This window comes from Ictidomys tridecemlineatus, chromosome 13 (assembly GCF_052094955.1).
Source record: "Ictidomys tridecemlineatus isolate mIctTri1 chromosome 13, mIctTri1.hap1, whole genome shotgun sequence".
Lineage (NCBI taxonomy): Eukaryota > Metazoa > Chordata > Mammalia > Rodentia > Sciuridae > Ictidomys > Ictidomys tridecemlineatus.
The window spans coordinates 98,220,368-98,292,456 of record NC_135489.1 but is presented as its reverse complement, the minus strand read 5'-3'; the positions used below and the strand labels follow the sequence as shown (position 1 = coordinate 98,292,456).

Below are 72,089 nucleotides of genomic sequence, written 5' to 3'. Positions count from 1 at the left end.
CAGTCTCTTCATTTCTGTTAACCAGCCCTGCATGGAACACCAGGGCAGACACTGGTCTGAGTATGCACATATTCCATGATTCAGCATGTGCATCAAGAATCGCAACAAAACAAAATCATAACAATGTGATTTCAATAGCCACCAACTCAAAACAACTCAAATATTCAAGGAAAAAAATAGGTAATGGACTGTGGAATATAAATAGGGGGGAAATTCTCTTCTGCAAAGAAAATCAATGAACCACAATTACCACCACAATGCAGATGAGTACCAGCAAAATCTGAGCCATCAAAGACAGAAAGAGCGGGCATTTCTGGTTACTATTACAGAGTACAGAAGGCAGAACTACAATGCATGTTTTAGGGATTCATGAATGGCACAAAGACTCATGAATTTTAAAGTGTGTGGATTTATAGCAAAATACAGAGGTCACCTTGGGGATGACTAAGTGGTCCTCAAAGGGAGCAAGAGGACTACTTCGGCTGAGGATGTGGCGACAGGTGCAGAGCACCCTGACCAGGCTGCCGGGGCCTGGGCCTCCGTGCACTCTGCATGGTGCACTTCAAAATGCTGAAGGAGCTCTCACACAAGCAGGCTCTTCAGTTCTTTCTGCAACAATTTCTCCACCATGACCTGAAGGAGATGGATCAGATGGTTTCTAAGCCCAACCCCAATTCTGGCATTGTCTGATTCCAAACTGCTGATAACTTGTAAGATACTGTTATGCAGGAGAACTCTCACATCAGTTCCTAACATTTTAATTTTTTCTTGGATTTCTTTTGCTGATTTTTATGGTGACGCCACTGGTAAAACCACTCTCGCAGGTGGCCACCGCTGTGCCTACCTGCGCGTCAACTTGAGAGACAAAGGACCACGGTGGCCAGGAAGAAGAGCTCTTTCCTTCTTTTTCCTCCAACGAAATGTCATTTGAGACAGAAATGGGAGGTGAGGTGGTTTGGGAATGATGCTCTTCATTAGGATTTCAAACTTAACAGGATTTTGAGGACAGGGAATGGGGGTAAGGATCAAATGTACAAAGTGTCTTCTAAAAGCAGTTAAGAGCAAAGACAGATGGGGGGAATAGAGTTTAAATTTTGCTTTGTGATTGATTAATTAATTACTAATTAATTCATTTTTGAGGTTGAAAAATTCTCTAGGTTTATATAAAAAAAAAAGAGTCTGATGCCATTTGAAGAAGACAGAGAATGGAGCCAGGGACTGTCTGAGGGCTCTGAGGGTGCCCTTGACCTTGGGGAGCCACAGTCTGTCTTGGAGGCTGGGCACCTGGACTGTTCGGAGGGGCTCTGTCTCTGCAGTGGACTCCCATTGATGTGGCATAGCAACCCAGAAGCCCACATGCCCATCCACAGAGGACCAGAAATTGTAAGATGGGTGGAAGGGCCACATCCACCGACGTCCCGGGGAAAGCATGAGGATCAGCAAGTCAGAGTCCAAGGACTCGGGTAGAGTTCAGTGCTTTCTCTCAGTTATGTGCCCTGCAGTGACCTTGGGGACAGGGAGACAAACTTCATGTTTGCAGTCAGCTTTTGGAGGCATCTGCCTTGGGGACTTTCCTGATCTTGTGCACCTCCTTCTGTTGACAGTCTCTCGGGCCCAGCAGCAGAGCAGTCGACCAGGCTTCGGTTTACCAATTCACAGTCACGTGCTGGTCCTGTCCTCTTAACCTCCCCATGTCTTCAACTGGGCGATCTTTACCGTGACGACTAATTGTAGAAGAGTTTAATGCAATGTCCATAAGAAGCAAAAAATGAATCATGGTGAGTAGAGATAATGGCCAATGGGAGGGGAGATTTTAAAAATTGAACAAAAGGCCCGACAGAGGAGAATAGATGAGCTAAACGGAGATCCGCAAGAAGGTCCTGAGAAGGCACCGCCACCTCAAAGCTGCCAGGACAGGAGCACTCCTGGGAACTCAAGGAAGAGCAGAAAGATCCAACAAAGGACGGATGAGCAGGGCTGGATTACGGGGGCCTGGGTGGTTTGTGCTAAGAACTTCGGGAACTTTCCTCACTGTCATGGGAAAGGAGTTTAAGGCTTGGAGGTGAGGAAGAAGGTATCTTATAAGTCTTTTGAAAATGTCACTCTTTCCAGAATACAGAGCAGGACAGAAGGTGGAAGGGCACTTTAGAGGTTATTTCCGTAGCCCAAGGGTGAGCCTGTGGGCTGGATGGGGTGACAACAGTGAAGTGGGTGAAAAGCAGTGGGTTTGAGGCATGTTTTGAGACTTTGGGATGGGATGGGTTGATCTTGGAAAACCAAGTGACACTGAGGCCATGAGCCCAGGATTCGGGGAGGTGGGGTTGGAGCAGAGGCGCTGTGTAGATGAGACCAGGAGCCATCCTTTATGTCTGCACCTGAAATGTCCCCCAGGAGGCGCCGGAGTTCAGGGGTGTGGCCTCTGGACAGTGACTGGATCACAGACGGCTCTGACCTCACATGGATGACTTCATAATCCAGTGGGCTACTGGGAGGGAGGGAAACCTGGGAGGTAGGGAAACCTAGGAGGTAGGGCCTAGCTGGAGGAAGGAGGACGGCTTTGAGGTATGTCCTTAAAAGCTATGTCTTGTCCCCAAACCACTCACTCTGCTTCCTGGCCACCATTAAGTGAGCCCCTCTGCTCCACCACCTGCCCCCGCCATGATGTTCCGCCTCACCGCACCGCAGGCTCACAAACCATGGAGACAAGCGACCATGAGTGAAATCTGGGAAACCATGAGCCCAAATAAACCTCTGTAAGTTGATTTTCTCAGGTATTTTGCCACAGTAACAGAGAGCTAATTCAACGTCAAAATGAAGCTACTGATTAAAAAAAAAAAAAAAAAAAAACGTAGGAGTCCTTAAAGCACTCCTGGTTTTAGAAGACAGAAAACAAGGAGATTGGGTCAAGGAATACGGCTCAGCAGAGAAGAAGACAAAGGACACGTCCCTGGGGCCTCCCAATATGCAGTCAATATGCCCCAAAGAAGGCCCCCAAGAGTGGCCGGGGAGGAAAAGACCAGGCAGAGCTGGTGCTGCTTCTGAAGTACAACCAGGAGACAGGTGTGATGGATTCCTTCTTGCTCTCGTGGTTCGTCTCCTGGAGGGTGAGACCCCGGGATCGCTGGTCACTGTTGCAGAGGGATTTCTCTGAAGCGGTGAGACAGATTCCTTATTGGAGTGCACTTGCGTGGGAATGAGAGCAGATAATGCGGATCCAGAAACAGACAACTCCTTTGAGTCACTGTGTGATGCACGGGAATGAGACCTGGGGCAGTGGCTGGAGGGAGACGTGGAAGTTACAGGAACACTTTTTAAAGACGGGAGAACGACGACATGTTTCCTGTGGGTCTCCAGCAGAGACTGGAAACCTGTACCGTGCAGGAGAACAGGGAGTCGACGCAGGAATGAGGCCATTCAGAAGGCTCGAGGGGCTGGAACCCCGCACCTGGGTGATGGAGTTGCCCTCTGGAGGAGACAGTTCATCTCTTCCCTAGAAGAAATGGGAGGATAGATGTGCCGACGGAGAAGTGGTAGTGGAGTAGGTCTGCTCTTAATTTCTCAGTGAAGCAGCAAGCAAGCAAACCATCTAGAGAAGGAGACGCAGTTACTGGAAATTGGAGCGCAGGGAAGAAGACATGATACAGCTACACCAGTGACGGGCTGCATGCCTGGGAACAGGGCTTCCTGGGGCTGTGCATGTAGTCAGCACAGTTTCATGGGAAATGGTATCTCCTCAGGGTCGGAGTTCTTCCAGGGGAATGGAAAGGAGGTGGAGGGGTTCAGGGGATTTCAGGGTGCACAAAGGAATGACTGACAAATAGACAATGGCGTCCTCTGGGGTTGGGAAGGTGAGGCGAGGCGGCTGGGCGGAAGTCAGAGAGTACAAAGGTCCCGTGAGTGGAAAGTCTGAGTGGTTCTGAAAATTGTTGGAATTGGGTGAAAAGAGGAACCAACGGAGTGGACCGGAAGTGGAGATGGTTGTAGGTGATTAGGTAATAGTGACAACAAATTTTGGCAGCATTTTCTAGGGGACAGAGAAATAAGGACATCAATGTGTCCGATGAGAGTCTGAAGGGTTCAAAAGTGCTTTGTCACCAGAGGCCGAAACCAGAATACTTTTACAGGTGACTTAATAAACTACTTCTTTTTGAATAACATCTGATTTTTCCCAATAAATACTGAACCTATGGGTTATGTTTTATATTTATTTCCCCACCCCCCAGATTGTTCTTATGGCCACAGGAGAGTTTCTCATAGTGAATTTAGAAAACAGACATGAACCCATCTATCCCTCATCAGTATTGAGACAAAATATTGAAATGTCTTTGAATCCTTTGACCATCACCACCACAATGGACTCACACAGGAGACAGTCTCCGTGAAAGGCAAGTGCTGAAACATCACTACCGTAGAGGCAAGAGGGACCACGGATGAATAGCAACCTAGCTTTCTGTCCATAGCAATAAGGTAAAGAGGAGGGAGAAGCTCACGCCACAATGCTAGTCTTGGTGAGAACCAGGAAGATTGGCAGGGACCTAGCTGGGCAGCTTGGGCTTAACACTGGGTCCTATCCTTGGTCCTGCAGTTCCCTGCAAAACAAGAATGAGGAAAAGTTAGCTTTTTGTCTCTAGAGTTAGGAGGAAGATGAGACTAAGATGGACTAAGATCATCAGACTATGGGTTTCAGGCAGCAGAATTTCCAGACCCCATCTTCGATGGAGTGAAGCATGGAGTTAAACCCATTATGACTGGCACAGATAACGACTGGCGGAGATACTGGACAGTGACATTTCTTTAGACCTCTTCCACTCAACGCACACTTTCTTTATCTCAACCCTTTTCATGCAAAAGCTTATTTTGGAGTGCCCCCTACCTGTGAGACTGAGAAAAAGAGAGAAGTCAGCGGTGGATGCTAGTCTGATCTCCAGGATTTGAAAATCCAGAGGGAATAAGTGCATGCACTTTTCCTTCTAGGTGCCAGTAAGTTCAAAACCAGACATTTCACACTTCAGGGTTGAGAAAAATACCCATCACGGCTGAATAAAGTGGATTTAGGAAGATGCCGGAAGAAGGGAGTGTTGAAGATAGTTCCTCGGAGTCAGAAGAGGGAGAAGTTATCAGTGAAGTCAAAATGTTCCATGGAAACAGCTATCCTGACCCCTGGAACGCTGGCACCCATCCGCCTTCCTATTCTCAGTCCTTCCTTACTTCCACCGCTGGACGAGTGGGTAGATTTTTCTTGCTCATATTTTCAGTCTTACTCGATCGGGAACCAGGAGGTCCAGCTCTGTGGAGCACGTGCAGATGCTGTCCAGATTCCTACAGAAACGTAACCAAAATTGCAGGGTGATGACCTCTTGCCTGGGACCCATCCCTGGACAACAGTGCATACTGTCCCTCTAATGGAATGCCTGTCCCATGGGCTGGAAACACCCGACAGATTAAAGTGGAGAGATGGTTAGCATCGCAGCAGCCCTGAGCTGCCCCAGCACACGGCTTCCTGGTGTTGGATGCCTTGTCGTCTTTTGCTCCCTGCAGCTGACTTGGAGGGGCTACTTCCTGGGTCTGCTCCTTTCCTCACTAGAGCAAAAGCCTGCCCCTGTCCCCGGATCCACCCCAACCCCTGCTCCACCAAGATGAACCTGAGTGATCTTGTTTCCTCCCCACTTCTCCACAGCCAATGAATGCCAGCTTTCCTTCACTTCTGAGATGAGGCCAATATATTTGCCGTTTTATGACCTTTTTCTGACTTTCCTCTTCCTAAAACTTTATTTCAGGTGCTCTTTGCTCCTACTTGCCTTCTGATCTCTTCTCCATCCCAACTGCCAAGTTTCTAGAGGACTCTCCCTGTGCCATTAAGATGGCCCTGTCTTGGGGTGTGTGCTCCCGCACACAGCTGGTTTTCTCTGTTAGCCTGTGGCACCCATGATGTCCGCGTGCTTGTGGGGCCCGTGATCCACCGGATGCTGCATCCCTGAGGGTCAGGCTCGCATCTGTCCTGGTCATGTAAATATCTCATTTGGAGCAGAGACCACCAGTCAATGGTTGATAAATATTTATTGGGTGAAGAAGTTATAGATTTACAAAAGAGAGTCCTCCTTTTTAGCGACCTTATAGCCACCAGCTAACTCACTTTTCCAAAAGCAGAAACATTTTCTTCCTCCCTGCCTCCCCCAACCACTCTGCTTTATTCATAGATCCGTTCTGCAGTTCACAAGGAAGCTCGGTAGTTCACAGTGTGACTTCAAAATCCCACAAATCTTTTAGCAGAGGATTTTTTTTTTTTCTTCCATTTCACATCACAGAAATCCACCCCCAGAGAAATCCTAAAATATCAGGAGAGCTGCACACCATTTTCTTTTCGACTTAAAATCTGTGACATCTGTGACAGCACATACAGATATGCATACTTCAGATGAGTGTCTGACTTCGCCAGAGAACAAGACTGAAGTGGCTTTAATGCCTTCCTCTATGTCACCCTACCAAGAAATAAGCAAGAGCAAAAAGCAAAAAGCAAACTTTTTTCTTTCTAATACTTTCAAAAACTATGTTTTGTTCTTTTTAGATTTAAGATAGCACTGCTTAAAAAAATACTTCTTACTGTACATGCCAGGGTTCGACATTCTTCAGTGCTTGGTGTCTCCATGTGATTATTAGAACAAGCCAACATGTGCATGTTATTAGCCTACTTGTGTCAGCAAGGAAATTAAAACTCACAGAAATTACATAAATTACCCAAGATGAGAAACTAGATGACAGTGGGCTTGGAGAAGACCTCCTCTGATTCCAGGGGGTGATCCCAAACCTCGACAGCACAGTGGAGTCCCCTCATCCAGGCCATCTCACCTGCCCCTGTGACCAGGGACGAGACTCTCCACGTGGGCCTGCAGATGTCCCATGGGTAACCAAAAGCAGGATAAAAATCTTTGCTTTTCTGCCACCACTTTCCACCTGTCTTCTTGGCCCTGCGTCACCTTGGATTCCAAGAACATCAGGTCTGAGTCATTGGCATTTTTTGATGAGTTAAAAATATAATTCCAGGCAGTAGCAACTTGCTTCGTGCCAACGAGGCCCGGCCTGGCCAGTCCTGAGAGATACATCCACCCAACCACAGTTTGTGCAAGACTGCGCGACTATGCAGATTTCTGGTACACCTTGCCTGTAATCTCTGGAAGCTCAGGTCTGTATTCCCCAAAGACAGGGCTGGAAAAACCAGTCCCCTTTGTCTTCCCAGTAGAGCTATACTGATGAAAGTGCTTTTCCTGCTTTTTACCACTACTTCTTCCATTTGGTTTCTGAGACTAGTGGTCAGACCTGATTTGTGGAGACCCCTCAATGGTTGTTCTAGCCTAGGACATGCAGTGCTCCAGGATGCTTTGAATAAATCACCCAGGAACGTTAATGGCATGGATGGCTTTTCGTGTCTTCATTACCTAGCTCTAGATTCTTTCAGAAAACTCAAGATGCCTAACATCAGCCCATTGAAAAGGAGACATTTCCAAACGTCAGTAAACTCCACGGTGAATCTGTGGCTGAGTGATCTCTGTGACACCAGCGCATCCAAGCCTGCACAGCGATCTGCAGAGATGGGGGGTGAAGCGAGATGCACTCCCTCCTTCCAAGCAGGAGCTCAGGGACTTTGAGGTCCTGGTTCCATATCAAGGAGGTTTACAGGATTCCCGTCACACAGATGTCCTTCTACCAGGTCCCTGGGTAATGATGCCGAGGTCCAAAGTGTCCTGGTCTTGGCCAGCAACCCCTTTTTCTCCATACAGTGGGCTGTATCTGTGTGTTCACCTCCAAACACCTATTTCTATTGCATTTTCATTTGGGACGATTCAACTAAATATTTCCAAGTAGAATGGGATCCGAAAAGCTAGGGAGGGTAGGAAAAGAAAGAAATTTTCTATTTTTGAGTCATGTAGGCTTTTGATCTGGAATGGGTGTGGGGAAAAAAGACGCTTTATTTTGACATCATGAAGACAATATTTAAAAAAAAGATAAGATATGGGGAAACTTTTATTTCTTCATATCTTGAAATGTGCTTTGTGTAAGACACTACTTCAGATGTAGAAAATAACAAAATATCCTATTGAAGACTTTAAAATCTATGTATGTATATTTAAAACTTTGTGTTACATAGAATTGCTATAGATAGGACCATTTCCTTATTCATGAGCCCGGGAACTCTTTGAGGAAAACAATTATAGCTTAAAAGTCACAGATCCTCAAAATATGATGCAGTGTCTTTCCTACAGTAAGTGCCAAATATAGATCTCCTGAGCACAATTTCCATGCTATATGCTCAGTTATCCGAGCCTAAATATTTCATCTTTCAACTACACTAAATATAGTAAAGACACTATTTTTTATTGTAAATTCCAGCTTGGCATCCCTGATAAACAGAAGTCATTGGCATTCACATATTTTCCTTGTACGCCACAATCCAACTTTACTTATTATGCCTAGGAGGTTGTTAAAAGATGCTTTGGAATTTTTCTACGTGGTGTTTACGACAAAGAAAGAATTTATTTTCTTTCCAATAATTTCTTTTAATTTTTCTCATTCTGTACTCTCATGACAGTGTCTGGTAGGAGGGGTCAGGGGACATTATGTCTCATTCTTTATATTTTATGTTGACCTATACTTGGTTTAGTATTATTATTGGGGTGATAAATACACTTTTAAAATTTCTCAGTCTCAACCTCAAGTGCCGTAAATAAGGACAGATATTAAGCCCAAGGAGCAAAAGCTCTTTGGGTTCCTCGATCATTTTTAAGTGTCCCAGAGTCATTCTGAGACCAGGAAGCTTGAAACTGCTGCTGTCCCAATGCATTCAGGGTCCCACCATCGAGTAGGATGTTACTCGTGGTATTTTTGGTAGCTGTACTTTATTGAGTTGAGGAAGTTTGCCTTTCGTCCTAATTTGCTGAGAACTTATTTTTTTAATGAGAATCTTGCCAAATATTTAGGAAAGGTCAGTTTAAGTAATCATAGGAATTTTCTTTGGCCTATGGAGGTGGTGGGTGTGTCAGTCAGTTTTGTGCTACTGTGACAAACACCTGATAAAAACAGCTTAAAGGTTGATTTGGTTCCTGGGGTCAGAGGTTTCAGTCCACAGCCAGCCGGCTCCATGGCTCTGGGCCTGAGGTAAGGCAGCACATCACGGCAGAATGCAGGGCAGAGAGAAGCTACTCAGCTCATGGCAGATGGGGTGGAGAAAGAAAGAGGGGAAGGAAGTGGAAGGAAGACAGATCCTTCCAGGGCACAACCCCAGTGGTCTGTTTCCTCTGACTCGTCCCATTTCCCAAAAATCTGTTTAGCCATCGATCAATGAATCCACTCACGGGGTCCGATGATCCAATCGTATTTCCCAAAAGCCTCATCTCTGAACACATGAGACTAGGACCAGTCCAGATCCAAACCATGACAGTGGATGTGTCAGGTCAGGTCTCCATTGCTGAAACACACCCCTGAGGTGGTCCTCATGACAAGGAAAGTTTTATTTGGGCTCATGTTGTTGGAGCTTTGGGCCTGCAGTGGCACATCATGGTGGGAGCAGGTGGCAGAGAAGGACAGTTCATCACGTGGTGAACAGGCAGCAGAGAGAGTTCCCAAGTGACTTAATTCCCTCCCCCAAGGCCTCACCTCCTGAAGGTCCGTCACCTCCCAGTAGCATCAGGACTGGAGACAAGCCTCAGGCAGACACTGCAGAGCCAAGGGATTTACACAATTGACTTGAGAACGGTGATCAGGCCTTGCAGGGCTGAAATGAACCTCGCTTGCTCACGATGCATGATTCTATCTATACATTGTTGGCCTCCACTTGCTAATACTGGACGGAGGCCTTTTGTGTCTTGTTCAGAAGAGATACTGGTTTACTTTCATAGTTTAACTTTCATATCCTGTCTCCATCTAGTTTGGGTAACAAGGTAATGCTGTCCTGAAAGAATAAATACATGTTCTCTCTGCTTCTACTTTGGGGACTATTGGTATCACCTCTCCCAAAAATAGTTGATAGAATTTACTAATGAAAACATCTGTGTCTTGTGCTTCGTTTCCAAAAGATAATTAATTATTGATTCCGTGTATTGAATTGAACTGTTTGCATTATCCACTGCACCTTGTGTTGAGTTTTGATAATTTACTCTTTCAAGAAGTGGCTCCATTTCATCTGAGTTAGCAAATACTACCAAAGAGTGTTCCTTCACTGTCTTTAGCTGTTAATCCTTGCTCTCTTCCCTTCTTTCTTTGCTTGTTTACCCTGACAACAGTTTAAATTTAGAAGATCTTTTTTAAAAAAAAAAACTGGCTTTTAATTTATTGATATTTCCTCCCTATTTTCTTCTTTTCAAATCCATTGACTTCTGTCCTTATTTTTAATTTTTTACTTTATTCTGCTTGCTTTAGGCTTAACTTCCCCGTTTTCTTTAATTATTAAAGATGGAACTGAAGGTTATCAGCTTGTAACTTATCATTCCTTCTTTTCCTGACACAGTAGAGAAGTCTTTGGCTACCCACGTCCCTCTGGGTGCTGTCTTCACAGTGCCCCAGGTTTTGATACAATTTTATCTTTATTGGGTTACTTTCATTGAGTTCAAAGTAAGTTTGAATTTCTGTGAAGACAACGTCTTTGAAGCCTGTGTTCCTCCTCAACCACAGAAGCATGTTGCTTTCTCTCTAGATCACTGGAAACCCTCCAGCTATCTCTTTATTTTTCATTTCTAGTCTAATGCTCTTTGGGCCTAGGAGGCTACTTCATTGATTTCTCTCCATTTAAATTTGTGAGCGTGTGCTTTACACCCAGAATGTCATTTATTCTGGTGAACGTTTCATGTGACTTTCAGAAGAAACAGGCGTTCTGTGTTGTCCGATGGGGTGTTTCGTCAATCAGATCAAATTGATTAAAAAGTGCAATTTAACTAATAAGTCCTACCTGCTTGCTCTTCTTCTAGGATTATCTGCCAGTTATTGAAAGGATGCTCGTGGGTTTGTTCCCCCTTTGGAGTCGGCTTCTGCCTTGTGCATTTTGACTTTCTTCTGTTGGGCCATCCAAGGTCAGGCCCCTCTTATCTCTGACCGTCTTCCTGGTGTGAGGTTTGGTTTCTCGGACTTAATGTCGTTACAGAAGCGTGCCTTGATTCGTTTTTGCATGATGTACTTTTCTCCACAGCTTTAATTTTAACCAATTTAAAATGATATTTTTCAATCTTGTTCTTGATATTTTCATTGCTTCAGATAATTTGCATCTTTTCTGTGTTCATTTAGACCTTTCGCACTTGAAGTGACGATGGATGTGTTTTGCATTGTAACACTTGCTCTTTGCTTCGACCCCTTTTATGTGTTCACTGCTTCTAATTAGTATCTTATATAATTCCATTTTATCTCTTAGTGTATCAATTATTTGTTGTTTTCAAATAAATGATTTTGCCCAACATTTCAAATATGCGGGGTTTTTTGTTTGTTTGTTTTAATTTGTGTCTTCTCTTTTTCTTTCTTGTTTGGTGTGACTAGAGGCATCTTCATAAATTAATTAATTAACTAACTAAATTAATTAATTTATGAAGAACCAGTATTTGGCTTCATTATTTTTTCTCTACTGTTTTCAATTTCATTGATTTATATGCTAATCTATATTGTTTTCTTCCTTCTATAGATTTAATTTCTTGTTCTTTATTTTTCTAAGGTAGAAGTTTAGCTATTGATTTTCGAACTTTCTTCTTTTTTATTTTTTTTATTTGTTTTAATTAGTTATACATGACAATAGAATGCATTTATGCACTTTGATATATCATACATAGATGGGATATAATTTCTCATTTTTCTGAGTGTACATGTTGTAGAATCACATTGGTCATGCGGTCACATATATACATACAGTAATAATGTCTGTTTCATTCTTCTATCTTTCCTATCCCCATATCCCCTTCCCTACCCCCCCATCACATCCTTCTACCTAATATAAGGTAATGCTATTCTTCCATAGTGCCCCACCCCACCTTATTGTGAATTAGCATCTACATATTAGAGAAAACATTTGGCCTTTAGTTTTGTGGGATTTGCTTATTTTGCTTAGCACAGTATTCTTCAACTTTATCCATTTACTGGCAAATGCCATAATTTTATTCTTCTTTAAAGCTGAGTAATATTCCATTGAGTGTATATACCATATTTTCTTTATCCATTCATCTAATGAGGGACACTTAGTTTGATTCCATAGCCTAGCTATTGTGAATTGAGCTATTATAAACATTGATGTGGCTGTGTTACTCTAGTATGCTGATTTTAAGTCGAATATGTGTTTTTAATATGTGAAGTCCACCTTGAAATAGCATTAGACGGCTCCACATGTAGTATCATCCCTTACACCAGCATGTTGCCAATTTCTTCCTCTTTCTTACCCTTACCCCATTCCACTTATTCATGTTTAACAAGCTACCATGTTGCAGATGAATTTACCTATGAGAAAAGTAGCATAGGTTTTATTGCATCTATATTTATTCATTCACATGTATTTATTCATTCTCTGATACTCTTCTTTTTGTAGATTTGAGTTTTTGAGCTCTACAACTTTCCTTATCTCTCTACAAAATCGTTTCACATTTCTTGAAAGGAAGATGTGCCAAAGTGAATTCCCTGTTTTGCTTTGTCTGGGAAAGACTTGATTTCTCCTTCGACGGGTATGAAATTCTTGGTTCATGGTCTTTCAATATTTCACGGCGCTCTGTTTTTGCTTGCATGGCTTCTGGTGAGAAGACTGAGGTACTTTTGTGCCTTGTTCCTCTGGAGGTAAGCTTTCCCTTTTTCCTTCCTGACTGCATTATGAACTTGTCTCAGTTACTATTCACAAGTGACTCCACTGGCAGCAGATATTTTTCTAAATTGCTGATAAAAGTACAAAAATTATACAAATGTTATAGAGACAACTAGAAATATGCATATTCTTTTATGTTGCAGTTGTTTTTAAGTATTAATCCCACATTTATACTTGGTTGTAAAGCATTACAATTATACGGCAGTGTTTGTAATGACAATATTTTGGAATATAACAGAAGGAAATTAGTAGTATGCAAGACTAAAAGAATGAGAATATGTATATGGCACAAATACACTGGAATATTTATGTACACGACACAGATGTGGTGGAATGATCAGACAGGGAGTTTGAAATAACTGTTTGAAACACTCTAATGAAAACAATAGATGCCATCCAAGACAGATGGGTAGGTAATGTAAGCAAACAGAGAAATCTCTATTAAAAAATCAAAAGAAAATTTTAGAAATCAAAACTTGTTTAACAAAAATGAAGAATGCCTTTGACAGACATATATGTGTGTGTAAATGTGTAAATAAATATACAAAAATATATAAACACAAATATATGTATATAAATATATATATACACAAAATAGTGTTCCAATATAAAACTCTTTAAAGTGTGATATATATGTAATATATATTTATATATGTGTGTAAATATATATAAATTTATATATGTAACATAATACATATCATATACAATATATAATATATAAGATATTTATATTATATATATTTATATATCCTTCATATATTTATACAAATATTATGTTTGTTATTATATAAATACTTATATTTATATAACATATTTTTATAATATATTATGATATATTTTTGTATAAATATATAGTACATATGTACATATATATACATACATAACTATATGACTGATGTGATTCTACATCATGTAGAACCAGAAAAATGAGAAATTATACTCCATCATATATGCTGAATCAAAGTGCATTCTATTGTCATGTATAACTCATTAAAACAAATTAAGAAATTATAATTTATATATAAATATATATGTCAGACATATATACTGATTATATATGAATATATATGTGAGAAATATATACATGTTTATATGTAGCATATAAATATATATGTATTCTCATATATCTTTGTGTGTATGTGAAATAATAGCCACAAATAGGAAAGACAAAAAGCAAGTGTCAGTGTTTCCTTTCATGGGGGTGTAAGTGTGCAGTGTTGGCAGGACACCAGGTGCACAAGCCAGTGTCTTAGCAGTTGCTCCCATGAAGGGAGGTGTGATCTCCAACTCTAGGGGACAGGAGTGGAAAGACACTTACAGGTCACTGTATGTCCTTCTGCACTTATTGAAATTGCTGAGTGTCGCCCCTGTGCATAGCTTTTACCTATTAAAGATAAATTAAAAATTAATAAACATGTAAATGTGGTTTCTGCTTTTCTGGCACTTAGAGCCTTCAGCTTTGACACTGGTCTTTATTCCACATGCTACTGACCTATGTTTCTAACCCCTAAGTAAACTTTCTCACATCTAACCTAAACTCTCCCCAAACCACACTTTTAAACTCACTAATGAGGATTGGTCAGATGCTTAGTTTTCCTCTTCCATTGCCAATATCTGGTTTCTTCCTCACTGATTATCTCCATAGAAATAAGTAGCAATTTGCTGTTGGGGTGAGTATAAATTTCAGTTCACAAACTCAGCTGTGCAATAAATCAAAGTCTGCTTATGCTCAATAAATGCCTAAATTGAGTTTATATATTAATGCCGTATCTCACCAGGTCATGCAAAATCAATTTGGGCCCTCTTAGGGTGTTCTGCGCCCTCCTGACCCTTCACTGGCTTAGGGCCTATCGTTGTTCAGCTTCTGTCTTGCTGCAGGGTTCCCCCAGGGCACTGACCTCCTGATGCTACACCACTGTTCTTGGGACAGATTCCCTGGAGAAGTCGCTCTCTGCATTAACTGGTCCTGAGTCCCCACAGCAGATGCATGAGCGTCCTCTGTGCCAGCAAGGAAGGCCAGGGCTCCTCTGCCTTCTTCACACCCACTTCTGTCCCCACCCTACTAGTAGTGCGGCTCACTTGTCCTTTATCCTCCCGGCCACAAGACTTAGGCTAAATCTTTTCACCACATCCATCTACTTGTTCATTCAACAAAAAAAAACACTGAGGGCCTAGTGTGTTCCTGGTTCTGTGTTTTCACGGAATTTATATTCTAGTGAGAGACATAAAAAGCCATGAACAAACGTGAAAGCAGTCAAATAAGATTGTGGTTAAGATTATGGGGAAAGTGAGAAATGGCCATTTCATTAAACTTCTGTAACAGTCATTGTTTTCGCGTGGGTAATGTGGAAAAGCATCCAGTATGTGACATAGTCTGGCTCGAAGACTCTTTCTTCCTTCAGTTTCTCCCCTGACATGGTATTCCCAGAGCTGACTGAGGTTTGAATTAGAAGTAAGAGAAGTGGAAAGTAGGAAAAAATAAACAGTGACTTCAAAATGTTATTATTCAGTGACATGCACGCCAGAACCACACTTCTCGAGATAACAAAATAATTTAAATGTAAATTAGCATTCCTATTTTTATTAAGGTTCACGTGTAATTGTAAGGAGAGCCTTATTCTAGTATTTCTCACCCTAAGATAATTTTCTAAAACTTCTGAAAGCCTTAATTCTCTGTTCCCACTCAGACCTGTTTTCTAAAATAAATATCTGCCTGAAGGGCCGTTAGTGCTTTACCTTTTAATTATTACTCAGGTTACTCCAAACAGGCTCCTATGCTCGCCTCTCATGGACACTTGTGTCTAAATGACAAATTCTACCCATGTTGCCAGCACAGCGGGTTTCTCCACTCTTATTTTACTGAATGCTCATTGACATTTGCCACAGAGAGTCTTCCTTTTGAGAGCTTTTCTGTGTCCTCTATATACAGTAATTCAAAGATGTCGGATTTCCTTAACTCCCTCTGTTTAATATGCAACGTTGAATGATTAGAACTAACAATGTTTTGTTAATGCAAAAAACATTTCTATATCCTTCTTGAAGGAGATTTGATTTTCTGTTGGGTTTATGTTGTGCCAAGTATATCACTTTCTAGAGAGGCCTTTTGCTCAATGAATTTTGTCCTTATAACACACTTCTTCACCATCTTAAGGAAAACCTTATTACACATACATTTAAAAAAAAAAAAAACAACTAGTTCCAGTCTGGGTTGAAATCCTGTTGCCTTCACTTTCTGGTTAAACAAATTTGGACAAATACCACTTTTCCCTCATGGATAGAATAATAAAAAATAATAGAGTCTATGACATCAGATTGTTTGAAAATTAAATGAGCTCAAATGTGAGGGAATCTGCAAATGGTGAGTGATCAAACGTGAGCTCTATCTTTGTCCATAATGGAGTTCTCAGCAATTTTATGAAAGTACTTCATTTTGTGCCAAGTCCTCTTGATGATTACAAGCTTGGTGATCACACGGGAATGTTTCAGCCATCGTTTTCTCCATTGGAACATGGTTCTTGCAACTTAGAAAAACAATAGAAGAACTTCAATTTCCTCAATTAGCAAAAGGATAAGTCAAAGAAGAGATTAAAAATACTTGCCAGGATCCCTGGGTGGACATCAGAAGTCATCTTCATTTATGGACATTTACCAAGTGTTGGAAGAGATCTTTAAATGAAATACCAAGCATTAAGACTCTCCTCCTTGGAAAAAAAGAATTTCATTTTATATATCATGCCATGTATGAGGTGTTCAGCTATATCAAAGAGAAAATCTAATTGCTGCTCATATAAAGTTTGAACAGAGCTATAGAAAGAAAATGCATATCATCTTGTATTTTGATGGTAACTACTCAATAAAACATACCGTATATCGTCTGTATTAATTAACACCGTTATCCATGAGAGATTGGTTCTAGGATCCTGCAAACACCAACATCCAAGGATGCTCAAGTCCCTTATCTAAAAGGGTGACATATTTGCATACAACTTCTAAATCTTCTTCCAGACTTTAAATTATCTTTAGATTACTTAGGATCCTAATACAATGCAAATGCTACATAAGTAGTTGTCATACTGCATTGTTTAGGGAATAATGACCAGGAAAACAAATGTTGTACATGTTCCTTATAGAGGTAACCACTGTAGACCAAACTTGCCTTCAATTCATGGTTGGTTGAATTTTCTGATGCGGAAATGGCACAGAAAAAAGTTCGGCTGTAAGAATGAATTCACAATAGCTAAACTGTGGAAGCAACCTAGTTGCCCTTCAATAGATGAATGAAAAAAGAAATTGGTGTATATACACAATGGAATATTAGTCGGTATTAAAAGAAAATAAAATTATGGCTTTTGCAGGTAAATTGATAGAATTAGAGAATATCACGTTAAGCGGAGTAAGCCAATCCCCCCAAAATGTTCAAAAGCCGAATGTTCTCTCTGATAAGTGGATGCTGATTCATAACAAGGAGGGAAGAGGCATAGAAAAAATGGAGGAACTTTGATTGGGCAAAGGGGAGGGGGTGTTGGGAGGGGGCATGAAGGTAGGAAAGATGGTGGAATGAGATGGACATCATTACCCTAGGTACGTGTATGACTGCACATGTGGTGTGACCCTACACCGTATACAACCAGAGAAATGAAAAGTTGTGCTGCAGTTCTGTACAATGAATCCCAAATGCATTCTTCTGTCACATAGACCTAATTAAAATGAATAAATTAATTTAAAAAAAGAATAAATGCAAGTTGACAATGAATTATGTGTAGGCAGAGCAGACTATAATATATACTACAAACCAGCAGTTTATCGGCGGTCAGTATCAGGTTAAGAATTCTGACACAAGTAGGGAAGAGCAGATGGTGTCTCACAGCTCTGCAAGCCTCAAGGTCCTTTCTCAGGTGTGAAGCCTGACTGTTGACATCTGCGGTGGACACAGACACCCTAGCCCTGCCATCCTCCTCCTTCCCCCCTCTTCCTATTGCACCAAGTTCTGCTTGTCCATGTGATTCTGTCAAATACACGAAGCCACGGAAAATAGGAGACAGTTCCAGACTTGACCTTGAGAAACCATCTTCTTCATGGTTGAAATAAAAGATTTTAATTGTAAAGTTAGATGAAAATAAATTCCTGAGCAGAAAATCCAGAGTGCTATGCTTAGATTTATAGGTAGAATAAAATATAAAATAGTTCAAACCACAATCTAAGAAACAAAATTTATGGGGCTGGGGCTGTAGCTCAGTGGAAGAGCACTTGCCTAGCACGTGTGAGGCCCTGGGATTGATCCTCAGCACCACATAAAAATGCATAAATAAAGTAAGGGTATTATGTCCATCTACAACTAAAAAATTTTTTAAAAAAAGAAAATTATAAACACCCAATTTTTTTTAAACAAGAGGGAGATTTTTTTTTTTTTTTTTTTTGCAATCTCTGAAGTCACAATGGATGAGAGATTGTGACCTGAGAATCTCCCATCTGCTCCATATTTAGTTATGGGATAAATGGCAGGACCAGCCCTGATGTGAGAGCCTCTAAGGTAGAAAGCCAAGTTGCAGTATAAAATACTGATGTCCAGGCTGGTTGAGACAGTTCCTTATTAATGTAATAATTTTCAATCCCCACAAAATTCGGAGCCACCTCTACAGGAAACACACCTCTCCATAGCCACTCTCAAGCTCAAATGACATTGCCGAACACTGTTGAAATATCTTTGGTAATGGAGATAACACTCCACATAGAAACAGTGACCCCACCACCCTGTCTATAAGCACATCTGATGTATTTGTTTCATAAATAAAAAGTTAAAAATATTTATGCCCAATGCATGAACACATAACAGTGTAGAATCAAAACATTGGAAAAGAGTATATGGAAAGAAGAAGGAGTTGGAGTCAATTCTTTCTTACCACCCTCAGACTTTGAAATAGGACTTAAGATAAAAAATAATTTTAGAGAAAAGAGTATATTTTATAAGTATAACGGATACAATTTCAAAAATGAGCACTAGGAAATGCAAATTAAAGTGTTTTCACTTCCAGGTGAGAAAAGGGGAAAAAAGAAGAAATATCATTCTAGTTGTAGTAAAGACTTCAAGGTTAAAATTAAAAAAAAAAAAAAAACAGTTTCAAACATCAAAGTTAAAAAATAGGAGAATGTCATTATGACACCAAAATAAAGGAGAACTTGTTAAACAAGATACTAATAAATAGAAATATTCATAAAATAGATTAAATTCAACTTAAAATTTCTTATGAAACAAAGAACATGAAGAAAAGTCACAAATGGTGAGATGCTTTCAACATGCATAATTTAAAAATAAAATAGTTCCTATGAATCCATAAAGAAAGGAAAAATAACCCTATAAAAATTGTATGATCATAAATAGTGATTTCACATAAAAGCAAACAGGAATGTCTGAAAATCATACACATTTCTTTACCTTATTTTTATTCAAAGCGTTAGTGGGGAAGTCCCACCCCTTATTTCCCATCCACCAGAGCCAGACTGAAGGGCAGTGGGTTAGTTTGGGAAGCATATATGGAAGCACTTAGACTCAGCAGGCAGAAGTCAAATGCAGATCTCTTTGGAAAACAACTGGCACTGCATGATAATACCACTCCTGAGTATTTAACTTGGCAAATCATTTAACATTCATATCAAGTATATAGGTAAAATACAAAAATGCAGATTATCTGCTTGTATCCTGAAGAAAAATGGAATCTGTTCTGGGTAATTCTGCTGAGAGGGGATAAATTAAAGGTATTATGCAGTCCCGTAACTTCCGAAAGTTCTTCATGAGACAAAAGCAAACTTCCAGGAATGTCAGAGAGGTAGACTACAGAATCCCACAGGACCACTGCAAACCCGCTGCAGAGGCAGACTGCAGAGCCAGCCAAGGCAGAAGCTGAGCGTGCTGCCACCAGAGCCCTACAGGCAGAGGGGTTGAGGAAAGGGCTGCTGCTGCCATACCCACTCCACAAGGACAGCAGGAATGACCACCTGCCTGACTCAGCTCGCTTCACACTCACTTTGCAAGGTAAGATGGCATGGATGCTCGCTTGCTGGAATCCAGGACATAGTCCTGCACTCTACCAACAAGAGATGTTTGTGAAAAACAAAAGAGCATTGTGAGAAATTTCTAAAATATGAAAAAGAATTGCTGTTAACAACAGGATGAGAAAAAATCATGTGATCATCTTCCTCCATGCAAACAAAACTTTTGGCACAATTTGACAGCTACTCATAATAAAAACTCAGCAAACCAGGAATACAAGAGAACTCCCTCAACTTGGAAAAGGGCATCTACAGAAAGAACTCAAAGCTAAGATCATACTTATTAGTACAAGACTGAATACTTTCTGTTTGGGAATGCAGCAATAATATGGACTACTATTAATTTTATTCAGCCTCATGGTGGAAGCTCTAACCATTGCAATAAAGCAAGAAAAAAAATGTTAGGAAGATTGAAAAGGAAAAACTAATGTTCATAATTTGCAGATAGCATAATTGAGTACATAGAAAATTCTAAGGAATCTTCAGGGTATCTTCCAGCACTAATACACAAAATGATCAAGGTTGTAGGATACACAACTATGCATAAATAATAATTGTATTTTTACCCGCTAACAACAACTGACAAATTGAAATGTTGAGAATTACTATTTATAACAACTATAAAAACAACAGAAAAACATAATCTTTGGAATAAATTTATGTACAAGACCTTTAAAAGGAAAGCTACAAAATACTTTCAAGAGAAATTAAAGCCAAATAAATGAAAAAATATATATATATATCATTTTCCTGATTTGGGAGAGTCAACATTATTAAAATTTTAGTCACCTCAGATAAATCTACGGATTCAAAACACTATGGATTTTTTTGGTAGAAATTCACAATATGATATATAAATTGGTACTAAAAATATTATATAATAGCCAAGACAAATTTGAAAGTAAGAACAAGGTTAGAGAACATATATTACTGGATTTCAAACTTGTTATAACACAAAGAAAGAATTACAACATGGTATTGGTGAAAAGATAGTCAAGTAGATCAGTTGAACAGAATATAAAATTATATGATAGCCAACAGATCTTGAAGACACAGGCAAAATATAATTTTATTAATATTGTATAACTGAACATGATAAAATAGCTTGATATGACCAGATGTTATGAACTCACCCTATAAATATTCATAGAAGTAATTATTAAATTTTTAATAAATATGTCAAGATGACTTAGAGAAAAAATTTTTAAGAACTAGTACTAAAAAATTTGGATATGCAAAAAGAAATAAATGAAACTTGAACTGAAAAAAATTAAATTGTAAATAAATCATAAATTAAATATTAAATAAAATACACAGTTTTTTAAAAAATATATGTCTTTGAAAATCTTGAGATAAAGACTTCTCAGAACATGCACACCAACACAGAATGTGAAATTTAAAAAACACAATTAAAATTAAAGGTTACTATTCATCAAAAATTACTATTAAGAAATGAAAATGCACATCCTAGACTGGCAGAAAATCGTTACAATACATAAATGCACCAGAAATTTTACCTAAGAAAATGCATTTTATAAGGCAATAATCTACCTAAAAAAATTTAAAAAGGAAGTGTGAACAAAACCTTGAAAAGATACTTCATAAGATGATCCCTATCATTAGTCATCAGTAAAACAACAATTTGAATCATGATGATTTACCACTTCTAACTTACTAGAATGGCTAAACTTTGAGATATTGATAATTCTAAGTGTTAAAAATACAAGATGGAACTTGTAGGCAATCAAATGGAACTCAAACACTCTTGGTAGATCCCACAACCACTTTGGAAAACCACTTGGCCGTTGCTTATAAAGCTAAACACATGCTATTCTTTGAGTTAGAAATTCCACTCCTGGATGAAACAGGCCCTCAGAGCAGTTTGTGTAAGAAGGTGTGTGTCGTCTATGAGAGTCCATAATTGAAGACACCCATATGTCTATCAACAGATTAGTGTATAAGAAAATGCAGTGCATCCGAACAATGGAATATTATTTGGCAACAACAACAACAACAACAAAATTACTGATACACACAACCTGGATGGATCTCAAGTGAAAGATCTCAGTCACAGGAGTATTGATTTCCTGTACCAACTTAGTTCCCAACTGCAATGGGAACTAAGGCAGTGGTCACCTGTGCGAGGTGGCAAAATGGATAGAAGGCACACAAGGGAACCTTCTGAGTGATCGACGTGTTCCACAATATTCTGGTGGTTACGCAGGAGAGCCACAAATGGCTGATGTTCACTATAACTACACAGTTTGCTTTACGAGAAAAGACGAACAACTCAAAGGTCAACTGACAGAGAATGCATAAATAGTAGCATGCATAACTGATATAATAATTCACTGACAATGAATTAACTGTATTCAAGGTGCACATCAACAAGAACAGCTCTCTCAAACACAGTGAGCAAAAAAAAAATGTAATTTTAGAAGAAGGCATGCAATATAAATTCATTTGTTTAAAGGAAAAAAATTAAGACTTTACACAGTTTGTTGAGGATACATGTCACACAGACTAACACATTGTGATAGCTTAAAAATGCACCATAATGGTGACCCTGATGTGTGGGGGGAGACGAAGGGCCATGAGCAGGTCCCTCAAAGAGCTTCAAGACTCTTGGGGACTATTTACAGAGTGTTCTTTAAATTCTAAGATGTTGTTCCCACGACGTGATACATGATAAATAAGGTCAGTTATAAAAATAAAGTCTATATAACAATGGCATATGTAGCTATAGAACCAAAACTTAGGATGCACATTGTGAATTCCGCAGTGCTCCTGGAAGACGGAATTTTCCAAAGGTGGTTTTATGTTGTTTTACATGCTCTTCTACAATTCTGTTCGTTTATTGTAATGTGTGTGTGTGTGTGTGTGTGTGTGTGTGTGTGCGCGCATGCTGGGGATTGAACCCGGGGCCCCAAACATGCTAGCTAGGCACTCCACCCTGAGCCACACCCTTGTGTTGTTTATTTCTTGCATTATGCACATAAAGGATCCATGAAGTTGGGCTGGGGATGTGGCTCAGGCGGTAGTGGCGCTCGCCTGGCATGCGTGCGGCCCGGGTTGGATCCTCAGCACCACATACCAACAAAGATGTTGTGTCCGCCGAGAACTGAAAAATAAATATTAAAAATTCTCTCAAAGGATCTATGAAGTCAACAGACCTTCTTCTCCAGACATCAAATTTCTTTCTTTTTTCTTTTTTTTTGTACTAACTCTTTTAATCTCTTTACCTGTAACGACAGGTTTCTATGGCACTTTCTGGCGTATGGCATAGTTATGCAAAGATCATCAAATCCAGAAATTTCCATTTTCAAATCCTGTGCTCGACAGTACCCCCATATTTCTTAACGACACCTTTTTCCTTTCCCCTGGAACTTTGGACTTGATCAGTTACCAGTCTCCAAAATTCCCCATTTCCGACCTGCTATTTTATCATCCCCTTCCACTTGTTTTCCACACTCCCGTGGTCTCCCACAAGATCTCCACCGCCCACAAGCCTTCCCACCATCTTTCTTTCTACGTTGTCTATCAATTCCCCAAATATTTCCCTATAAAGAGTGTTTGCTTACTTTATCAACATTCTCAACTTTCGTTTTCTTCGCCTAAGAAAACCATCACTCTGTTTTACAGCCTCTTCTCACACTCAAACAGCTAAATATAACCAGGGGGGAAAATGCTTGCCTATGCTAATTTATCCCCATTTAAATCTTTAAATCTTAAATACTCCCCTACTTGGAATCCTGCCAAGGCCAAGTCTCCCAGCCTCCTGCCACCTGTACTCTACCTTCCCTGCTCTCCTGACACAAAGGATAAGCCCTGTTTTGTCCTCAGCCAAGGGCCCATCTGTTTACTGGGCCCAGCTCTTGCCCTCTGACAACATTTGTTCCCACAGTTGCCTCCAACTGTTTCTTTCTTTAGTTATTTTTTTCTCTGTACTGGACCTTTCCCATGAACGTAGAAATGTATCGTGACATATCAAGTCTTGTTAATGAACCCATTGTCTCAACAGCTCCCATCGACTGCTGACCATGTTCTTGGAATCCTAGAAAAATGAAAACTTTCCCGTGAGCCATCTGGACCTGCTGATTTTACTTCCTCTTCTCATCTTCTCTCCCAAACCCAGAACAAGTGGGCTTCTGTCCCAGTGCTTGGCAGAACCATTCTTCTCAAGATCCACCATGATCTCTAAATTGCCAAAGCTCAATGAACATCTTCCATCTTCATCTTCTTCAACATCTCAGGAGACTCCTAAATGATCAGTAAACAGACCATTCAACGCTTCCTTCCTGACGCGCTCTCCCCTGTCGGCTTCTTCCTAAGTCATCTCCTGGCCTCTGCTCTCTGCTGCACATCCATGTCTCCACAGTCCGGAAGGCAGGCTTTGCAGCCCTTCTCTACTGCTTCCTGTGTGATCTCCCCAAGCCCCAGATTCCCAACACCAAGACAGTCACAGCACATAGGCGTGTGTGTTCTACCCTGACTTCTCCCTTGAAATCCTCTGGGATGCTTTATGCAAAATAAGAACTTCCCCCACTGTCTATTTTAATTTTCTTTATAGCACTGTGATTGCCAGATGTTTTATGTGTGTGTTTAGTATCTTCTCCTACCCTATAAGTGTATGCTCATGAGGACAGACCTGTATTCACCACTGTATTCTCTAGGCCTAAAGTAATAATAATTACACATTCTAAACACTCATGAGTGCATGCTAAGGGAATAGACAAATACATGATTTCATTTATAAGTGACAAGATAAATGACCTAGAAAGATAGCCATGACAACAGTAGTTACATCTGACAAGGGAAATTAAAGATATCAAATCTGGTTAAAGTTGGAATCATGGTGTGGTCCATAGGGACATGTGCTCTGTCTCTACAATTGCTCTTCCATATGGTACATTTTCATGTAGTTTTTATGTTATAAAAAAAAACGATCTTATGAAAGAATGCATTAACAAAATCTGCTCAGAGTTCTAAGGGTACATAGTTTTGAAATTAAATTTTTGAATAATTTTCAGGATAAAAAAAATCATGATTTTTTTTTTAATATACAAGGAAGTCAGAAACTTGTGAACTAAATTGTAGACTGCATGCCAGCAACACTGAACATGACCTCACAGGTAGACTGGAAATACAAATACCAGGTAGATAAAGAAAAAAATAAGCAAAACTTAAGAGTTGAGTAACGTGGAATTTGATTCAGGCGAATTCAGTCACAAATCAGTAAGCGCCAGAAACTGGTTGACACATCTTCAAGATGATTGCATAGGCTGTGGCTCCAAGTTGAAGCAAAGACACCCCAGAGTTCCGTCCCATAAAGGGAAGACTTGTCAACTCTGACTACTTGCAGATTTTAGAGAAAGCTACAATCAAATATGTATTAAAATTTAATGACCATGATTATAAAATCAGAAATAGGACTTGAAACATTCAAGACATTGAAAAAAAAACTCAGAAAACTTAACTCTGTCAAGTCCAGTCAAGGAAAAAAAATGAAAGAAAAAAAATAAGAAAATACACTAAATAGAAACATATGTAAGATGGCTGGAGTAAGTATATAGATATTCAAAATAAATATGTGTGGGTGAGAAATGTGTCCTCACAGATATTCTTTGATTACTTTTTTTTTTTTTTTGGTGGTGGTTCTGGGGATTGAACCCAGGGACTTGTGCATGTAAGGGAAGCGCTCTACCAATTAAGCCATATCCCCAGCCCTGATTAAATATTTTAAAAATTGCTATTTTGTTTATAAGGAAAAAAGCAATAAAACAATCAAAAAGTAAAAAGAGGCAGATAAGGAAGAAAGGCATTAAAAGCATAAAGATAAAATTTATACTGATAATCAGCTACAAGCTACCTGTAAGTATGTGAGCTAAGAATATACCTGCACCTCCCACATAGCTTCCGAATATATGTAGAAAAAATAGACAAATTCAGAAAAAAATTAAAAATTCACAGTCCTAGCAGGAGAGATAACTCTCTTGGTCTAAAATGAATATATGAGATACATAAAGCAATTAGAAAGTGCAGAGAGGATTTCAATAGCACAATTAAAATACCCGAGTGTGTCATTCTTATCAACCACAAGTACATTCAGAGTCGGCAATCAACTGGAACACACATTCTTTTTTCAACCACAAAAATCGAATTCTACGTTAGATACCCCAGGTGGAGTCTCTTCCTTCTTGGAGAATATGTGAGCAGAACCCTGGATAAAGGAGGGGGATTCCAGATATAACAGATAGAGAGGATCAAGACCCACAAGGTGCCTGGTGCAACTCACTCTCAATGGGAACAAGGCCAGTGGAGTGAGTGAGAGAGAAAGGTGTGATCCAGTGTGTTTCCAGAGAATCAATTTGTGGGGCCTTTGCTCAATGCAGAACTCCAGCTCTGTACATAGAAACTGGGTGATGAGTAGATTTTAAGTAATTCCTTAACAGGAATTACTTAAACAGGAAGAACTCCGAAGGTTTAAGAAAAACTCTAAAGTTCAGGAATTATGACTTTAAGTGTTTGTGTGTCCTACCTGTGATTTTGGTGGATCTATCTGCTATATGCAAGGTATATGAGTTCAATCCCCAGTAGTATCCCTCCAAAAAACAATTAAATAAAAATTAAGTGAGAAACTAAATAAATAATTCAAGTTATAATACCATAAGTTAACCAACTGGTAGAAGTACTAACCAGATAGATCCATCCAAAATTTGAAAATTTGGAACAAATTTACCAATGGTGGGGTCAAAGGACATAAATATTCACAAAAACAAAATATATCATAATGACAGCATGAAAATGTATACCCACTAACCAAGGGGCACACAATAGGAAAGATGTCACCAGGAAGATAAGTTAGTGAAACTGGGCAGATAAACAACTTCACAGCTGCGATTGAATCACAAAAACAGAGAGAGTATACTGATTGACTTAGCCTGGTCTCCACCATCTAAGGCACCAAAGTCATTCCCTAGGACACCAAAGAATCAAGATAGGCCACACCTTTAATGCTAAGGAATGAGCAGTTAGGAGGTGTCCTATAGAACTTCCAGAGGTTTGAATCCAACAACGGTAAAAGTCCTAACTGAAATGCTTACTGACCACAAAAGTAATAAATACCTGAAGAATTGGTGGTTGAAATAAATGGAAAATAATACTGCTCAGGGACTAGCTCCAAATGGTCAAAGAACTATATCACTGAAATATATCCCACTCCTGTGTTAGACAATATCAAAAGTAGAGTCAATGGGGTTAAGAGAGTATGGATGCATTAACCCAAGAAAAGCCCACAAAAGGGGTAAATAATAACCCCCTGAGATGATATGCATAGTAGTAAGGGGTGAAACTTTCTTGGTATCTCACAAACATCAGAACCTAGAGGAAAATGAGAATTTACTATACAAATTTACAATGACAAATTACTACAAACTATCTTGATTTTGTATCACTCATTTTTATTATAAATTGAATAAAATAAAACCCACAAGATATTCAGGATATTTAGTGACATGACCCACTGTCCCAGCAATAGAGGAAAGAATTTGGACTGTGGGGACCAACCACTATGGGTTCAGCAGGGCCCTGTGCTGAGAGGAGATCTGCTAGGAATAAGGATGTTCCTTCTCAAGGGTATAGAAGCCAGGTCATCTCTGAAGGATACCAAAGGACCTGTGAAAGCAGAAGAAATAAAAGAGCAAACACAACAAGCAATATTGACATTCATCATAGATATTGACCATGAAGTTATCCAGCTGGAGAGGCCTTTGGGACCATTGAAAGAGAGGAAATATAAAGTTAACACCTTTCCAGGATAAGGACCTGTGTTGGGTTTATCCAGGGATTTTTGTAGAAAGTGCATGGAGTCCTTGGATAGTAAGAAAGTTAGTTTATTTAAAAGTATGTGATTGTGGCAATATGAATTTGGGTATAGGATAAGGCATTGCAAACTTAGACTTCAAGATAGAGATGGATTTAGAGTGTCTGGGTGCTTGAATTGTGAGCCTAAATCCCAATGATGTGGTATCCACAGGATTTTTTCAGCACCCACATGGGAGAGTGGCCTAATGTACATCTGCGTAAAACCCAGAGCCAGGTCAATGAGACGGGCAGAGTCAATGTCTTGGCACTGATCAAATCAAGGATCAGTCTCATCAACGTATTAGAGTGCCTACTGCCAATCACAAGGAGCGTGTGAAAAACCACACACCCAGGGAAAATCACCCCACCGAGCATCCAGCATACAGCACAGAAGAACCCAGCCTTCTATAAACCCAGTACCCTTTCTCAAATGCAAGAGTGAGAGCAGAGCCTCGCCTCTCCTAGTGCCCAAAGGGTGAATCCATGTCCACAAGCCTAGAGATGTTGCCCTCTTGGAACCAAAGCCAGAGTGAGGCCCCAGAAAGACCACCAGGACAGGAGACCAAAGGACCAGCACAGACACCACCCAAAGGAGAGGCACTGTGGTTAGAGAGAGCTGTGTGTGCCGCCTCCATCAGCAGCCCCTAGTCAGACCATCTTTATTCCTTTTGGATTTTTAAGGATGTAGAGAACCAATATGTTGGTGCAGACATGATCTATGATGATTCATAGCCCTGGTTCAGACAGCCTCACCTTCTAGTCAGTGGCTTACTGTTAGACCAGGACGCAAGAAAAGACCACTGACTCCAATTAAAATCAAATTAAAGCAAGCTTATTATTTCGACCGGCTGGACTGCCTTTTCCTCCCAAAACGGTGGGAACAAGACAGCAGCCCCACCTTTCCTATAGCCCAGCTTTATAGCCCAGAAAATTACACAAAGGGGGGGTTACAGATAACAGAACTCTGACAAGCATCACACTGATGGTAGTTTACATTTTTTGCTGGCCCCAACATCAGAATTTATGAAGACCATTAGAGCCTCAGAGAGGGTCATTGTCTGGCCAGGGAAGGCCAATATTTATGAGGTGTCACTAAAGTTTCAGAGAGGGCTGCTATCTGGTCAGAGAGCCAGGCATGGGTGAGTTCAAGGCACGGGCAGGCATTCCAAGCAGGTTCAGAATTTGCAGTAATTTATAGTAAAGCCGAAATTAGCTTTTCATGGCTTTGTGGTGAGAGGGCTCCCAATTTAATAAAAGATCAGGTTGGGTCTATCATTACCTAAATGAGGCCAACATGGGCTAATTTAAAAAGACTTAAAAAGGGGCAGGGGATTTGACTTAGTTATTCAGCTCACCTGGCTTCAATCCCTGTTACCAAAAAAAAAAAAAAAAAAAAGCAAAATAAAGAAAAGAAATGACTGAAAACCATAACATTAGCCACCCCTGTATCCCACCCAGAAAAAAAAAAAAAATCTATTTGAAGGAGCTCTGCTGACATGCCTATCAGGATAGGATGTGTACCATTTCTGAAACATATAATAAGCAAGGGGGTTGTCTTCCATACCACCTGACTGATCGATGTTGGTTGCCTTATGAGCCACCTATGTCGAAGTGGAGAAAAGTGAACCTTTAATTTTATTCACATTTCCTCCAACTCAATGAGAGACTCTAAAGTCTTTTCAGATTTGCTGCTAGTAGGAATTACTTATGCCAGAAGCATCTTCTGGTAGGAAGTTTGAGGCTACAGAGAAAGAAAAGGCACTAACAAGAATCAAAGAAAGACCATTAGGGGGGAAAAAAAGTTCATCAAAAGACAGAACATCACTTTGAAAGATGAAAGAAATGGAGAATGCACAGATCACAGCTAGAAAAGAAAGATAAAAGACACCACCAAGGTGCAGGCTTCTTGGAAGCTGGTTAAAAGCCAGTGTGTGGGTGTGGACCTGGAGGCGGGTGCGGGTAGGAGCCGACTCGGGTTTCAGACGCAGGAGATGAAGCCGGTGATTCTCTGCTTGGATCGTTGAGCGTCTCCATGTTGGGTACCCTTGCAGAATTCACTCTGATGGTTCCAAAGAGAAGACAATCTTTTAATGACAAAGCATCTCTGAGACAGAACAGTGAGAAGTGACGGGCAGTCAAAATACACAAACCCTCAGGACCCACATGGACAGAGGCAGTATGTGACAATGTCTGCAGAATAAACCCTGGGGGAGGATGACCTCCAATGGAGGTGAGGCCGACCCTGAGGCTGAACTCCATGGAAGGCACGAGAAGGGCGTGCCAGACCCAGCAGAGGGTGGGTTAGGCTGGCAATCAGGACAGAAGCAGAATGCCATTCCCTCGCCAGGCCGGGACTCTGGTGGCTTTAGGTCCATTTCCCAAGGGGTACAAGGCCAGCTTTACTCCGGCCAGGGGCCAGCGCAGGAACCTGGCTCGCAAGCGCACCTGGGCGAGCAGGTGCCTGCTTTTATCCCGACCGCAGCACGCCCCCCTTTCCTTATTGGAGGAGCTCAGTGCTACAAGCTACGTGATTGGCTACTTTTAAAATTGGGGGCGGGGAAAAGGGAGGGGCTATAATTACAGTGGATATCATTGGCTCTTACGTCCTAATTAAGGCTAAATACTATATTCTAAAAATGTATGGACCACCTAACTCTATTTCTCACAGGTAGTATAGATTTTAAAACTACAAAATTCTTCCCATCTTATTAGTACTTTAATGTTAGATGTTTTAATGCTGGACATGTACTATACTGAACAAATCCGTCTTGTAGAGTGTCACAAGGTAGAATCTGACTGCTGCCTTCCCATGTGTGAGCCGTGGGCATCAGTCCTGTCTACACAGCAGCCTCGCTGCAGGTGTGATGAGGACTGTCTTGGGTGTGCACTCCCCAACAGACACAGCTATGTCAAATGCTATGTGGCTGGACCCACTCTGGCCAGTATTTCTTCTCAGACACTCTGCCCATAGGGTCTTGCCAGTTGGTCTCATGGAATATCTCAAATCTGCTTTCCTAAAGTCTATTGTCCATGAATCGCCTGCCCAAAATGTACCCCCACCTTTTTTTTCCTGATATATTGCAAGATCCAAAGAACAAAACCATTTTGATCTAAAGATGTTCCTTGATACTCGTCACTCTTAAACATGACAAATAAGAACAAGATAGATATTTCCCTCATATTTCAACCGCTTCATGACAACAAAATAATAAAAAATAAAAATAACAAGAAAAAAACTGTTGTCACCACAGAGAGTAAGCAGTTGATGGATTTTTCTGCTGAATGATCTATTCTACCATTTCTCTTTGAAGTTCTCCTTCCTCATTCTTTCATCCTGTTTCTGGTCAGGTTTAGAACCTTTAAACAAGGCACTCTCCATAACCTCCTCCCCAAGAAGCCCTTTTCCTGTTCTTCCCACTAACGACATCTCTCTTTCCACTCTCAACAATGGTCTAAGTAGGAGGGGCCATATTTCTACCAAGAGAACTATTTCTGCTCGCCTCTATTAGAAGTGCACTTTGCTGTTTTCTCCCTTTCTGGTGTGATTCAGCATGCGTTCCATTTGATCAGATGTCAAAGATCCCCCTGAGATTTATTTACCTATTTGAGCTACCATATTGATTACACTTTACAACTGTATACATTGGTACCTAGAGACCTAAAGCCAGAATTAATGTGGTCTACATTCCTGTAGTTTTCCTATTGATGGTTACTGTCAAGCTAAATGTGAAAATTAAACACAAAAGAATGACTGATAGGTTTGAATGACGACAGCTTCCTTTCATTAACTTTTCCCACGTGTCCCCATAAAGGCAGGTCCCAGAAAGGCAGCCTCTATCTCAGGACAGCTTCTTCTTCCTAAGATTTGCCATGTCCTGTACTCCCTCCAAGTACCTGTTACTCAAGAATGCTAAACTGTACATCAGAAAATGGAATCCTATTCTAGAAAATCTGGTCACTAAGGAGTCACGTCCTACCTCCTCCTTTCACTAACCCCAAAATATAACTCTAATTTTAATAGAGGAAAAAAAATAGCCACTGTTCCATTTCTTAATGAGAATTCAAAGTCTCCAGAAATAAGATTTATATTGTTATTATTGTGCCTGTTCCCATAGAAATCCACAGAAATGACTAGTGATGGTTTTGTCCCTGTTTGTCAATGATAAGTTGGGGAACATGGGGATAATTTTAAGCGGAACATAATAAAACATTCACTTCTGTTCGTGGAAAAAACATATAATAGGACCATAAAAGAAAAAGGAGCCCAAACCTACCCATGCTGAGACACCCAAGAGCCGAGATATGGGCCTCCAATTATGATTTAGGAACTTTCAAGAATATTTGAGTTCAAATTCATGATTTTATAGAATAATATGTGGCCTGTTATGACAGATTTGCTAAAGGATGTTGCTGCAACAGAAGTTCAGAATATGAGGCATTAGAGATTTTTTTGTGTATGAAAGGACAAGGAAAATAAAACTTGAACCTGCAGTTCAAATGGAAATAGAAAGGTGAACTCACCTGCTCTTAAAATAGCTCATTTCTAGCTTTGCCTCTAGAATGACTGAGAAGGGAAGTCAGCCACTACCTGGGCTCAGCTAAAGTAATATGACATTTGTTTCCACTAACAGAAAAGAATAGCTTCTTGGAAAAGGGCTACGGGCATTTCAATAAGCAGAACGAGTCATGTTTAGACTAGACTTTTTATTGGCAGAAGTAAGCACAGTTTGAAAGACATCCAGAGTAATTCTGGAATGAGCAAAATTGTTCCATTGCCATGTTGAAACCATTGGAACAGCACAAAGAAAATAACAATTCAGTGAAAATGCACGAGCTCAGGATGAGATTTCAAAAACTCAACTACTGTGACAAACCCTAAAGGCAGGTATAAAAAAGGACTTTTAATTTACAGAAATATTGCATAGAGATCAACCCAAACCATGTGCATCTCACACTAATTTCTTACTGAATAGGTCCATCAGTGTAAATCAATCACTGAGGGATTTGTTGAACTCTGTACAGGGTATATTAATTAAGGTCGATTGTGCTGCAATAACAAATAGTTCTCCACTTTTCAGTGGATTTAAGTACAAAAAAAAATAAAGTGTTTCTTTACTTATATCTGTTCTGGGTGGGTTTGGGTGCAGCTCTCTTCCATGTGGTCATGCAAGGATCCAGTTAGTGGCTGATTTGCACCTTCGATATGACTTTCATTACATTTCCGTTCAACCAAAGGGGAAAAGGCTGAAACAAACATCAATTCTGTGCACATTTTACAGGCTAGAATTCAGTGTCACCGACACTACTAATTTACTGCAAGAGAAACGAGGAAATACAAATTATCTGTAGACTAGGAAACAGAGGTCATGAGTTTTGGAAGCCAACTAACCAGTCTCTGCCATAATGTAAAGTATTGTCATTTTACTCAGGAAATAAAAGGGATTGTGGTAAAATCTGTGAAAATTGTTTCAGTAAAAAAAAAAAATAAAGAGATTGTAAGAGAACGACATGTAAAAGAAACGACACTACAAGAAAATGTAAGGTTGAAGTGTCTATTAACATAAGTACGTGTTAAATGTAACAAATGCCATTTTAGGTCGAAATATTCTTCGATTTTTAAAATAAGTCTCAGGAGATGATTCTAATTTCTCAAGTGATTACTTGCGTATTTTCTCTTGGTGGCTGTACATGCCTGAGATGACAATTCTCTTTCCCTGATTTAGGTGCGTACACGCTCAAATAGGAATGAAGAAATGAGCAAATCTGTGGCCAAAGTCCTGTGGTGTGGGTGCATCCTAGGAGTGTGGCGACAGCATTTGAATCACGGAGCTTCGTTCCTGACAGCTTCCCTATTCAGATGTTTGCAGCAGTTAATTTATAAGTGGAATTTCTTAATGTCTTAAGAGGTGCTGAAGGGATTAAGAAAAGCTTCATTAGTCAGATTTATGAGTCCAGATAGGTATAGGAAGGCCGTAGGAATTCAGACACGTTAACTTAGCGAGTTTTGGTTTGTGCCGTCATAGACAAAATGAGCTTTCTAATAATGTCTTTTAACTCGGTGCTTAAACACCTAAGTAAAAAAACAAAACAAAAAAAAACAAAAAAACAACAACAACAAAAAAAACACTTTCGTCGGTTTTTTTGCTGCTGTGAACAAAAGACCTGACAAGAACACTTTCTGAGGAGGAAAAGTTTTCATTTGGGGGCTCATGGTTTCCCAGGTCCCAGTCCATAGATGGAGGATCACGTTTCTCAGAGCCCAAGGTGAAGCAGAAGTGTGTGGCAGAGGAGGATTCTGGAAATGTGGCACCAGAAAGCAGAGACCACAAGAGCTCTGCACAATAAGGACAAAACACTCCAAGGCACGCCCCAGGGGCCACCTCCTCCAGCCACACCCCACCTGCCTGCAGTCACCACCCAGTCAGTCCCTATCAGCGTTAAGCACTGATGAGGTTAATGCTCCCCGAACCCCATCATCTCACCTCTTAACTCTCTTCCATTGCCTCCCACGGGAGCTTCTGGGGGACACCACGTATCTGAACCACAACAACAGGCTCTGAACTAACTTATTTAAGGGGAAAATTATTTAAAATTTTTTGTAAGTTCTCAATCCAAATGTCATGGTTGTCCTCCAAAAGCTCACGTGTGAGACAGTGCAAGAAGGTTCAGAGAAGAAATGATTGGGTTAAGAAAGCCATCGTGAATTAGTCGCCTGATGGATTAATTGAGTGGGAACTGAAAGCAGGTGGGGTGTGTGACAGGAGAGTTACAGGAGAGTTTGAAATAAACAAAGGACAGGAGAGTTTGAAGTAAACATGTTGTGATGAAGAAAGGTGCCTAAGCTAGAAAATGTGTGAAATAGATAAGGATAAAAGGTAAACATGTTTTGAGGTATTTTAGCACAAAACAAGTGTGATTTTCTAAGATAAACAAAGATGTAAACAAGATGTGATGTAATAGAGACGATCTGTTAAGATAGGATAAGAAATAGAAATTATGGAATAAACATGTTTTTGGTTTAAAGTATTGTAAACAACTATAGTATTTAAAGGCCAGGAAGGCTGAGCTCTTTGGCCAGTTCAGACTCACTATGTGTGGGTCAACATCGAGCGAACTGCGTCCCACCAGCCTCTGTTCCTGTGCCTCGTGTGATGTGATGTGATGGAGTGAATAAACCGGGCATTCGAAAAGGCATCTCGCGTGTGGCGGCTTCTTCTTTCAAGACACGGATCGTCGGCCGGGAGAGGTTACCTGGGGCAGGGGCAGCCGTGACTTCAGGACCACCCGGGAGCGGTCGGAGGACCTCGCCGCCGTCCTTTGCTCGTGTCAGCTGGCGTAGTCGGCAGGATTCGATCGGGAGAGTGCACAAGGAAAGAGAGGGGTAAGTGCCTTCCCCAAAACGCACCTTCACAATCCGACCTCCGTTTGTGGCCCGAAGTGACCGTGAGAGTCCGGCACCCGGGAACCCAGCGGAATGAGGAGGGGAGCGCACCCGCTTAATCCTTTACGGTGACGGCGGACCCCATGTGAATGGGCTGGTGTAAAGAAAGGATAGGAATTTGGGCTCAACTGAAGTGGGAGGAGCATTTGGGGAAACTCCTGAACCATATAGAAACGTATAGCTGGATCCAGTGGAATTGGTCTTTATATAAAATAAGAATATACTTCAGCATAGTAAAATGGGCATACGAGATACCATAGCAAAGCTGAAACAGTGTACTCTAAAAAGAAAAAATTCAGAACACAGTGATAGTGAGCTAGAAACTCAGTTGCCATGGCGACCATTAGAGAGGATAGTTCAGGCGAAAATGCCTGAGTTCCAAAAAGGAACCACCGTGGAAATAGCCCTAAGCAATCCACAGATAGTGAAACCAATAATAGAAAGGGCCAATAAACGTGAAATCCCGGGAATCTTATGTAAGATCATTAATGACGTAGACGAGGACAGACTTAAAGGAAAACGCCTGGTTCAGGAAGCGCTTAAGAAATGCAAAAATCCTTTCCTACAAGATATCATAGATAATGAGCCATGTTATAAGTCAGAGCCTGTATCAATTATTAAGACTTCCACGCCCAGCAGGGGACGCCCTGACGGGTTGGAACAAATAGTAGAGACTAGAGATATGACTAGACCAGAAATGTTACAATTGAGACAGGATTTCTCACAGAAAGGATCAACTGATGGAGAATTTTTATATAATGTGTGGTCAAAAGGAGGAGAAAGCCTCAGACTCTCGGGGCGAGAAATGCAATTAGTAAATATTCAGATAGACCACCCCGGAGTGATGGAGGCGATGCAAAGAATGATTGAAGAAGAGCCATTAGAAGTAAAAACATTATTTAATTGGATAGCTAGCGCATGGAGAGAAGGAATTCCCCAATTAGATCTAGGGGCTTTTGAAGGCAAGGTCCAGTGGAAAACCCCGACGGAAGGTATAAGGATGGTAAAAAAACTGGGAGTTTTCTGCAAAGTTTATGATGAGAATCAAGGACCGCCACTACGGTGTAGGTTAAACCCAATGCTCAGACGAATAATAGTAAAGGGGGCACCGGAACAGCATCGGGTACTCCTTTCCACGATGCTAGCAGGAGCCACAGACCTTTGGGATGTGGTGGAATTTTTAAAACAGCATAGAGAATTACAGATCGAAAATAAAATGTCTTTTGAAGCTACCCTGACGTACATGAGAAAAAACTCTTGGGGAGTCACGCCTGGCCAGCGTCGGCTCCCCTTCAGAGGGCCATTCCAGGAACAGCAGCGTCAGGGGAGGAGAGATTATCGCAATCTAAAGCCAGGTCAAAAATGGCAAGGACAGAAATTTACAAACTTAAAAATACGGGGTCCAGACAGCAACCCCCGGGAACAATCAGAAAACCAGATAGGAGGGGTAAATTACAACCGAAGATACACAGAAACCCGATACCAAGCCCCTCAAAGCGCACGCAGGTGGCCAGCGAAAAATCGCCTCGGCGACCCGCGTTTCAATACAGTGCGTTTTGGAATGCAGACTCGAGACCATTCATTCAGCTAACTTTTATTATAGATGGACAAACATGTTCAGACTCGTTTCTGGTGGATACTGGAAGCGAGGTAACTATTATAAGAAATGATTTTGTAAATAGAAAAATAGAAGGAGAGAATGTAAATGTTCAGGGAGTGTCCGGGCATATCCAAACCATGAAGAGATGTAGAGTAAAACTGCTGGTTTATGATAAGGAAATGGAAGTGTCAGTCCTGGTGGGTGGAGTACCACACTCAGTGTTAGGGATAGACGAGATAAGAATGCTATTTGGAGAATGGTTGCCTATCAAGAGAATTAAGCATTGTTATGCAGGCAGCATTCCAGAGGTGATAATTGAGCCCGTAAAGCTGCCACGAATACCACCTTGTTTTACAAAACAATACTCCATAAAGGGAGGTCATGAGGAAATATCAGAGGCCATTAAGGACCTGTTGAATAAGGGAATAATAGAAAAAACTCAATCTTTTCATTACAATAGCCCAGTGTGGCCAATAAAAAAGCCAAACGGGAAGTGGAGACTCACAGTAGACTATAGAAATGTAAATAAGTTAACTCCTACCATGCCGGGTTCTTTGCCTGACATTGACAGTATCTATACGGAAATTAGAAACTTTTCGCCCACATGCTTCTGTGCTATAGATCTAAGTGACATGTTTTTCGCTGTACCTCTTCATAAGGATAGTAGAGAAATGACAACTTTTACGTGGAACTCAGTACAATACCAGTTCACAAGAGTGCCACAAGGATATAAAAATAGTCCAATCATAGCACATAACGCTTTACAACTTTCATTAGGAAGATTACAATTACCAAGAGACACTAAAATATGGACGTATGTTGACGATATTTTATTAGCTGGCAGAAATACAGAGACCCTAACTACTGCCAAAGATATGCTAATAAAGACCCTAGTGGAAGCAGGGTGGAGCATAAACCCAGAGAAGATTCAAGGACCGAGCGCCTCTGTAAAATATCTAGGCATCGTATGGAACGCTAATGGTCCGACAGTGCCACCTACCGTCATAAACAAGATAGAAAACCTAGCATCACCTAAAAACAAAGCCATGGCACAGCAAGCAATAGGAATTTTAGGATATTGGAGACTACACATTCCATATCTACAAGTATTATTGGCACCAATATATAAAATAATAAGGAAAGCATCAGATTTTGTATGGACGGATGCACAAGAAACTGCATTTCGTCAGGCAATTGAATATATAAAAACATTTTCCCAATTATATGTGCCACAGCCAGGAGAAATAATTATTTTAGACATTGTATTCGCCAATGGTTTTGGTAACTGGGGCATTTATACAAAGAGTCACGGGCAGACAAAACCAGTTGGATTTTACTCCAAACGTTTCCCATATGCAGAAAATAAGTATTCTTTCTTTGAAAAAACTGTTTGGACAGCTTATTGTGCTTTTCAGTCTCTAGGGTTTAATATATCCAATAGACAGGTGATGATAAGATGCCCAATGCCTATATTAGATTGGGCTAAGATGCCAGATAATGCATTAACAGGGCTACCAATTGAAGGGAAAGTAATGCAATGGAAATGGTATATAAATAATCTAGCCCAAGATACCTCAATGATGGGAAGTTCAAAAATTACAAAATTAACTGAAAGTGTAAACGCCCAGCCTATGATGCCTGTTCCAGTCCCAATAGTGGAACCAAAAGTAACACCCATTGGAAAATGGGGAGCATCCGAGACACATGCTAATGCCTGGTTTACGGATGGCTCCAGTGCAGTGATAGGAAAGAAAACAAAATGGAAAGCAGTTGCATTTAGGCCCCGTGATGGTAAAATTCTATCTAAAGAAGGTTCAGATGATTCTGCTCAATTGGCTGAACTCTTAGCAGTCCGCCTCGCGGTGGAAGAATCCATAAAGGAGGGAGTAAAATATGTACATATATTTTCAGATTCATGGGCAGTGTGTAATGGTATTGCAATTTGGTCAGCAAAGTGGAAATTAACTGACTTTACAATAAATGGTAAAGATGTATGGGGAAAAGATACATGGAAATGGTTAGCAGAAGCTCCAATCCAAATCCTGATCACTCACGTGGACGCCCATACGGGACGCCAGGATAGTATTTCTAAGAATAATGATATCGCTGATAAATTAAGCAAAATTCCAATACGAGTAAATGCCATTAAATTGAGAAATCCAAACCAATGGGAGGTAGACAAAGCCTCTGATACAAAATTAACTTTAAAACGTAAACCTAATTGGCATGTGGTCAAACCACCAATGGAATCTGATATCACATTGGATGAAATTAAACAAATCCATGCAAATCTTGGACACATTGGAACACATGGTCTGTACCAATGGTTCAATTCTAGAAATATTAAGACAACCTGGAATAAATGTAAACAAGCTATCACTGGCTGTGAAAAATGTGCAGCCAGTGGGAGCAGGTTTAGACGTAATCCACCAAGCACAAGAACGGCCCCAGCAGGATTTAACCAATTAGTGCAGATTGATTATATTGGGCCATTGAGAAATGGAAAATATGTATGTAATATGGTGGATTGCAGCACAGGCCTTGGAATGGCTTACGGATGTACAAAAGCAAACCAAACGTCCACCATAAATTGTGTATGGACATGGTGTGCCCGATATGGATGTCCATGGAGCATAGCCTCAGATCAGGGAACTCACTTTACTGGAGCACGTGTTCAAAAATTGGCAGATGTATTACAAATTTCATGGGATTTCCATTTGGCTTATAACCCCACTGCAGCAGGTGCAGTGGAAAGATTCAATGGGTTACTAAAAACAAAATTACATATGTTAATGGACACGATGCCTTTTGAAAAGGCCCTGCTAATTGCAGTCTTTGAACTTAATTGCAGGCAGAGGCTACATAGGAGTTCCCCTTTTGAGGAAGTGTTCAACAAAGTTATCGAATATCAGGAGGAGGACGAGGAAAAACCATCGAATCGTGCATCAAAAGTATGGATTAAAGATAGAAACAGTACAAAGGTAACTAAGGGTGAAATCATTGCCGATGGGCAAGGAAATACATTTTGGATATCAACTAGTAAAGGAGACCTTAGGCTAACTAAAGATAAAGATGTATGCACGAGATAATGTATATCGACAGATCTGGAGCTTTGTGCTATTCATAATCATTGTTGTGTATGGTTGTGCCTTGTTATCTGGATACTTTCATTGTAATGAGTGGCAAAAACATAAGAACAATACATGTATAGGATCCATAGGAGAGGAAAAAGTGAAAAATGTTATGAGATGTGTTATACTTAATTATACAGTGTGTTTTTGGTAGACATCTTAACATAATAACTATGCTGCTTCAACGCTGGACATTGTTTTTTGCTATTATTTGTGTAACAACAGACAGCACTGCTAGCACTGATAGTGATGCTAGCAGCAGTAATGATGCTGATGTTGGCACTACTACCACCACTACCATCTCTACTACTACTAAACCTACTGATACAACTGCTGCATGGAAATGGATTGAGTCACAAAGTTTGTCAAAAAGTCAATGGTCATATAAGCGATGGGTAGAAGAATACCTACAGTTTCCACAGTCTATGAAAGAGGTAAGCAATGGCACTGTAATACCACAATACTGGAGATCAAGAAAGTTTCTGCAGAATCTAACAGCAATTCAATACTTATACTATCACAAATATGCATTTTGCACCCACTTTAACAGACATTATGCACCGACATCTTGTACATCATTTTACGAATGGAATACTACAGGCATCTATTCACCTTTATTCAGGACTGTGTCAGAAGGTGGATACACGAATGCATATGAAACTAACCCGTTGCGATGCCATCTGATGGATGCCATTCTGGACCAATGGGCACAGAAACCACATTTTGTGTATCATTTCCGGAAAATGAAAGAAAGTACGTGGATAACACAATACAATGCTACAGCAGCCTTGCTGAAAAGACCTGCAGAAGAAATATATGTTGTGGAACCAGATGATGACAGCGATCTCTTCACTTGCAAAAAAGCTACAGATATCAGCATACCTGCATTACCGTTCCAAGCGTGGGCAAGTAACCAACAAAATGATTATCATGCATTTGATTATGAATACGAAGAAGATGAAGCCTCTCATTCCTCTTTCGACTCCTACGAGATAGAAGACGACAGGAAAGCTACCCGCACTAATGACAGCGCAATTGATGATGACACAACAACAACTATCAAGACAACAACTATGGGAATAGACCTCCTACCCTACGATGAGTCCCAAGAAGTGCTTAACAAATGGTATAGTCGTCCAAGACATCTGCAAGGAGCAAGACCAGTCAAAAGATGGCCAGAAGCTCTAAAGAAACCATATGGAGCCTATTGTCCAAAAGAATTACAGGACTATTTGGACTTGATGAGTTCTGAAGATCATAAGATGACAATCTGGTTAGATGACTTGCAAAACAAAACTTTGGGATACACAGACTTTGTAACATGCGTTGCAGATTTTCCAAACCTTCCGATATTTGGTGCATTTGACATCCTGTCTACATATCGCTCAGACGTACATATCTCCAACACATCATTCATGCCAGTGGAAGACTGGTGGAAAGTGCTGACTTTAGGAACAGAAACATGGAGATCACCAGTGGTATTGACTGACCCAATTCCACAGCCATTTACGCATAATATGGCACGACGGACGTATACACCACCAAGTAAGCTTAAAAATATAGGTTATGTGTGTGTTCGCAGTATTTTTGGAGAAATGCAAAATAGGTCAACTGGTGTTGCATTCATAGGACGCGTATGTTTTCCTTATGACCTAGGACTGATAAAATTTTGCAAATACAGGTATTGGTATAAGGTAGCAGGACAAGTAATGGACACAATGTCCTATCCGCAAATAGTACCATGCATGTTCCTGCATCCTTCCAGACTAGATCCTACGTGGCAGACACCACTTTTTCCCATGTTCCACCATGAAGGATGGATCTTATATCATAACATAACCAGACGATATGCATTCAAGAATACAGTAGAGGAATGGGACACAACAGAAATAAACGAAGGTGTATGCCATGAACGACATTCCGACGTCTGTAACAATCAGTTTGTAACCTTTAATCAATCATTCTGGACTAATAATAGAATCCTGAACAGAACACAAAATCCCATGTGGAACTGGACATGGTGTTACAATTTTTCAAAGGAGAACTGCATACCAGAAGAAGATCATACTGTTTTACTTAATGCAACACATATACATCTAATAAGAAATAAAACACATGAAGCGTTTGACTCACCATGGCAACCAGTTTTAGTAATCACACCAACAGACATACATAAAGGAATAAAATGGAACGTGTCATTCCTACAAGTAGACTATTCATTCAACGGATCAGCATTGGCAGAAAATGGAAAGCCATATTCAGACTTATCATATAAATTTTATGATCACTTTATGTCATCTTTAATACCTGTGTTTAACATATCTAACTCAACAATTAGAGACGCCCTACATAATATCAGTATACCTATGATGGCCAAGAAGAGAATCTACAACGACACAAAAGGAGTGCCTATAGCATTAGAAAGATCCAACTGCAGATGGTTCCCATCCAATATCGCCATAATACATGGAGTTCACAGATCCATTGAAGATAATGTGTCAGTATATGACATCCCAATGGATGCAGTCAATACTTCCCACATAACAACGTATTGGGAATCTACGGTGAGACACACATTGAAACCAAAGGCAACAGCATTAACATACAAATATCCAAAAATAGACGAAGTAACATTATTAACAAAGAAGAATGTAATGGATGATGATGTAGAATCAGAAGATGGATGTCCAAGTACACAATTATGGGACACTAAGATCCGGTATCACGTAGAAGCTGCAGACAACAAGACTTTGAGATGGTGGATGACGGCAGGCATGGACTTTTCCAAATGGAAAAACGTAATACATACAGGAAAACTGCCATACTATTGGTATATGCTACTACCAGCATTAGAAGATGACAATTCCTGGTGGATGTATGACATTGTGTCTCATGATGTCTTACGAAATACAACGGACATTTATGACAGTTATGCAGGAAATCATAAAATATATGCTTATAAGATGACAATGAAAGACTGCAGAGTGACACCCGAATCGCTCAAACCATGTTTAATATACAGAGGAGGATTCAACGAAACCAGGGGGTGGGTGACAGCCCACTACCCTAGAAGTGTCTTGTTCCCGCCAAAAGCAAAAATGACAACCACTGAAGCCCCAGCATATCTACCACTTCTAAGACAACCACTGAGATTCCTGGTGCACCCCGAGATCCAACCAGTGAGACTACGGCTCTCACTTGGACAAGCATTCAGGGATACCGAAGTATGCGGCTCAGAAAAATGGCAATATGTACTGCCAGATTTATTTTACAGCATAGCACGAAATGCCGCAGGACGACGTCCGTTACAGCTAGCAGCGGTAGGTGCTTTCATCGCTGGAGCTGCTCTTGGAGCATTGATCGCCGGTGCAATGACAGAAGAACTCAGAGTTGAAATTAGTGCATTAAAGAGCTTACAAGGTAAACAAGCATCAGTGATTGCAGGCATATCGAAAAATTTACACTCTGCATCAATACTAATTGATAGAATTAATATAGAACAAGCAATGCTAAAGAAACAAATTGATATCCTCAATACAGTGGTACAAACGACAAATGAAATGTTTGAATCAAGGTTGAAGCATCTAGAAGCAAACCAAGAATGTGCTCATATAGCAGCAATGTTAGAGGCATCATTAGAAGATTTACGAGTTTTGTTCCAAACAGGTATAGGTATGGAAACAGCAACTTCTTTCACAGTATTAGATCCAACACAAGACTCGCATTGTGATATGGGAGATTGTGTGATTCATCTATGGCAGATATCTACAACATCAGCGGTTATTGGATATCCAACAAAACCAGTACCACGTAAAGTCGGAGATACATGGTTATTACCATACGAAACTTTTTATTGGCTAACATGGAACGATACATCATTCTATGTCTCTGCAGATGCAACCTACAGTTTGGGTAAATCAACGATGATTGCTTTCAACTTAGTATCAGACGAACCCTTAACATCGGACGTAACAATCTCTATGCCACAAAGCACCTTGATGGACCTAGGTAACTACAGATTGCTGACATGTCATCCCATGGACTATATGGTAAGAAGATGGCAAAACATCACTTATAATGAAACTCTACCATTGAAAGCAGGATGCCATATACATTATAACACTATGATGATTGAACACATGAACGCAACTCGTAAACAACATCCATTCCGACGAATTAACTCCACAGACCCAGATTACACCAATAGACTATTGTCAGACGTCATCTTTATCTCCAATCACACATTTGGTCTACACGTATTTGTACCACCTCCTCCAGAATCTCAACTATATGAGGAAGCAAAGAAAGCAGTGGAAACCCTAAACAAACAGTTTGCAGAACATGGTAAAATCATAGAAGCTGTTCATAACCAAACTACGAAGATGATACAGCAGTTTCAAGGTGAAACACATAAGGTTAAAGTATTGGTAGACTCAGGATATTTAATACCACGTGACTTTAAGTATACTTATGACTGTTCTGTGATGGGATTTTTCAGGAAGTTAGTTCATGCAGATTTTACGTGTATAATGAGATGGAATCCTTTTCATTGGTTTAAAGAAATTCTTTTCTACGTATGTTTATTTTTCCTTCTAGTAATATTAGTTAAGATTTGTTTGGCAGTGAATAAGAGAACTACTCGAAAGACAGTTGTAAAGCTTGATAAACAAATGTTTTACAGGAACCATGAACAAGCATAGGAAACGCAGAAGACAGTCTGCGCGTCGTACACAAAACGCAGAGCGGAATGAGGTTTTGCACTATGCAAGTTGTGAGCTATGCTTGAGTTTTCATGTACGTAACTTTTTCTGGTATGGTGCATTAAAATGTTATGATGAGGACACGCTATCTTTGTTGCTCCACTTGGTGAATACTTGGGCACCAAGCCATTGTGTTCTACATATAGAGATACAAGACAAGATACCTCGAGTTCCGTCAATCATCGAGTTTATACGCCATGTATGGACTCATCAATGGTACATGACGATACATCGAAGAGAAGTGTCCAAATACGAAAGATACCCGGAACATAATAAGTTTTTGATGGGAATATTCACGGAATGTATGAGAACGGCACATCGAGAACAGAATGTACGAGGATGGCCATGGGCATGGTATATTAATAGTATCATTATTTTCAGGCAGGATGATGACGCCATATCCTCGACAATGTCTTTGTGTCGACCAGGAGCAATCTGTAATAGAGCACCATTCAATCCACTAGATTTGCAAACGCTTTGCTGGAGACAAATTATTCTTCCTTATTTTGTACACATGTGGAACTATACGCTTAGACACGCGGACTTACCGAAATTATATCAAGAATATGTAGGAAAAAATTTTCTTGATGCAGATTTATTTTGATATGTACTTTTGGTTGAAAAATCAGTAAAAATAATAGCCATGTCTGTTGAGAATAGTTATTGGTCCTGCAAAAAGGTGGCGATTGAATAATAATGTCCTAATCATAAGTGAGCTGATCTTGTGGTACCCAGTGACGGGCAACTTCCACGCTTGTACTGCAACCTAAAACAGGGGAAGGGGCCTCCCCAAAACGGGTAAGTAGTACAAGGGCAGTGGACGACCTAAGACAGGGGCTACTTGATTCCCTTTGCATGCAACCAATATAGAAAGACAGGAGACTTGAACACAAGCCTCCCAAAGGGTAATACTTATCCCTGGCCCCGAGGGCCCGATTTCGCCCAATTTATTGTGTTGCATGAACAAAGTGGCCAGCTCATTCGGACATGACACAAAATTTTTCTTTTAAAAATCCGCACCTAAAAAAGATATCTCACAATGTGCATGGACCCTTTCTATTCCCAACAATGACGGACATTTCAACAAATGTTTTAATTCTTTAATTTGTGCTATATCTACTTGTTGATAGGTGTTTTTACAACAACGTGTCTATGGATCGGATAGTAATAGAAAGAATCTTGGGTCGCCGAAAGAAAAACCAACTATGGAGACATGCTTGGAATTTGACCAAAACACCTCCGAGTACTCCGGTACCACTAGTTCCACTCTACGAAGAGACAGAGATAACGGGACCCCTGAGAGTATGCCACGGAGCAGTAATACTTTTGAAGAACATAACTGATGGACAATTGCGACACATGTTGGAAAACTATCCTAGCATTGTACCTTACCCTGTGTGCTGTGAAATTTGGAATTCTTTAGTTCAATATCTCCCGCTGTGTATTGTAGGATTTTGCACCTCTACAGGATGCAATCATTGTATGTTACAGTAATAATTCTTGGACACCTTTGCAGGATAACGGTGTCATTGGCTGTTTAACATGCAGTGGTATACAGCCACCGCCTGATGGATAGTCATTGATACCTTCACCCCTTTTATTGGTCTCGGTATCAAGGGGGTGGAATGACAGGAGAGTTACAGGAGAGTTTGAAATAAACAAAGGACAGGAGAGTTTGAAGTAAACATGTTGTGATGAAGAAAGGTGCCTAAGCTAGAAAATGTGTGAAATAGATAAGGATAAAAGGTAAACATGTTTTGAGGTATTTTAGCACAAAACAAGTGTGATTTTCTAAGATAAACAAAGATGTAAACAAGATGTGATGTAATAGAGACGATCTGTTAAGATAGGATAAGAAATAGAAATTATGGAATAAACATGTTTTTGGTTTAAAGTATTGTAAACAACTATAGTATTTAAAGGCCAGGAAGGCTGAGCTCTTTGGCCAGTTCAGACTCACTATGTGTGGGTCAACATCGAGCGAACTGCGTCCCACCAGCCTCTGTTCCTGTGCCTCGTGTGATGTGATGTGATGGAGTGAATAAACCGGGCATTCGAAAAGGCATCTCGCGTGTGGCGGCTTCTTCTTTCAAGACACGGATCGTCGGCCGGGAGAGGTTACCTGGGGCAGGGGCAGCCGTGACTTCAGGACCACCCGGGAGCGGTCGGAGGACCTCGCCGCCGTCCTTTGCTCGTGTCAGTGTGGCTGGAGGAGGTAGGCATTGGGGACGGTGTCTTTGGGGTGTTTATTTGTGACTGTCAAGTGGAGATCTCTCTCTCTCTCTCTCTCTCTCTCTCTCTCTCTCTCTCTCTCTCTCTCTCTCTCTCTCCCTCCCTCCTTCCTGGTCATCATGTGAACCACTTCCCTCGGCTACACTCTTCCACCATGAGGTTCAGCTTCACCTTGGGCCCAAGGACTGAGACCTCTGTGAGCCTCAAATAGGCTTTTCCTGCTCTACATTGTTCTTGTCAGGTCTTTTAGTCACAGTGGGGAGAGAAAAACAAAAAAAACCATGACTAAAACACCAAACTTAAGTGGCCTAATTTAAAAACAAGTGACAATCATTATAATTTTCCTTGAAAAGACGTTTCCTCCGACACAGAAATTCTTAGACCTGTTATAAGGTGTTGTTCATTTTTAGGTTGTGTCTGATGGTCAAAGTCCTCTGAAGGCCCACGACAAAAGTGCCCAACAATAGTGAAGAAATGACCCGTGTATTCCCTGGACACAGAGGTTTCTGGCCTTGCCCTTGTGCAGAGTGCCAAGGACAGGCTCCTGACAGGAGACGCGGGTGTGCGTGCTTTTCAAATCAGGTGAGAGGAGGGAACACTGAATGGGGCATCCTCTTCCTTTTCTCCACAGGACCTTTTTCCTGTGCTTGGCCAGGCTGAAGGAGGTCAGAGACCAGTGACATTTTTCCTTCTTTTTAACACGGGGGACTCAGGACATAAAACAACAATAATTCATCTGAATAGTAGATATCACTTGAGATGAGAAAATCTAAAAATCTCGCTCTGAACCACATTGTCCCTAGGCAAAGCATGACTTCTGGGCCACGAGACAGCTGTGGTTGGTGGCCCACAAAGGAAGAGACAGGGGACAGGAGGCAGACCTCAGATCACCCAGGTTCCTGGATTCTGCAGTCAGGTCAATCCACCCATCACAGGAGGCCCCATGTTCCGGGGATGGAGACGGCCCCTGGGTTACGGGAGTTTGGGTTTTATGGCTTACAATGAGGGTGAGTTAATCATTGGAGACCTCGGACATGCCCTTTGGTCAGTCAGGGACCAAGTTGTGCGGGGGGTTAAAATGTTAACTCAGGAAGGCAGTTGTAAGAAATCTGGAACTCCTTGTTACTGGGAGAAGCTCAGAGCTCAGTGTTCACACTTATCCTCTTGCTCTGGGACCCGCTGTTACCCGGAGCTCCACCATTGGCTTCTTCCAGGACTCAGTGGCCATGGGAAAGGGTAAACGTCCAGGGCCCAGCGTTTCAGTGTCCGCCTCCTCCCTCCAGGACCCTCTGTGGTTGGGAAGGGGTGAAGGTTTGCCTTTTCTCTCCAGGGCCATGGTCCTGGGAAAGGCTGTACTGCTGGGAGGATCAGCATTGGGCTGACTTCCCCCCCTACACTGTCCTCTGTTTTCCCTGGGGAGCCTCTGTTGTAGGAATGTTATTTTCCATGACCCTTCAGCTGGGAGCAGGTGTAGAGGCCCCACCTGGAGAGAGAGTTCTTCCCCTCAGACCCCCCGGGGCCTTGGCTCTGGTCTCAGAGGGCAACACATCCTCCTCTGCAGTTTTATCTAAGGTTCTTACTGATTCTCACGAATTCTGTGGCTGGGTGCAGGCTTGTCATTCCAATGGTACAGAAGGCAAGACGGAAGGATCCCAAGTTTGGGGACAGCCCCAGCCATTTAGTAAGACCCTGTCTCAAAATTTAAGGAAAAAAAACAACCGAAAAGAACTAGTGATGCTTCAACTTCCACTTCCAATCAATCAATCAATCAATCAATCAATCAAACAGGAGTTCTGCTAGTGAGCCACCCTCGCAGGGGATCATTGTGCTGAATCCTCCCTCCCTATGTAATTGGGGGCAGCACCCTTTCATACATGTCCTTCTGAAGTATCAAGAATTAGGAAAATGTGACAAAGACGATTAACATTTGGCTGATTTCCCCTCAGAGAAAAATGACTCGTGACTCCGTTCCTGCCCTGCGATGCTCTGTCGGCACTCGCCCCTGAGCTGCTTTAACTCCTTCTCCACACTCCCCACACCAGCCTCTGGAGGGGCTTCCACGGCTCCTTGGTTTGGCCAACTTCCACTGACAGAAGGGCTGTGCAGATGATCTGTGGCATTGGATGCTGAAGGAGATGCAGGGGAGGATGCTAGAAAAACAGCTAAGCAAAGTGTTCTGCATCCAGCTAGGCTCTGGCCAACCGTTCCTGACGCAGGCTGGGCCAACTGTCTCCTAAAATATGGATGGAGGTATAGAAGTCACAATTGACACCACTGCAAAAGAAGCCCGTTAAGGCAACATTTGGCCAGGGTCTAGCAGGCAATTCCACTAAGTAAGATGCCAGTATTTCTCCACTTGGCAATAAATCGGAGCCTCAGGGAGATTTGACACCTGGCCTCCCACAACTGGTTCTGATTTGCAGCCCAGTGAGAAGCCCCAGTAGGGCGGAGAGCACGGATTGAGAAACACAAAGGGCTGGCTGTGGTTGATTTGGCATTTACAATAGCTCACAAAACCAGCCAAAGTGAGGCAAGATGACTGCCCCTTCCATCCGTGTTCAGTGTGGTCTAGAAAAGCAAATTCCAAGCTGGCTACATGAGGAAGAACCTTGCTTGATATAAAAAGAGCAGCTGCGATATTCCATGCACACTGTGTCCTCGGCACCTAAGAAGCAGTACAGTGAGCAGCAAATTTCCTGCTTTTTCCAGAAGAGTAGCCATTGATCAGAGAGATACCAGGAAGCGGGCTAGGATGGAAGCCAACCTGGAAGAGGCAGGCAGCAGAGAAAAATATGAACAGGATTGGGGGTTGGGGACTGCCAAGGAAGAAAAAGCGTGTCCTCAGTGACAACTCATTTGCAAAGCAGCGTTCAAGGAGAATAGAAGTGCAGCAAATTAGACCATGGGGAATGGAGGGAAGGGAAGAGATAAGCAAAGGAGAGACAGTGGAATAAATGTGATGTGGTTTTCCCACTACATATGCGACATAACAAGTCCCACCACCAGGCACACGGATCAGAATGGGGCTCTACCTGGAATAAGACACAGTCCATGCACGTGTGATTATATCAAAATGGGTTGTATAAAAGGAACCAATAAATTTAAAAAATAATAATAAAATAAGAAGCATGTATCACAGCAATCAGAAAACAGTTTAGGAAGCATGATTAGTAAACCTGAAAATCAATATATTAAAAATTGGAGCCAACCATAAAGCAGGAGACGGACGACAAACAGTTTAAGATAATAGAAAATGCAATAATCCAATAAACAACGCAGCCTGAGACAATCAAAGGCTCAATGGATGGTGCGAAATACGGTGATAGTGACTCAGAAAAATAAGATACAGACTTTTCTCGAATATAGGGTGCACCTTTCAGGCCCCCAGCCCTTTCATCATCCACTAGGGATCTCTCTGTCACCTGGTTTTGTCCCTATGGTTGTAAAGTGTCTGCAAAACAAAGTCCAGACAAGAAGGAGGCAAATATTCCTCCCCACTAAAGATGTCTGAGGACCTGTGGCTGCTGGGAGAAGGACTCTCTCCTCTCTGAGCGGCTCTCTGTGAACTCTGTGCCCTTTGCCCTGGGTTTTCCCTCAGCCTCCTGAAGGTCTCCGGCAGGGCATCCGGGAGCTTGATGAAAGACAAATCCTCCCCACACAAACGCCATGTTGTTCAAGGTCGTGTCTCCTCCAGCCAATGAGCTTGGCGATGGAGCAAGGGGTCCAGAGAAATAGGGGGGACGCCCTCTTATTTTTGCAAAAAGCTCATTCTTTGGAGACAAAGACCCATGAAGAGGACAGGCTAACACACACACACACACACACACACACACACACACACACACAATTAAGACAGTAATCACTCTACTACAGGCAAATAACAGGGGAAAAAAAAGCAAACATATTTGAAAGGGAAAAATAAAACATCCCTATTTGCAAAGACATAGGTGTCTACATGAAAATCTCAAGGGACCAACCAAATAAACTCCATGAATTAAATGTGTTTCATAAAGATCTCAGGGTAAGATAAACACGTAAAACCCAACTATATTTCTATATACTAACGATGAGCACAGACACCAAGATTAAAAATGTACCACCATTTATCATCACTCAAAAAAAGACAGAAATATTTAATATAGGGCTAGGGACATAGCTCAGTTGGTAGAATACTTGTCTCGCAAGCACAAGGCCCTGGTTCAATTCCCAGCACACACACAAAAACCAAATATTTATTATAAAACTAACAAAGGCTGAGTATCATGTATATGCTAAAAACTGTAGTGTTGATGAAATAATTCAAAAAGATCTAAATAAATGGGGAGAAATACCATATCCACATCTTGGAAGGCTCAACGTAGTAAACAAGTCAATTGTCCCCAAGTTAATATAAAAATTTCACACAATTCCAAGGGCTAGGGATATAGCTCAGTTGGTAGAGTACTTGTCTTGCATGCACAAGGCCCTGGGTTCAATTCCCAGCACCACAAGAAGGAAAAAAAGAATCTTGAAGCACCTTTTAAAATTCTAGCAAATATTTTGTAGGCAGAAAGTTTTCTAAATTTTTTATCAAAATTTTTAATCAGAAGACAAAAACTATCAAAAGACAAAACAAAAAAAAATAAGAACAGGTAAAAGCATATTTGAAAAAAAAAAAGACAATTTCTTCCATTAATCGTTATGTGCAACCTCACGATTTATTATACTTTTATAGTCACCAAACTGTGCCACTTCGGTGAACAAGTGATAACAGATCCATGATTAACTGAACTGAGGAGTCAATCTACCAGTAGACCCATGCAAACATGCCCATTGATTTTTGGAAAAGTGACGAAATAAAGAAGCAAAAAAAATAACCTTTTAACAAAAGTGTTGAAATAATTAGATATTTATAGGAAGAAAGGAAAGATAGAATGAAAGAAAGCCAGAAGAAAAAAGGAAAGGAAGAAAAAAGAGAGAAAACAGAAACCCACCCTTACTCTTATGTTTTAAACAAAGCTAACCGGAAGGGACCATGTACTGAAAGTAAGATGTAAAACTCTTTTAAAAAAAAATAGGAGAAAATCTTTAGGATTTAGAGCTGGGAAGAGTTCTTAGTCTTGACACCAATAGCATAATCGATGAAGGAAAAAATGATAAAGAATGATCAATCTTCAAAACTCAGTGCAACAGGAAGCCTCAGGCCCTGGGTCACCCATAGAAGAACTAACTCAACAATATACGGCCAGATCACCTTTTGCAAGGATTCTAGAACCCAGAAAAGAGGGTGCAGCCCTGTGGATGAGCACAGAGCCTAAAACAAAGCCCCTTCTCTTGGGTAGGAAAGTGTACTGCCTGCCACTCCTAGCCCCTCACTTACCCTGAGAAAACTCTTTACTCCCAGTCTCCCACTCAGGAGGACAAGAGAAGAGTGGAATATGCATGTGATTTCCTAGGTTTGGGAGGCTGCTCCAGGAACTGGTCTCTGGCTCAAAGTGCAGATAGCAAGCAGCACAGTCTGTCAAAAAAGAATAAAAATTAGCTATCCTAAAAGAGAACACAGACAAATAAATCCAATCAGAAATAGTTGCCAACAAAAGGAGATAAGAAGGAACAAGGCAGAAGGGCAGAAGGATCTGGAATGAAAGAACAAGTTAAGTGAATGGGAAAAAGCAACAGAGGGATCAAGAGCAGAACTGACGAATCAGGAGTAGAAGAAGGAATCAGTGAATTTGAAAGCAGGCTTGTTTGAAATCATAGAGCTAGAGAAGAAAGAAAAAAAATGGAGGAAAGTGAGGAAAGTTTAAGAAACTATGAGACACCATCAGGCAGACCAATAGATGCAATATGGAAGTCCCAGAAAGAAAATGGAGAAAGAAAGGAACAGAGAGCCTATTTGAAGAAATAATGGCTGAAAATGTCAAAAAGACACCTGAATTCCACTGATAGGGCAGCACAATTCACTACAGCCAGGATACAAAATCAGGTAAGGTGTCCATCAAGGTGTTTAAAACTTGCCGTATATACACCAGGGAATATTATTCAGTCATGAAAATAATTAAATCCTGTTACTATTCATAGCAAAATGGATGGCACATCATGTTAAATGAAATAAGTGGACACAGAAAGATAATCACCACATGTTGTCTTCATGTGCGAACACTAAAAAAGTTGATTTTGAAGTAGAAAAGGACAGAGTAGTGGCTGTCAGTGGTTAGGAAGGGAGAGGGGGAGAGAGGGGGAGGAAGGCTGGAGAGTGGGTACCAGAGCGGATTGGCTGGGAGGAATAAGTCCTATGGCACAGCAGGGGGACTGACCTTGACCATCACCTGCTACATGTTTTACAGATAACTACAGGAGAGGAACTTGAAGGCTCCAAACACAAAGAAAGGACAAGGAGATAGCACTGCTATTTGCCCTGCCTTGATCAGTAGGAGTCCTGTACTCATATGGAAACATCACACTGTAGCCTAGAAGTACAGATGATTGTTACATGTGAACTAAAAAGAAAAAGAAAGCTTAAAAATGATACAATGGCTAAATACTTCCTAAGGTTCACGGAAGAGATAGATATGCCAATTCAGTAACCTCAAGGAACTATAACCAAATGAAACCCCAAGAAACCCTAAGCCTTTCTAATCATGGTCTCAGAAGTCACAGACAGAGAGTCTATAAGAAAGGGACACGAGATAGCTTCAAGCCACGTAGAGAACAATGTCCAAATGTGAAAGCTAAAAAGTAGTTGTTTTCTGGTTTCCTTGGTACTGGGGATTGAACCCAAGGTGCTTAACCACTGAGTCACATTCCCAGCCTGTTTTAATATTTCATTTAGAGATAGGGTCTTGCTGAGTTACTTAGGGCCTCGCTGAGTTGCTGAGGTTGGCTTTGAACTCTGTCCTCCTGCCTCGGCCTCCTGAGCTTCTGGGATTATAGGCGTGCGCCACCATACCCAGCAAAAAAACTTGGTTTCAAAGGAAAAGAGCAGAATAGTGAGCCAATAGTAAGTTCTTGCCTGTAAGTGAGTATGTTAAGTGTAAATGAACTAACCACCCCCGACACACACACATACACACACACACACACACACACACACACACACACATACATACATAGGTTGGTGAGTGATTAAAAAATATCCAGCTATATATGCTCTCCACAAGGGACTCACTTTAAAACTAAGGACACACATAGGCTGAAAGTGAAGGAATGGCAAAAGTTGACCCGTGAAGACAGAGACCAAATAGAACAGGGGTGTCCACCCTTGTGCCAGACACACTAAGACAGGTGAAGTCATAACCTGTCACAAATAGAAAAGGACATCATCAACAACAAAAGGGTCAATTCACCGGGAAGACGGAACGATTATTAATATGCACGCTCCTAACATTCCACCTGCCAAGTAGACAACGCAAACATTGACAGATTGGAGATGCCAATGCTACACTTTCAAGAATAGATAAAGCTGCCAGGAAGAAGATCAATAAGGAACTAGAGAATGGGAGCAAATCGGCAGACCAGCTGGATCTAACAGACATCTGCAGAACAGAACAGCCCCAGAACATCTCAGCCCCAGAACATCTCAGCCCCAGAACAACAGAACACAAATATTTTATCTCAAGGGCACAGTGAACATTCTCCAGGATTGACCACGTGATAGACCAAAACAAGACTTGGCAAATTTAAGAAGACTGAAAACATGTTTTTTTTATTAGTTGCTCAAGACAATACAATGATCTTGACATATCATACATTTGATCTGAAAACAATTTTTTAAAAAAAGGATTTTCTGACCATAATGGGCAAAATTACAATGGTATTTTTTTTTTTAGGAGACAGAAGAAAACATGGTAAAAATTCAAAAAGAATCTAAAGGGATGCTGAGAAGCCAAAATAACCTTGAAACAAAACAAAAATGGAGGCTTCACAATTTCTGATTTAAAAATTCACTAGAAGCCACAGAATTCAAAGCTGTGTGTTACACCCACTATTATCTATACTCATCATGCACCGCCCCCCCCAAAAAAAATTTAAAATAGTGTATATGACTACTAAAACTGACATGTAGATCCATGTAATAAAATAGAAAATCCAGAAATAATCTCTTGGATTTGGGGCCAAATGAACTCTGAAAGTGTGCCAAGGTCACACAATGGAGAAAGGACATTCTCTCCAACCAGTAGAGTTGGGGAAACTGGGTATCCAAGTGGAAAAGGAAGCAGTCAGGTGCTTACCTTACACAATACCCAAAATTTTACTTGAAGTGGATTAAAGACCTAAAAGCGAGACCCAGAAGGATTAGACTCTTACAGGAAAACAAGGGGAAACTTCAGGACGTTCAACTTAACAATGATTTCTTGGAGCCGATATCACAAACCAAGAGAATAAAAGCTAAAAGACACAGGTGGTCCTACACCAGACTTCACTGTGACTTGCAGGAGGGGACCATCCACAGGGAGAAAGTGCAGGCTGGGGGATGTGAGAAGGGAGGCACAGATCATGGACAAGGTGGAAATCGCTCCCAAACCCACCTACTGATGAGTAAAGAAAGTGTGGCGTGTGTGCACAATGAAACATGGTCGAATAATTTTTTTAAGGGCGATTCTAACAGATACCATAACATGAATGAAACTCAAGGCCTGTTACGGCTCAGACATTAGGTGTCCCTCAAAGCTCATGAGTGAACCATGCAAGAAGGTTTGGAGGTGAAGTGATTGGGTTAGGAGAGCATTAACCTAATCGATGAACCTAATCAGTTAATCCCCTGAAAGGGATTGGCTGGGTGGCAACTGTAGACAGGTGGGCTGTGGCGGCAGGAGGCGGCTCACTGGGGGCATGTCTTGGAGTTTATGCTTTGCCCCTGGTGAGGAGTCTCTCTCTGAAGTCTGGTGGTTATGTCCCGAGCTTCTTTCCTCCTCTAATCCTCAGCCATGATTTTCTGCCTCACTCAGTCACAGAGCAATGATGGATTCAGCTGTCTGTGGACAGAGACCTCTGAAACAAATCAGCTCCCATAAATATTCCTTCCGCTAAATTGTTCTTGTCCTATCTTTTGGTCATAGCAACTCAAAAGCTGAAGAAAACCAAGGGCACTCTGCTAAATGAAATAAGCCAATCACAGAAAGACAGAGACTTTGTGATTCCACTTCTAGGAGACGGCTAAAGTAGTTAAAGTCATCAAAACAGACTTGAATACCGGTTCCCAGGAGAAAGGGGAGGAGGAAAATGAGGAATTTGCTCATCGGGTAGGGAGTTTCAGTTTTGCAAGATGAAAAAGTCCTGCAGATCTGTTGCATAACCATGGAAGTCCATATGACCCTACTGAACTCTGGAGTTAAAAATGGTCAAGATGGTAAATTTCATCTTCTTCCCTACAATTAAAAATTTAAAATCAAATAAAATCAGAAGGTATACATACATACGAAAAACATCCACATAAAAAAATAATAATCCCATGAGACATTTTACCAAAAAACAGCAGATAAGTTCACGAAAAGGCTTTCACATATTAGATGCTGAGGGAATGTCAATTAAAACCCCAGTGAGGTGTTTTTACAGACTGTCCAGAATGGGTAAAACAGAAATGATGATGACCAATTACAGGCAAGGAGGTAAAGTGACCAGATCAGATATAAAACACTCAATGGTCAGATACGGCTTATATGGGAGGAGTCCCCCAAAAGCTCATGTCTGAGACAATGTAAGGAGGTTTAGAGGTGGAATGATTTGGCTCTGAGAGTTTTAACCCAATCAATACACCCATAATAATAATAATAATAATAATAATTCTGATAGGAATTAACTGGGTGGTAACTGTAGGCAGGTAGGGTTTGGCTGGAGGACGTGGTTGGATGAGGGTATGCCCTTGGGATATGTATTTTGTTCCCAAAGAGCAGAGCTGTCTCCTTCTGCTTCCTGGTGGCCTTGCTCCGAGTGGCTTTCCTCCTCTCGACCCTTCCACCTTGATGTTCTGCCTCACCCCAGACCATCATGGGGCAAGGATGGAGCCAGCTGTCTAGGGACTGAAATCTCTCAAAGCATGATCCCAAACACGTTTCATCCTCTAAAATTGTCCGTGTCGGGTCTTTTATCCACAGTACCAAAAACTAAAGGTAAATAAATAATAAAAGACTAAACCCAGTCAAATACAACTGGATGGCTGTTCTAGAAAGTGTTTGATTATATCATTTAGACGTTGACGTTAAACCTACTCTATGACCCAGCAACTGTGCTCCTAGGCATGTATCCCAGAGAAATAAAACTCCTCCACAAAAATGCCGTTCCCATGTATATCACGCTCCTGTTTGTTGTAACTAAAAGCTGGAAATAATCGAGGCTGTCTTTCCGTGGATGGTCAGTCATACCTGGGGTACTTCAATACCAAGGAGCACTGCTCAGCAGGATGAAGAATGAACTATTTATATTCACAGCGAGGTACATGAACCTCCAGCAAATGACCCTGAGAGAGCAGTGCCAATCCAAAAATGTGATGTCTTGCATGATTTTATTTATACGATGTTCTTAGATTAAGAAAAGTGCTGAAGTGGAGCACCGATTAGCAGTTGCCGAGGGTTACACAGGCAAGAGATAGGTGGGATGTGATGGTGGAGGGACCCTTGGGAGATGGAGAGGCTGTGGATCTTGCCTGGATCAATGCTGATGTTCTTATTTACTAGACTGCTATGTCATTTTGGAAGGTGCTACCATTGAAGGGAGAGGATTAAAAATTTCACAGCATCTATTTGTAATAATTCAAATACCAAAAAAAAAAAAGGAGGAGGAGGAGGAGAAGAAGGAGAAGAAGAAGAAAAACTAACCGTTCCACTAGGTCTGAGCATGTTCTGTCTCTGCCATCCCTGTGTCTACCTGGCTGATGCTCTTTTCATTTTATCGACCTGTGTTTCCATCTGTAGTCATTTCCTTCAGCCTGAAAGATTTCCTTTACCATTTCTCACAGTACAGATCTGCTGATGCTGAGTTATTTATTCTATATGTATTTATTTTGGCTTGGTTTTTAAAGTATTTTGCTGGATACGCAATCCTAGATTTTGATAGATACTTTTTTCAGTGCTTTAAAGACATTGTTTTCTTGTTTTCTGACATTGAATTGATTTCTATATAGCCCACAGTCATCTTTTTCTTTCTTGTGCTCCACATAGGACAGATTGAGCACCCCAGTCCAAAAATCCAAAACCTAAGAAGTTCCAACATCTCACACTTTTTTTTAGAGATGGGTGGGGCGGGGCGGGATTGGGAAAAATTCCAAACCACAAATCTTTGTATCATTTAAAGCAATTATTTTACAATAGTGCATAAAATTATCTTGAGTGCATGTGTATGAAATGTGTATACACACAGTTACTTTTTGTGTTAATTTTTATATACAGACTTGGGTCTCATCCCCATGATAGCTCTCTCTATATATACATTTGCCTATATATATATATATATATATATATATATATATATATATATATATATATATACATATAGGCAGATATTAAAAAATTTTTTTTAAATCTGGAATCCAAAACACTTCTTATCCCAAGCATTTCAAAGGAGGGTTATTAAACCTGTGTGCAATTTTTTTTCTCTGATTTTAAGAATTTATTTGTTGAACTAGCTTAAGCAACTAGATTATGATGTTGCAAAAGAAATAGTTTAATCCTCGGAAATAATTTAATCCTTTTGCATCTCGCTTTCAATATTTGGTAGACAGGAGAAGAACTGTTCTCAATTTGGGATTAATTATTCCCGTCCTCAGAGGCAAGACCCTCTGTGTACTCCACCCAGTGTCCTTTGAATAGTTTTCCACTCCAGTTGGTGAGATCCTATCCGATTCTTGGCCTGCCGTGAGCTTGCTGGTCATTTTGGGTGAGGCTTTTCCCTGATGTGGCCCATTTTCCCTGTGTGTGTTCTGAGCGGTACTCAGCAGAAAACTCTGTGAGAACCCCTAGCAAATGTCCAGAGTTCTGCCCTTATCAACTCTCTTCTCCTGTGCTCTGTCCCCTGAGTCTTCAGATGCCTTGGTCTTCTCAGAACCTTGTCCCCTCAGCAGGGAATCTGATGGCCTGAGACCACTCTCCCAGGAGCTGGCAATTCAGAACGGATCTCATGTGCGTTCTCTTGCTCACAGGTAGCTGTCTTGGTTGGCCGGTTTCCATCCCCTTGATATTTCTTCCCTGTATTTTGTCTACATTTCACTTGTTTCTGGGAGGAAGATAAATCCAGTTCGTTTTGCTCCACCTTCGCCAGAAAGGAACAAGAACTTGATAGCACAAGTAGGTTGGATAAAAGACAGCATTCTTGCGGCCAACAAGAAGCACCTTTGAACTGTAAAAACACAAACAAAGTAAAATAAATGGAGAGGAAAAGATACACTAAGCTCGCAGAAATCAAGACAAGGGCACAGTGGTTCTATTAGTACCAAAGCAGATTTCAGAGCAAAGCACCTTACCAGGAATAAAAGTCCATAAATTTTAACAGCATCAATTCATCAAGGAGATGTTAACAATCCTAAACATTCGTGCACTCGTAACAGAGCTTCAAATCACTGGAAAGGAAAATTGATAAAATTGCAAAGAGAAATAGAGAAGCTCACAAAATTCCAAGATTTTTCAATCCTCCTCTCTTAATAATTTATAAGGTAAAGGAATTAGAACTTAAACAAGCAGTCTGCTTAATAAAGGTGGACAGAAAATCAGTAAGGATCCAGAGAACCCCAAGAACACTGTCAACCAGTTTGACCTGATTGACATTTACCCAAGAATACCCAACAACAGAAAGCACACATTTTTTTAAATTACACAACAAAGATTGACCCAGATAGACCACATTAGACCCTATTCTGAACCACTAGTCTTGATAAGAGATTCAAAATTTATAAAGCATATTCTCAGCCACAGAATTAAGTTTGAAATAAATAACAGAAAGATCCATGGGGAAATCTGAAAATATTTGGAAACCAGCACACACTTAAATAAGACTTAAATTAAAAGAAAAGAAAAAGGGTGAACCTATCCACTGTAACAGCTCAAGAAAAATAAAAAATATAGAAAAGAATAAAAATTTTATTTTGTGCATGAGCTAATTATTTACATCTATGAAGAAAGCGACAACCAGGCTTCTAGAATTAATAAATGATGTTAGCACAGTTGAATAATAACAGATCAATAAGCATGAAATAGTGTTACTTATATAAACTAGTGGCAAACATTAGATACTGAAAATTTTGAAAAGAGACAATATCATTTATGATGCCATCAAAAAATAAGTTACCTACAGATAAATTTAACAAAAAAAGTAAGAGACTTGTAATACCACAGACCAAACGACATTGATTATTGATGAGAGATTAAAGATGGTATAAATAAATGGAGAGACATACAAATTTGTTGTTTGAAAATTTTAAATTAATATGTCTGTTTTCTCCAACTTGACTAAATAATTTAATCCCTATCAAAATCCAAAAATCCATATGAGTATGGAAAGACCATACAATTACTAAAACAAGTTTGAACAAAAAAACCAATGTTGAAGGACTAACATTACCAGATTTCAATATTTGCTACAATACAGAAAGCATGAGAGTATAATTTTGATATAAAGATGTACAAATAAATCAATGGAACAAAATATAGAATCTAGAAATAGACTCACACACACACACACACACACACACACACAAATGACTTTGGCAAAAAGGTTAAAAACTCTTCAATGGGAAAAAATATAGTATTTTCCATAAATGGATCTCTCTATGTTAAAAAAATTAATTACATACAAGAATTAGCAAAGTAGGAGCTATGTGTAAAACTTAAAATTATGAAACTCTGAAGAGAAAACCAGGAGGAAATCTTTTGACACTGACTTAGCAAAAAAAAAATTCTTAGATCTGACCCCACAAGTATGAGTCACAAAAGAACAAAATTGATAGGTTGGATTTCAACAAAAGTAAAAGCGACTGCTCTTCAAAAGACACTTTTAAAATAAGAAAAAGGTTAGTCATAAACTGAGAAAAAGTATTTCCAAAGCATGTATGTATGAAAGGACTGTATCCAGGATACATAAGGAACTTTCAACTCAATCCTCATAAAAAACAATCCAACTTCAAGGTATTGAACAGGTGAACAACTATTTGAACAGATGCTTCACCAAACCAACCAACCAACTAACAGACAAAAACAGGAATGATCAATGACTACATGAAAACTATGTTACAATCACTAGCTATTAAGGAAATGCAAATTAAAACCTCAAGGAGAAGCTGTGGCACGTCTTCTATGATTCCTATGATGGTTGGTTGGGGTTAAAAGGTACCCCCCACACACACACACTGGTGAATATGAGCAGGAAACTGCGTGTTTCCATACTGCTCGGGGAATGGGAAACGGCACAGCTCTTCTTGGGAATGATCTGGCAGCCTCTTGGGAAAGTCAATGTCTTTCTACCATAGGCTCCAGCCAACTCCCGAGAGTCTATCTGAGATGAAAGAAAGCCTGTCTCCATGAAAATGTGCACCCATGAATTGTCAAGAGAGCTTCATCTTTAACCCCCAAAGGTGAGTAGGGAAGCACTCCAAAATAAGAAATCTGCAATGAGATATCTCTGCAATGAGATAACTCTCCATATTAAAAGGAAGGGGATAATGATAATTCCGGAACATGCACGGATCCAAAATTACTATGCAGAGAAAGGGAAATCGGGCAAAAATGGATGATCAAGTTTATGGCAGACTCTGGTGAGTGAAAAATAATGCATAGAGCCAGAGGGCAGCTAAGTGGTTGCTGAGGGCAGAGTAAGGGTGGTAAGAAGAGAGGAATTACAGAGAGACGTTGGGAAATTGGGTGGAGTGTGGAGGGAGGTCTTTGCTATTTTAACTGTGGTGATGTTGACAAAGACTTAGACGTAGGCTCTAGTTCATCAAATTATATCCCTTAAATGTGTGTGCTTTAGGATATGTCAGTTAGACTCCAGTGCACCCGTTAGGACAAAGGAGCACAATGTGTACTGTCCTGATAATGAACCACCACCACCCCACCCCCCCAGCCACAGTCCCCAGGGGAAACCACAGTTACAGAATAAAACTTCCTATTTCACAAACACAGGGTGCACGGACCAATTTTACTACTGCCAAAATAAGGGAATTGGAGAGACACACTCCAAACAGCAAGACTCTGTTCTAGACTAGCTTTGGGCTGGGGCACGAGCATTCTTTGAAGGAGCATGGTGACGCACTGGGGACTTCTGCTCATTTTAATGATGCCCTTCGCCTGCTGAAAATAAAGCAATGACTTGTGAGGGTGAGGAGCTGACGGAAACACTGATAGGAGAGACATCTGAAATCGACATTATTAGGCAATGCTTGGGTTTCTTTGTGGATATGCAAGAGCGCCTGCCCCATCGTGCTACGGGCTGAGCATGTGTACATTTTTTAAAATAGAAGAGGTTCCTACTCAATGGTAGCATTTCACACGTTGGGCTTCTCACCAAAAGTGCACATCACCAAAAAGGAAGGAACTGTTTTTAAATCAGACCTCTGCTGTCTGATGACTGTACACCCCTGCAGCACACTCTTAGAGTTCTTGGGGGACACTCACCAACAGGAGGGCTGTAGCATTCCCTCCTTCCATGGAAAGATGAATTGAAGGAAGGAAAGAGTAAAGGGGAGAAAGAGCAAGGGAGGACATACTGCCTCGTCACAGATTGGAACCTGGTGCTCTCTTGTTGAGCCAGCAACATTGTACACTGCACAGGATGTGTATATGCACCGTGTGTGTGTGTGTGTGTGTGTGTGTGTGTGTGTGCGCGTGTGTGCGCGCATGCCTTAACCCTGGCAAATAGGCTCTTATTTCTGAAGAAAATTTTAGCTGGAAAAAAAAAATAACATGATTCCAAAAACTCATTCAACAAGGGGAAAGACCCGACTAGAGAGCCAGGCTCAGGTCAGACAGACAGAAGGAAACATCATCCAAGAAGAGGCCAGCTAAGCCCTTAGGCCCCGGAGGCCCGGGAGCTGGGGCTCATGATATTTTTAAGGGTTCATGAACACTTTTAATATCTCTGAAATTTAGAAGAAAAATAAATACATAACCATGAATTCAGTTCCACATGCATTTGCCTCCGTACCAGCAGCGTGGGGATGTTTGACTTTTTCCCCTGGAGGGAGGAGCTCATCATGGAGGAATAAGGGCCTCAGGTCTCAGCCGTCATAAAGCTTCCTGCAGGGACTGCTAGAGACCTCGGTGCCATTAGAGATGAGGGCTCAGGGCCTACAGGGTCAGGGGTCTATGGCGTGGACAGCAGCAGCAGCCCTGATGCACCTTCCTTCCAGTAGCAGGTGGGCACTGGAGGAGATGTGTTTGGTCCCTACGGCAGGGATAGCACTGAGGGGGGCCAGGAAAGAATTGGTAGGTATTCGCTCCAAGACACTGGCCTGCCGTGTCTCTCATCTTCCACCTGCACAAAAACAAAGCGAATGGGAAGGTCCTTTGACCATCGACGAAAGTCTTCAAGGAAAAAGCAGGAGGACTTTGACTACCCAGCTTCATCTCACCTGCTCTTCCTTATCTTTTTTCTAATCCTTTCTCTACCTTCTTTTCTAATAATTTGCACAATTCATGAACATAGCTTCAGTCTCTTTTATTTATCTCCAGGGAAATTTTCCGAAGAAAATTTTAGCTGGGAAAAAAAGACAACATGATTCCAAAAATTCATGATGGGATGAGGAGGTGGATTTTCATGTGCCAAGAAAAAATCATGTCAAGTCACATCATAAAAACAAAGGAACTCAGCATACGCTGCTCCTGTAACTTCTAGAAGATTCCATGGGCTTTACAAAGTAGCAGTATATGCAAGTTATATTCTGATAAAGCGTTTTAAACCTCTGAACTAATTCAAGTCCCAAACACGTGTCTGAGGCACATTCAGCCTCTTCCGACGGGTTTCCCGGTGTGATCACTCTCCCAGCCTTGACTTTCACTGTGACTGAGGCGGACACCTCCTTGGACCCTCAGCATGTGTGTGGGGCTGGTGTGAATCTGTCACCAGGGTCTCCATGTGAGCAGGGCTGGAACCTGGGCCTGTTGGTGGATTGTTATTCATACACCAAGCTTGGGTGTAGAAGGTTCTGAGAGATTCCATCCTTACCCAATAATGGAAAGAGTTCCATCGGCTTCTGCAGAAATAAATAAATAAATAAAAAGGTAAATCTAAACTTCTAATGAGACAAGACCCACGTTGCTTCAGCGATGACCGAGGAAGATCCCCAAGTGATGATGAGTATCGACACCGATGTCTGTCCACTCTGACAAGGAGGAGACGGAGGGGCCGGCTCAGAACACAGAGTGTGGGCTGGTTGGTCCACGACGTTCACAGGTGGAAGTCTGGCACCAACCAACATTCATTTTTTAACCAAGAGACACTGAGAGCCAAAGGAGCACATTTCCCATGTTTTATTTTTAATACATATTGGTCCTCTACATTGTGCACATACCTTTTTTCTAATAATTGGACAACTTAAAAACATGTCTCTTTTATTTATCAGTGCATTCCAGTTCTACATAATTATGGGTTCCTTCTGACATATTCATAAATGCCTATAAGTACAAGCGCTATTCTTCCTCATTCCCTCCCCTCCTTCCTCACCCTCATCACCTTTCTCTTCTGTATTGGTCTCCCATCTAGTGATTTATTTTGAGGATATTTTGAGGATAATTTGAGTGAAGCTATCCATATTTCTTTATCAAAGTTTATATAAATTATACAAACTGTTCTATAATTTTGGTTCATTATCTATTATTTTCCAAATGGTCCGATTTAGAAATGATGTACTGATGTTCTAAGAAAGCACATTTACTTGAACTATACCCAAAGGACTTAAAACAGCATACTACAGGGACACAGCCACATCAATGTTTATAGCAGCACAATTCACAATAGCTAAACTGTGGAGCCAACCTAGATGCCCTTCAGTGGATGAATGGATAAAAAAAAATGTGGCATATATACACAATGGAATATTACTCAGGAATAAAAGAGAATAAAATCATGGCATTTGCAGGTAAATGGATGGCACCGGAGAAGATGATGCTAAGTGAAGTTAGCCAATCCCCCCCCAAAAAAAAACACAAATGCCAAATGTTTTCTCTGATATAAGGAGGCTGACCCATAGTGGGGTAGGGAGAGGGAGCATGGGAGAAATAGATGAATTCTAGATAGGGAAGATAGGTGGGAGGGAAAGGGAGGGGACAGAGGATTAGCAAGGATGGTGGAATGTGATGGACATTATTATCCAATAATAATATGTAAATAACTTACTTCATTTACAAACTGAGATATGAAAAATTGTGGAATATATGTGTAAAGCAAAAAAAAGTACATACATAAAGACATGAATTGGCATGAACAAACTTTATAATACAAAGATATGAAAAACTGTGCTCTAAATGTGTAGTAAGAATTGTGATGCATTCTGCTGTCACATAGTTAAAAAAATAAAATCAATAAAAAGGAGGAAAAAAACAAAGCACATTTAATTGCTGATTTCTTTAATTTTCTAATAACTCCAGCAAAATGAAATGGCTACACCTTAACAGAATGAGTGTGGGTGCTGTGGTTAGGATCTGAAATGTCCATATTTATTTTGAGGGTATTTTGAGGATACTAATGCTATGGACATTACAGCTATTGGTGAAACTGGAATGGATGGTCATAGGGTCATATGTGCCCATAGCACCACTTGGTCAACATCATTTCCAAATTCTTCTCCTTTCTCTCCCCTCTTCTCTCCACCTCAGTGCCCCACTTCTGCTCCACTGATCTTTTTGTTTTCCAAGTTCCCCTGTTGGTGTTCCCTTTTCCCCTCTGACATCTGCATGGGAGAGAATGCATTCAACCCTGACTTTCTGAGTCTGGGTTATTTCACTTAGCGTGATGTCCTCCAGTTCCATCCATTTACCTACAAGTGAAATAGTTTTATTCTTTATAGCTGAATAAAACTCCATTTATATACATGCCACCCTTTTCTTAGTCTTTTTTTTTTCTTTAAATCACTTCATCTGTTCTTAAAAAGATGAAGCTTTCTCCAGGTCACTGAGTCCAAGAGAGATTCTTTCAAAACACCTCCCTGGATCTTTGGATCATGTGACGTCTCTCCTCTCTTGGAGAGGGACTAAGCCAGGTCCCTGGACACAGAGTGCTTTTCTCAGTAGGGGCTGTCTTCCAACCCAGGCTAACAGAGGGCAGGAGAGTGCTAGCTATCCTCACCTCATAGGTGACAAGGTGAGTATCTGTGTTAGGGATGGGGCAGTGACTTTAAAAAATGATGCTCACGGGGGAATCCTGAAAAATACATTGATTTGAAATCCTTCTTATGCCTTGGCTGGAGATTTGTTTTAACTGCAAAGTTATAGATGTCATATTTTTATCTGATTTTGTTGGGACAACTAAAATTTAGAAGCAATGCCTCCCTTTGTCCTGTTGCTTGCGAGGAGAGGGTTCCCGGGCAAAAGGAAATGAAGGGAAATGAACATTTAAGTCAGTGATTGAATTGATCTCCTGTTTATTATGTGCATGCGTGTTTCCTACTTAACATACATCATTTACAATTATTTGGTGTGATTTATCATAAAAAGTTTTCTACACACGATTTAATCAGCTTTTCATTGTTGTGACAAATAGCTGAGGAAAACCATTTAGAGCAGGAAATATTAGTCATGGTTTCAAAGACTTCAGTACGTGGTTGGCTAGCTTCATTGCTTTGGGTCTGAGGTAAGACAGAACATTATGGCAAAAAGGTAAAGCAGAGGATGCTGCTTAACTTTGGCAGCCAGAAATCAGAGAGAGAGAGAGAGAGAGAGAGAGAGAGAGAGAGTGTGTCCAGGGACAGAGTATAGTCCCGAATGACATGCTCGTTACTTCTTCTAACTGTGTCTCACCTGCCTACAGTTTCCACTACCTCACAGTAGTCCATTTAACTACTAAAGTTTTAATGTACATATGAGTTCAGAGCCCTCATCATCCGTTCACTTCTCCCATAGCCCCTCCTCTGGTCATTGCTGCATTGGTTACCACACCTTCACCACATGAGCTTTTGGGGGACATTTCAGATCCTAACCCACAACACCCACACTCATTCTTTTAAGGTATAGCCATATAACATTTTCTGGAATGATTGGAAAATTAAAGCACACGCAATTAAATGTGCTTCCTTACAACATTTGTACATTATTTCTATATCAGACCATTTGGGAAATAATAGATAACGAACCAAAATTATAAAACAGTTTGTATAATTTATGTAAACTTTGATAAAGAAATATGGACAGCTTCACTCAAATTATCCTCAAACTCTAGTTTCTACATTTCTATAAGGAAGAGCACTTCAGAGGATTTTAAGGTATCATATCATACAAGGATAGTTCCTTTATTTCTATAAATATTGAAAATTCCTACCTCCACTTCCAGTAACAACACAGCACAATGATTCTTTTATAATTTCCTGCAGTTCCCATTAGCAAATAGCCTTTGGAATTTACAGAGAACCCATTTGCAAATAGTATATTCAAATGACTTGCCAGGTGGCAATTAATGATAGATTTGAACCTGTGCCAGTTGCCATAAAGAAAAGGGAATAGTGAACCACACGGGATATTTAGTCAGACGTGGATCCTACTGCAAAGGACAAAAGTGTCCTTGTACAAGGGTCATGGCAGGTGCACCAAAATGAAGACAGGGGAAAACTTGACACAAGCACTTGGTAGGAGGAGGAACTCCAATCCAACAGGAGGCCACCGCTACCTGCTCTTCCTACTTTACACTGATTCATGAGTGGTGCTTGTGTCACGTTTTTGAACCCCGCTCCCCCAGGCCCAGCCTAATGCACTACTGGGAGGTAGAATCCTTAGGAGAGGGGGCTGAGTGGAAGGAAGGAAGGCCATTGGTGGCATGCCATCGAAGGGGACCCTCCCTGTCCCCCTCACGTTTCTCTCTTTGGCTCTCAGCAGACAGGAGGTGAACCGGCCTCCACCACCGTGCACTCCCACCACCGTGTGCTGCCCCACCACAGGCCCAAGGCAGAAAGACCAAGTGAACTGAAACCTCTGAAACCAGGAACCAGAATAGACCTACTTAGAGATATCTCTGGGATTCTCTTCCAGTGATAGCTGACCAATGCAGTTGGATTTGCACTGATCCTCACGGGTGGCTAGGGTCAGTGTTTTGCCAATGTTACAACTTGAATATGTAGGAGATTGCCTGCATTCATGAGGAGTCTGGATCAGTTCTTTGCCAGTTATGCTTTTTGACTGTCTCCGTCTTTCCCTGATTTAAGAGGCAGGTTAAAAATAAAGGTTAAGTTTTGCAGAGAGCTCTCTGAATGTCTCTGAAGGAGCATCCTGCAGTGGCTACAGGTGTGTTTAGCTCATATGACCCCAAATGGTTACACAGCATGGTCCATTGAGGACCTGATTCCTACCCAATCATGATGGCCAGCAGTCGGCATGCTATCCGCTTTCAGTCAATGAAATCAACATGAATTCTGCAACATCATGTCACAGAATAGCTTCACCTGGGAACCAGTTTCTCTAAGCCCCACACAGCCAGCCCCACAACCCAGATGTGGAAGTGAGATGAGGAGACTGCTAGTGTAGGTTTCATTCAATAAGCAAGACAGAGGTGCAGAAAGCTTGCTACCCACCCTCCCAACTGTCCTGGAGGTGAAACAGAGAGCATGGCTGAGCTGGAACCGCACAGTGGACTTGGACAGAGTTAGCAGAGCCTGAGAGCAGAGAGTGGGAGGGAGCTTCCACGTGTGGGAGAGTCACATGACCTGAAACCTCAGTCGACTTGGTGAATGGGGACGAGGAAGCCAAAGCCCACCTGGTGTCTTGGACCAGAGCAACGGGAGAAGAGAGTCATTCTGAACATAAATGGAAACGTCCTCCACAGAGAATACCAGACAAGGTGGCGAGGCTGGAAGGAGGCTGTGAGATGGACCGTCCATCACCAAGAACAGAATGATGAGCCTTTACTGACATCGAGATACAGCAGATGAGGGGCTGGGATCGTGGCTCATGGTAATGGCACGTGAATGGCACTGGGTTCCATCCTCAGCACCATATAAAATTAAATAAACAAAATAAAAGTATTCTGTCCAACTACAACTAAGAAAAACATTTAAAAAAAAAAGATATAGCAGATGAGTCTAGGTGTCATCCCTAGTGCTGGCTACCCTTCTATCATGAGCTGTAGACTTACAAATGAAAAAAATGGAAAATTTCATATCTGCATGTTTTACTATGTGCATTTTAATTTAAAACACACTGACCTTCCATTTAAATCTAAATAGTCTTTAATAAATATTTAATAAAATATCATTTTGAATAAATGATATTTAATAAAATGTCATCTTGAATTAAATGATACCTAACAAAATATTATTTTTAATTAAATGACATTTAATAAAATATCACCTTAAAGGCTGCCAACAGAAATAAAGGTGTAACGGGGGAATCAAGAAATAACTGATAAGGTTTTATGTAGAAGTAAAAATGATAAACAGCTAAGAGTTGGCAATGCTTCTCTTGAAGGCACTCAGAAGTGGGGAAGGGAACGTTTGTGTTATAAAAGTTGCTGTGCTGTTGAACTTCCTAAACCATTTACAGCTATTATTTTGCAACAGTAATACTTTACCCTAAATATTATAAACTATATCATTTAAATAATTAAAAACATGATACTGTTTTATAAAATGTATCTCTAGGAGAATCCAAAGTCCTGCATATTCCAGAGAGAACTCATTTCAAATGTCTGGTTTTTTTCCACCAGAAGTATCCTTTCACTTATATGCATGCTGCTTCAAGAATCTACCTCAGAAAAGTGATTTTCAGTCTCTGGAAGATACTCCTTGGTAGATGAATAAATCATCCCCATAAACAAGCAACTGTAAGCACATAAGCAATTCAGAAGAGTCATAGACAGCCCTCAGGAAAAGAATAAATCCGTCATGGTAAAATACAATTCTTTCCCCCAAGAATTCCAATTAAACCTGTTCCTTAAAAGTGACAGCTATTGTGGATACATTTTTTTCAAGGAAAGGAGACAACTCTTCATAAGCCAGCTGATGGGGTCGCTCATGACTGTGATCAGTCGCATGTCATGAAGCAATTCCCAATATGTTGTATATCCACGCAATAAAATTGAAGTTTTCCCTCATATACTTGGATTTTACAATGTTTGTTTGGCTTGATGAATTACACCCAGAAGACCTGGGGAGACTTTTATTACTGACAATGTTTTTGAATGTCACACTGGGGAAAGACAGATTCTTTCTGGAGTTGTTTCACCTCATAAAAGTAGGTTATCTTGGAGTAGGATGGCCAAACGAAAGTTCTACTTTTTTAATAACCAAGTCTATCTGAAACCTCTATTCATCTAACATAGTCACAAAAACATTCTCCCAACTGCAGCCTGAAGGACCTAAGGAAACAGTAGCAACCTAAATACACAAATTCTACATAATAACCTGTCTCTTCTTGTTCCTGTTGTCCAAAGCACACATTTTCAGGGAGATGTACAGGCAGATGATGTTAAAGAGAGTTACCTTTGCCTGACTTAAGCATCTGCATTATTTTCTTACAAACCTGTGAGAATTTTCCATTCCGAGAGCAATGTGGGTTTGATTAGTAAAGGGAAATGTGACTCCTCTTTTTTACAGATCTACTAAAACTCGTTCCTGTTCTGGCCCCAGCAAACGCAGAACAAGAACACCCCACTCTGTCTCTGCCGTTGAAAACAGGTGGAAAATCAAGACAAAATGTGTGATGTAGCTACTTGAGGGCACTTGAAAGTAAAATGTTTGTGTGAGACCACACAAGAGTTTTCAGAGGTGAGATGATTAGATCATGAGGGGTGCAAACTACTCAGTGGATCTATGGAAGCTCTTCAGGTAACTGTAGGCAGGAGGGTGTGGCTGACCAGGGGCTGGGAGGGGGAAGGAAGGAATAGTTGGTGCTTAATGGGTACAGAGATTGAAGTGTGCGAGACTGATCAGTTCTGGAGTTCTACTGAGAGATACACATACTCAATGTCACTCATTTATAAACTTAGAGTCAAGGTGGCAGACTGAACACTATGTTTTATAGGAGAAGACAGTAGCCACTGGATTGGAAAAGAAGACGAAGATCCCAAGTACCACAAAGCCGATGGTAGTTCTCCATTTTTGTTCTTCAATATTCCTCGTCTGAAGCATCCTGAAGTTCGGAAGTGGGCCGTAGAGCGAGGAAGTGTCAGCTCTCTGGTCAGGGTACCCAAAGGGGAGTTGGGGAGGCGGAAAGTCCTGCAGCAGATGCCCCCACCTGGTTGGCCTCTGGTAAAAGTCCCATAGCAGATGCCCCCTCAGGGAGGCTCACCTGCAGGAGGGCAGAAGAGTCACATGGTGAGACAGGAAGCTACGGCATGGAGAAGAGCTGGTCTTGCTCTTGGAGACCAACTAGAGCCCCAGGAGAACTGTATTAATCCCTTCCAGGGGCAGTGCCTCCAATGACCTCATTAATCAGGTGATTAATTCAACTCTTCCTCCTGAAGGATCCACCGTGTCGACACAGCCTCCTTGGGGACCAAGTTTCCAGCAAAGGAGACATTGCAGGACAGACTCAAACTGTATCTAAATCTCAGCCAGTAGCTTTCGGGTAGCTAAGTGGGTTAACATAACAGCCAACGGTCCAGACAGGCTTGGAGCATGCAGCACTGACCCCTCTGATTTTAATCATTTCTTTATAAATCAGCCTTTCCTCTAACTCGTCATTTCCTTGAATGAAGGAATCAGCCCTTAGTGTCTCCAAACTCCGGTTTTCTGCCAGCGTTTGGGAGGTGATCAGTGCAAGTGGACCCAGGTCGATCAATGGCCATCTGTCCGTGTGTGCATAGGTAATGTGTGATGTGCACAGACAAAAGATACTGAGTGTCACTGGGGAATATTTCAATAAGGGATGATCACCAACAGAATGATCTTGTGTCTTGATCTTCTCCTTTCCAATGGTGGATGCCCCGTGTGGTCGAGCATGCCCCCATCTCGAACATCCAGCCACCACCACCACCGTTCCCTCTTTTCTGAGAGAGGATGAGCTGAAACAAGCCACTAGTTCCACACAAAATGACGAAGGCTGTGTCTTTCATGGACGTCTTCTACATCCCAGCAGGATTGAGACTGATAGCTCCTGAGCAC

General features: G+C 41.0%; 1 protein-coding gene across 1 annotated transcript; it reads left to right on the top strand.

The window, feature by feature from the left end:
• The first annotated feature begins 34,485 nt into the window (after positions 1 to 34,485).
• On the top strand, positions 34,486 to 44,596 carry LOC120888062 (uncharacterized). Its single transcript, XM_078029840.1, has 2 exons — positions 34,486 to 35,105; positions 39,617 to 44,596. The coding sequence occupies exon 2, from the start codon at positions 40,070 to 40,072 to the stop codon at positions 44,594 to 44,596; it is 4,527 nt and encodes a 1,508-aa protein (XP_077885966.1). The 5' UTR covers positions 34,486 to 35,105; positions 39,617 to 40,069.
• The last annotated feature ends 27,493 nt before the right edge of the window (positions 44,597 to 72,089 follow it).

Bases quoted from the DNA above. Each gene is read 5' to 3' on its own strand.
- LOC120888062 (XM_078029840.1), top strand. From the start codon at position 40,070: ATGCTGCTTCAACGCTGGACATTGTTTTTTGCTATTATTTGTGTAACA.